The following is a 72089-nucleotide window of genomic DNA, read 5'->3' as shown; positions in this document are numbered from 1 at the left end:
ACAGCTCCCCTTGGCACCCCGACTGCTGGTGCTGGGCTGGATGTTCAAAGGGAGGATCCCCTGTACACATCGTGCAACGGATGCTACGTGGAGTAAATGGGTTGCACTGATCACACAACGGGCTCGAATAGGAAACCCCAGTCGCCCAGGAATCCTGGAAGTGATCATGGACTGGCCAGAGGGCCGAAACTTTGGAGTGTCGCCGGAGGAGATAACTCGTGTAGAAGAGGCTCCACTGTTCAATAGATTACCAGAAAATGAAAAGCAATATGTCCTGTTTACAGATGGATCCTGTAGTCTTGTGGGAAGACGTCAAAGGTGGAAAGCTGCTGTGTGGAGTCCTACACATGTGGCAGAAACTGCTGAAGGAGGAGGTGAGTCGAGCCAGCTTGCAGAGGTGCCATCCAGCTGGCTTTAGATATTGCTGAATGAGAAAAATGACTAGTGCTCTGTCTCTATACTGACTCATGGGTGGTGGCAAATGCCTGAGGGGGTGGTTGCAGCAAGAGAAGCAGAGTAACTGGCAGCACAGAGGCAAACCCATCTGGGCTGCTGCATTGTGGCAAGATATTGCTGCCCGGGTAGAAAATCTCGTAGTAAAAGTCCGTCACGTAGATGCTCACGTACCCAAGAGTCGGGCTACTGAAGAACATCAAAACAACCAGCAGGTGGATCAGGCTGCTAAGATTGAAGTGGCTCAGGTGGATCTGGACTGGCAACATAAGGGTGAGCTATTTATAGCTCGGTGGGCCCATGACACCTCAGGTCACCAAGGAAGAGATGCAACACATAGATGGGCTCATGATTGAGGGGTGGACTTGACCGTGGACACTATTGCACAGGTTATCCATGAATGTGAAACATGCGCTGCAATCAAGCAAGCCAAGCAGTTAAAGCCTCTCTGGTATGGAGGATGATGACTGAAATATAAATATGGGGAGGCCTGGCAGATTGATTATATCACACTCCCACAAACCCACCAAGGCAAGCGCCACGTGCTTACAATGGTGGAGGCAACCACCGGATGGCTGGAAACAGATCCCGTGCCCCATGCCACTGCCCAGAACACTATCCTGGGCCTTGAAAAGCAAGTCCTATGGCGACATGGCACCCCAGAAAGAATTGAGTCAGACAACGGGACTCATTTCCGAAACAACCTCATAGACACCTGGGCCAAAGAGCACGGCATTGAGTGGGTGTATCACATCCCCTATCAGGCACCAGCCTCTGGGAAAATTGAACAATACAATGGACTGTTAAAGACTACACTGAGAGCAATGGGTGCTGGGACGTTCAAACATTGGGACACACATTTAGCAAAGGCCACCTGGTCAGTCAACACTCGGGGATCTGCCAATTGAGCTGGCCCCGCCCAGTCAAAACTTTTACGTACCATAGATGGGAATAAAGTCCCTGTAGTGCACATAAAAAGTAAGTTGGGGAAGACAGTTTGGGTTATTCCTGCCTCGGGCAGAGGCAGACCCATCCGTGGGATTGCTTTTGCACAAGGACCTGGGTGCACTTGGTGGATAATGCGGAAGGAGGGGGAAGTCCGATGTGTACCGCAAGGGGATTTGATTTTGGGTGAGAATAGCCAATGATCTGAATTATATGATGTTAATTGCTACATAATATTATATGCCATACTAATGATATTACAATAAGAATCACACAGATAAATGAAGAATGAACTTCGATGAAATCGAGCAAAGCACAGTGATGATGGTACCAGAACTGACTTCAACATGAAACAATCCAACACCGCATACCATCTCCATCTTTCCTGTCCTGAAAGATTATGATGACAGATGGAGCCCAAAGTCATGGACTAAATGAACTCAATGGACATTTTATAGGGATGGCCCATAGACTAAGGGAATGATATCTGTGTGTATGTATATATATATAAAAAATATATAAAAAACAGAAAAAGGGGTGGTGATTAATGGGAATGTATTGGAAAGTGTGGGGACCTGGGCATGACGTAGATGGTATAGAATAAGGGGTGGATACTGTCCTGGTTTCAGCTGGGATAGAGTTAATTTCCTTCCTAGTAGCTGGTCTAGCGCTGCGTTTTGGATTTAGGATGAGAACAATGTTGATAACACATCCATGTTTTAGTTGTTGCTGAGCAGTGCTTACGCTGGTCAAGGACTTTTCAGCTTCCCATGCTCTACCAACTGAGAAGGCTGGAGGTGCACCAGAAGCTGGGAGGGGGCACAGCCAGGACAGCTGACCCCAACTGGCCAAAGGGACATTCCATACCATGTGACGTCATGCTCAGTACATAAACTGAGGAGAGCTGGCCGGGTGGGGCCGCTGCTCAGGGACTGGCTGGGCATCGGTCAGCAGGTGGTGAGCAATTGCTTTGTGCATCACTTGTTTTGCATACTATTATTATTATTATTTTTATTATTTTATTTTGTTTTATTTATTAAACTGTTTTTATCTCAACCCACGAGTTTTTCTCACTTTTACTCTTCCAATTCTCTCCCCCATTCCACCAGGGAGGGGGGAAGTGAGCGAGTGGCTGTGTGGTGCTCAGTTGCCGACTGAGGTTAAACCATGACACAAGCAAACACTAAAGACCTTAAACAACTAAGGCCCTAAATCTAATAATCTCTCTGAAAACAGCAAGATGCAGCCATACCTTTGGCTACTTTATAATTAACACTGCTTTCCTTCATGTGTAAGCTTTTGTCGGCAGGTAATGTAGAGCTAATGCAAAGCTAAAAAGTAGATGTTGTTTGTCCCCGGACACCCTCATTAATGCCCAAATCCAGAATGTACTCCTATCCAGGACAACATTTAATTACAATCTTTAATGGAAACACGTAATTCAGATCCCTTGGTTCAAATGACATTTCTAAAGTGTATGTTTAACATTAGGAGTGTCTTTTCCTGAATCATAGCCTAGAAGATTAACTGAATGTTTTTTCAAAAGGTTTAAAAAGTAAAAATTCCCTGTGTCAGATGACTTGTGTGAGCAAAGATCTGAGGGAACTGTCTGTAACTTCAACAATGCTCGACCAGAGTAATAGCAATAAAGACCAACATATTGTCTTCTCTGCAGCAGAACAGACCTCAGCAGAAGTAAGAGTTTTGGCTGCTAAACAAAATTAGGACTGGATTCAGGACTGGACCTGCAAATAAGCTCAACACAGACAAAAGAAAGTTTTAATGCTATGTTGCATTGAAGCAAGGTAGAGCTCATAAGAACAGCTGTGTATCCTACAGAATCGCAGAAAGCTCTTCCCTGGATTAGGTTGTGTTTTAAGCTTGTGTTTTGACTTGTGCATTGTACATCACATCAGTTTATACCTGCTGGTGCTCACGAAATGTTGGTTACAAAATGTGGGAAGTCGCCTTCAGCACAGGTCTAGCTTAACTGGCACAGACCGCAGTGATTTCTTCCTCCCATGGACAAGAGGCCCAAGAGGCAGCTCAGCCAGCTCTACCCAACCTATGAATACGCTGCACTTACAGTGCTTCTTTTCCAACATTTGCTTGCCCCAGGCGCATGAGGAAGAGCCCTACACATGGAGAGCTAAGTGCTTCAGCTGTGCCAAAGCCTGCCCTGCTGGCAAGCCAGGGATCACAGCGCTGCCATGAGACTGAGCAAAGCCATCAAACAGTCATGTGCAATTCTGCGTGCAAGCGGTTTTCTCACTTAGGGCTGGGTGGCCAAAGCAGCAAGTTTAACTGCAAACGCAGCAGTGCACAGCTGCATGGTCCCCAGAGGATCGTCTGAGCCAGGCTTTCCACTCAGCTGTTTGGGTATCCTCAGTGGGGTACATTATTCCTGTCCATCTCTGATGATTTTGTCCCAGAGACACACCAACAAATTATAGGAAAAAGAGGATCCTAGATTTCCATCTTCCCTAACTTTCTCTTGCTTCTGCTTATTCTGCTAACTCCAACAGGGGACAATGAAGAATGTAGTCACTGATCACCTTGCTTTCCCTGACACATCCAGCATCACAGTCTAAGCCCCAACAACCTGGGTGAGCAGAGGGTGTTTACTAAGAACTGCAGCAGTTTCCTAGTGTAGAAATGAAGTTAGGAGCATGGAGCCAAAGCCACAAGGCAAACTTCCCCTGAGTGAAGTCAGCAGGATTTGGCCTCTTTGAAGATGTGTGCACATCTGTCTGCAAGTGTCATACGCCTACCCTAGATACAGGAGTTCATCAGGAAACTGAACTGACAAATGCTGTCAGGCTAAAGCATACCCAGGAGAGCCACTCTTATATGACCTCACAGAAGAATTAGCATGTACTTGACATTTATATGTATAGCTTTACTGTAAGGGAAAAGATATTTCTGACCTCAGTATCATAGGCATATTTAAAGCGTGCCTCCTCTGTCCTGGAAAGTACAAACTTTTTGAGGTTGTGCTGCCAGCTGCGTTGTTTTTTTACTTCTGCACATGCAAAGGTGCACCTAAAAGTTGTACACTGAGTAGGTAGAAGGTTGCAAAGGCAGCTACAAAAATCAGTGTGACACTTCAGTTGCTTACGGTGAATACTAAGCAGAGGTGAGTAATTAGAAAGACATAGTACCTAATCACATCCGTTTTGTTTTTGTAAAAGGTCGATCCTTATCTGGGTTCAAATGAAAACATGCATGTGAAAGGTTTGCATCCAATCACAGACTATACAATCTGACATATTTCTAGTCAATATGAAGCAACCCAGCTGGAACTTTGAGGCCCCGAATGTTTCCAAATAAGCAGGGGCCCAGAATTATTAATAAATGCATTAGCAAGAGGCTTGGCTCAATTCTAGGGATTATATTTCAAAATGGACTTAGATATTTTTTCTGGTTTAAAACTGACTGAAGTGAGATGGTTGTGATTTATGAATGTTAACCCTAACATATGACTTTTTTCATAGATTACAATCCTGCATTTATATATAGTTAGAAGCAAAGTTGTCCCACTATTTTCAAGTAGGAAATCCTTCAATGTCAGAGTTATATTCTTGGAATTTCATATTGGCCTTCCAACATGTTTAGCTGGTATTTTATTTACCTGTGTTCGTGACCTCTGGTATCTCCAGTTTATTACCCTCCATGTCTGCTGTCTCTGTCAGCTTTTTGGTGCAGTTACAGACTCCTAATAATCTATAATAAAGACCTTCAAGACTATTTAATTCTCTCGGAAAGAGAACATTTGAACCCATATGGTCAGTCAACATTTTTTCTTCTCTAGTTCTTTCTCTCTGGACTCCAGAAAGAAAAATGAGTGTATATAGTTCTTTGTATGAAATCACTGGTAAACAGTATTGAATCAGGATTTTTTTGTCCTCTAGCAACATATCAAACTAGGAAGATAAAAAATTTCAAAACCTAGTGCATGCTGAGGAGTTTGCTTGAAAGAGCAATCAGTGTTTAACACATGGTCCAGTGAAAGCAATGCTATGCTATTTTTGTGTTGATATTTACGAATGCATTAGGAGAAAAATCCTGACTTTTAAAATTTCAGGATGAGTCAAAACTTTCCCAGCCAAATGACTAGGTTTGAGCAAAGAAAGAGAAAGCGTAGCAGGCTGTATGTCCCATTGTAAGACCTCAAAGTGCCCTAAACAACAGAGCATAGCACTGTGAAAGGAGCCAGGTGACAGATGCCTCGCTGCTTCCTCCCACCCCGGCGAGGCTCTGACTCCTGAGGTTACCCATGAGGGCAGTCACCTTTTTTGGTTCTTCAGTTTTGAAGTTAGTACTTTTGTGCTTCCCTCACCTAACCCAGGAGTGCATGCTTCCTCTGTCCCCTTCTCCTATTCCCCCTTCCCGTGAGGTCTGGGGACCCACAGGGTGCCGACGCCGCTGTCCACTGCCTTGGCATCATCCTCAAGTGCTTCAACACACTCTCGGTTTCTGTCACCTGCAAAAGGGGACTGATGAGGAGAGAGTGGCAGTGCCTACCCCTCCCAGAAGGCAACAAGGTGGGACCACCCGTCTGTGTCAGATGCAGGAGGCTGCCTCGGGTCAAATGTCCCCTGTGAGCCTGGAGCCACAGCAGGAGGTAATTCAGTAGTTACAGTCTTCTTTCCTGACGCCTCTCCTGATGGACCAGTTAACTAAATTTCTTGTTTGCCTGTAAGAGTCTTCCTGTTCGACAGTGTGACAGAGATGTAAGTTATTAGGCACCGACAACAGATTATTTCAATGGCCTTTTCCAGGGAGGTCACTGTCAAGTAAAAAAAAAAAGTGATTTGGGATTCTCTGGCATGAGAAACATTAACATTAGATATGGTATAAGATATCTTACAATAAGAAGCTTCCAAAGAATCAATTTTCTTTTCTGAAAGCTATGAAACAGTGAAACAGTAAGAAATGAATTTTCTGTGGATAAATCACCTGCAGAACTGAAGAGTCACCAGATCGGTTTTGATGCAGCATTTCTTTATTGGACCAGTTGGTGAAACTCTTGTGCCTTGTCACCTGCTAATGGTGAGAGGTCTATCAGCTATCTGAGATATTTGGGAAACAGGTGGGATTCAGAATGAAGTCGTTCACACTTGCAGATTTCTGAAGAGACTGCATTGATGTTCATCAGTCAAAATGTAAAAGGGAGAAGGGGATTCCTTGCTATATGGGTTTTTTTAAAGATTTTTGCTTGACCTAAGCAAAACAAAAAATCAGTTCAGTAGAATATGAAATAAAATGGGCTTGATATAAATTCTTTACATGAAATGAAACAAAGCATTTTCTTATATGTTTTATTACTTTTTAGAAATTGAAAGAAAAAACACTGCAATGAAAATATTAAAATACCATGTATGGATCATAGCTGTCATTTAAAGAACACCAAGTGAAATATTTGATACACAATCTCTCTTTTCAGGTGAATTTAATGCAGCTGAAATAGTTTTGATAAACATGAAACTATTTTTTTTACAGCAAAAGGACCGTTAGATCCAGTATACCCCCCTTTTCTGATTACATTATGCACTGAGGGTCCGGTCAGTAGCACCAACTCAAGGTGAGTACTTGTTAGAGCCAGTGGGATACTCGCCAGAGCAAGGAGTGGAAGGCTGATCCCTTAGGGGAGAGGAGGATTGTAGCAACGTACAGTGCTGAAAGACCTTCCAGAAGGAAGGAAGGAAGGAAGGAAGGAAGGAAGGAAGGAAGGAAGGAAGGAAGGAAGGAAGGAAGGAAGGAAGGAAGGAAGGAAGGAAGGAAGGAAGGAAGGAAGGAAGGAAGGAAGGAAGGAAGGAAGGAAGGAAGGAAAAAAAAAAAAAAATGTGGGAAAGCCCCCAGGTAGTTCTTGTCATTAGAGACAAATTCAGTATCATTTTCCAAATCAAAGAAATAATTACCTTCATTGTTTCATTTGGAATGCTGAAAAAAACCCAAAACAGCCTGTTTTTTGCTGAGCTCCCTGGGTGTGCTGGGGAACGTGCAATACCTATCTAGCTAGCCTGGCTGGAACTACACCTAAACCACAGCTGAGTCACCTGCTGGTCACAGAGGAGGAAAAGGGAGCTTCCACAGAAACAGCAGTCCACAGGTCAGGTGCATGCAGACTAGCCATAGGTACCTGGCCATGCTGTTTATCCTGCCTGTGTCTCCACCTCACCCTTTCCTGCAGTGTTATAACACACAGTACAGTTTTCGGTCTTTGGAAGAGGTTCAAGTCTAGCACAGGTAGTGGTAGCTCTGCTGAAATCACAGTGTTACTCCCTACCCCAGGGAGTAATGCTGCCCTTAACACCTATTCCACAAATAGCAAGTGTGCCTGGTTTCCCTCCTTGAATCACCTGATACCATCTGACCTGAACTTTCATACAGGTATATAGTTGTTCTGAGGAAGAGTTTACATCAGAGTACATGAAATTCATGTTATATAGCTTTTATTTTTATTTAACATATGCATTATATACTAAGCATATACTGAGGAAGGATTTCTGTTTTTGTCAGTATCTGTCAATAGAGTTACACTATCATGGAACCAGGAGAGTGAGGAGACCATCAGTCTCATGAAATGATGTGCAACTGTGCTGATCAGCTCTCGTTATTCCTACGAGTTCTCAGTTGCAGCAGCATGGACGGCTGAAGCGGCAGGAACTGCTGGCCCACAGAAGGAGCTGCTGCTGTAGTTCCACTAGGTAATATTAGAGTTTTGGTTTAGATAAGAGAGCACTTTCAAGGGAGTCTCCCAATCACTCCTGCTTAGCACATGGAGTTTCAGATCACTGGCTGGTCTCAGGGCACACAAACTGCATTCCTTTATGGTTAAACTAAACCAGAAGACACAGCCTGGCAGCACATTGGCTGTATTTCTACTGATAATGGACATTTAGTGCAAAACCAGGTCAGAGCTAATCCAAAATAAAACTCCTGAAACACATCTGGTATAAACGTCGGCTCTCCAGTACTGCTCCTATTGTGCTCCAGAAGTTGTTTATGTGAAAGTGGCCTTTACCATCTGCCCAAACAACACTAGATGACAGATTGTCTAGAGACTGCATTAACACAATCGCTCCAATCTTAGCTTTTACCTGTGGAGCTGCATCCACCCAGTACATGTGTTGGATGTGAAGTAAAATGGACTGGAGTAGGTGCAACACAGTAAGCAAAGGCTGCTGGCACTCCTGCCCTTGGGTGAGCAGACACCGCACGCGGTAGATGAGAGCAGATGCAAGCATTACGGCTGAAACATGGGTCAAAACAAAGCAGTGGCATATTCTAATCCACTTATTAGGTACACAGAGGTCAGATTCACTGATGTACTTTAGATTGTTACCTGCTGAATGTGTGATTTTCCGCACTTCTCTCCATCACAGCGTCAGAGTTCACACTGTATCCACATGGGATGATTGCAGATCATACTAGATATGACTATCTTTAAATACCCCATATTTTTTTCTAGGAAGATTCTCAAATAGTTTCTCTTGTCTAAATGACCTTGTGATGTGACAAGGTGTGCTCAGCTCCTACCATCTCAGACTTTTGCTCTGTGTGGCTTTATTTGCTCTTTTGGCTCTGAATTCACTTACAGACTGCATTCAATAACAGCTTAAAGTTAGCAGTCAGACAATAAAAGCAAGGATAAACAGTTGAACCTGCCGTTGGATTGATAAGAAATAGGAAAACACTATACAGCAAATTCCACCACCTCTTTTCTTCAGGCAATCACTTCCCACATATCCCAGGGCTGCCGACAGACTTCTGCTATGTTTGCTTAGGCAAAATGTGCCCAGCAGCCTATTAGCTCCTTTTCCCTCCTGGGAACCAAAATGATGTTCTTTTAGCAAAGGTTTTGTTAGGATACAGCCCTACCTTCCCTAGTAGCAGAAGGGAGCTGGCTGGATAGGTATCCCCTTCCCAAAAGCACAGCAAAGAGAATGTCCTCATCCACCAGCAATGACTTGAAAGCATCAAATGTTTTCCTAAGCTAGCATTTACTTTTTGTTAAGACATGCCAGTTGTGTTAGAAAGTGCTCTGTGTAATCTGTGACTTAAAAATGTGGAGCCTCGACTTTTAAGTGAAGAGCTTGTTATTACAGTCCTATTGTTAGCCACACGTGGCAGTATTAGAGAGATACTGTTGTGTATTTTGGCTTTGTTAATAAATCTAAACCCTGCCTTTGATGCTACTTTTACTCAGTAGTTTATTTTAAAGGTTAAATTTCAGCAGCTTAGTCTCAATGGAGATTGATATTTTCATCAAAGTATTTTACAAACATTTTAGTACAAAACCACACTTTCACAACAAACAAAATAAACAGCTACTGAACCTTCCTTTCATCACTAAAACAAACAAACAAACAAGCAAACAAACAAAACTTTTCAAAAAGCTAAATTTTAGGACTGTGAAGTGACCTGAAATGAAATGGCAAATGCAGAGTGGTTAAGCCTGTAAGTTCATTTATTTTCTTACTTTATACTTAATGTTGTTTGAAATATAATACCATGTAGGCATGATTTACACCTACAGTTAGGAATGTGCTCACATGCTACTGTTCTTTATGTCTGGCTTTTGGACTTGACAAAAGCATCTGTTTCACATGGCGGAAAATTGGAATCAAATTGACTTGGTTTAAATTAGTTCATTATGTGCTAAGTAGTGGTTTGGAGCTGTGGGTGTCATTATTAAAATGTTTTTCTTGTCTATAGAAAACTAGGAAATTACTAAACTAAAGGTGGTAAATATTAACTAATGCCAACAGCACTTGAAAAGAATGGCTGGAGGTGTTGGGTCCTCACACATGAATAATGTCAGATTATTAGCTCTCTTTCCTGAGGTGCACCTGTAATGGAGGGGTTTTGATGAGAAATAGATTTAAAAAATATGTTAACGATAAATTAGAATATGAGTTGTGCTTCATATAACCACAAAATTTAGCAAACACACTGTTAGCTCCACAGCAAATTGTAAGTGAAGCCTGCTGATTTCTTGGGACTCATGAAGAAACTCAGGTAAAAGGGATGTTCCTGAAGGAAATACTTATTGTAACCAGCATTTTGGTAGTTCTGCTAAAAGTGGTTTGCTGTTCTATGGGATATATGACTTTTAATGAAAATCTACTCTTACAAAAAGTGCACTGCAGTGGTTTGAATGGGAGTTCGGGGGGGGGGGGGTGGGTTTGATACTCTGCTTTCCTAATGCACTGGCTAGGAGGCAGCAGAGAAGTGGTGACTGTAGCTCCTCATGGGAGGCTGAGACCTCTGGTTGTGAGTGATCCCACAGCATGAACACCAAGTCTCCGATCTCTGACCACTAATAGGTCATCCATCAGGACATTGCCAGACATTGACAACTCACCCTGAGCATGTGAGCCAGCTGGCTAGCTATCTGAGAGCTGTGCTGAAAAACATGTGTTGTCTCAACACTGAAGGAAAAAAAAAACCCAACAAATGTAAAGATTGAGGCATCTATTTTTCTTTTTTAATTTTCACCTTAGAACATTTCAATCTGAGCCAATAAATGCTATCCACAGAAAACGTGGTCCTGAGCCGTGACCCTTTGTCCAGGCCACCGTTCTTCTTCAGAAGAGACAGCAAAACAAACACTTGTTTGCTTTTGGGCTACCAAGATGCAGAACAAAAGCTGGTACCAGTTTCTTCTCCCTCTCAAAGCTGTTACCTCATCTTACATAAGCACTCAACATAAGCTACTATTTATGCCCTTGGACACACCAGCTAGGGCTTTCAGCAGATCTGTGAACACCCTCTCTGCTGACCAGTTCTCTGCAGTCAAAGCCCTGTCTCTCCTCTACTTTAGTTCAGTAAGCTCTCCTGCCTGCCCAAAAAAGCCAACAAGATGTTGGGCAACAACAGGAAGGGTCCTGATGGTAGAGGACATTGTTTTGCCACCTCATAAAACCTTGTAGTGCTGTGTGCAGAGCTGGTCTCTGAAGCCCGAGAGGGTTGTAGTGTAGTTGGAAAGCACACAGCAGAGGGAAAGCAAAATGTTTAGGTTGGCAGAGCAGCAGGCTTAGCAGGAGGGGCTAGAAGGACTGGGACTCTTTGGTGCAGAGAGGAGAAGGAATTATATAACAAGTTTACAAAATCATAAAAGTGGTGGATAACTTGGGTGTGGGCATGCTGTTCAGTAAATCTCACAATACTAGAGCTAGGGGACACTCAGTGAAACTCATAGATCACCTTAAGTCAGATAAAATGTATTCATTTACAGTGCACACAGTGAACTTCTGGAACTTGCTGACAGGGGAGGGTGAGAAGGCAGGCAGTGCCAGCAGGCCCCTGTAAAGGATTAGGCAAATTCCTGTGCAGTACCTATAATCTATAAATGGGCACTAAGAGGATGAGGCAGGGATGTAGCCTGTCTCACCCCTCATTGATGCTGTGGAAGAAGAAGAGGAATGACTCACCTGCTCCCCCCCTAAATAGCACCTCCCCTTCTGGGTAGACAGCCCAAACTCTTGAAGAGTGTCCTGAAGCTAGAGACAGGCTGCCAACATTTAACAGGGTCCTTGAAACGTTTCATCTGTAACCCAGGCTGCAACATGGAAACCAGTATCAGAGGCTAGAGCTTTCTAGGGCATAGGTGGAAATAATTCCTTTTCCTGGTCGAAACTTTGACAAATATTCTTGTGAAGCAGTGTTTGTTTCTGGAGGAGGACTGTTGTTCTGCTCCTCTGGAAACATGGCTTTGGTCATACCATAGAGGGGCCATTGATGCTAATACACTGTCATCATTATCATTGTATCTCTACGTATCTCTTGATAGTGAAAAACACTGAACTCAGTTACTTTATTTTTTAATTTTGGTTTATTTAAACTTTAACATATTTTTTCTGTTTTTAGAAAAGAGCCATGTAACCTTTCGGTTTCTCACTGCAAAAAAGAAATGCTTGCTAATGGTTCCCATGCCCTATGTGGGCAATCTTCAACCCTTACTTACCATGCACTGAGGATTCAGAAGAGAATACACAAGTAAGATATGAATGCTGCTTTTCCTAAGATGTGTGCATCTTTTGACATAGGTTGACTTGAAATTTGAGTAGTACCATCAGTGGGACCATGATATGGAAAGAAAAAAAGGTGGAGAGGAGTTCAAAATTTGCTGTTCCCTCAGCTTTGAATATGCACAGTTGTGATTGACATCCTCATGTTGGCAAGGAGGTGCCTATAAGTGGAGAATAGTCTTTGTAGAGAATTGATTTGTAATTGCCTTCTTTCACTGGATCCCTGACTCTTGGACTGACAGACATACACCTAATACCAGATCCAAGATCACTTGTCTCCATATGCATTTGAAGAGAAGTTCTCCTGTATTCCCTCCCTGGTATGTAAACTTTGTCAGCTCCCTTCATCCCGTCTTTTTTTTCTGTGGATCAAATTACTGCAGCATAGTCTGCAACAACTGGTGTGGTTTATGTTTAGCACAATGCCTTCCTCCCTTCTTCATGTTTATGGCATTTACTCTGCTCTTAAACAGCAAAGCACAGCACTATCCTTTAAGTTGAGACCAAGCCCCTGTTCCTATCTCATCTTAAAGTGCAGTTTCTGGAGACACTTCTGTCTGCAGCCACAGGCCTTCTTGTCTGCCTTAGGATATCCCTTAAAGTGCAGTCAGTAGGGCCGTGGGCTTACTGAAGGCATGCATATGTCAGTGTACTCACATGGGCTTATACTTTAATAAGCAATATCAAGCCTATTAGTAATAATGAAAGTGTTCAAGCAAGGAAACTTGAATTAAGAAAACTCTACATACCTAGTACACAGCTTGCATTACAGGAGACTATTGTATCAAATGCTCGTCTACAACACACACCAGCTGTATGCCAGTGACAGAGGAGACCCTTAAGTTCGTAAATCTGCTGTGGGCACCTGTGAGGTCATCTACGCCTCCACCCTGGCTCCCCAGCCACAGACCGCCCATGCAGCTCGCCTACTCTCTCAGTGGAAGTCAGGGATCCACAGTTACTCCAGAGAGAGACAGAGGATGCTGAACTGTTATACAGCTGTCACTGTTACACACAGGGCTAAAGGTTTGGAGAGCTGAAGATCTGTGAGATGGGCATGTGTGCACAGGAGGGGGGGACACATGCATGTGCAGCCCCTTTCCCTCATAAAAGTCTACTTGTCGTAGAGTTTATCGTTTGAGAAAAAAGAAGGCGAAGTCTTGGTGCTACTCTGTTTCTAGTAGGGATGCTTGGTGAAATCCACATTTCAAGATCACAGACAACGTCTGAGCTTTTCTGAGGGAGGAGCTAATCTGTTTGAAAACAGCACAGAGGAGCAGACATTCAGATATTTTCAATGCAGCTGAACAAGGGTTATCCATCATTAACTGTGTGTGATGGGCATCTGCCATCTGTCCTACTTTTATTTACTTTTCGGGATCCTGGGAACTTTGTCAAGAGCAAATCAAAGACCTTGTAACAGTTTTAAAATGGATGCATCAACTCTCAGTTTTACTGAGGTGGTTTCTTATTGATGCCTTTATGCATAAACAGTAAATCAAATCCTGACTATGTAAAGGTCGCATTTATTGCCAGTTAATGTATTCTGCTGTCACTGAAATACATGGAAAGTTTGCAGGATATTTAACTAGGATTAGAATCAGACCCTAATAACTGGAGAATTACCCTTAGTACCATGCCAGTCTTGATTTCCCAGCATCAGGTGTCTGGACAAGTGCAGGTAACGTGTAGCTGAATGATACGTGTTTTAAGATACAATAAAGTCAACATGATTTAAACAGAGTAGCTTTTCCCAACACAGTTTACACTTTCTTGGAATAATTGGAATGACACAGATGTGGCGTCCACAATGAAGGAAAATTCAATCTTATAAAAGCTTTCTCCAGCAGCAGCTGATGTCTCAGCACTGGAGGCAGATCCAGCTACTGAAGAAATGCATTATTTAAAGGGACAGAGGGACAAGACGGAAGTGGCAGATTTACATTGGTTTTGCTTGCAACAAAAAAGTCTTACATGACCTAGAGAAATTTTTCGTTTGCATTGTGTTTCAGCGTAACAGAGGAAACCCACTTCTTTGCCTCCCCAGGGACATTGCAAAGCTGAACATCTGAGTCCCTAGCAGGAATGGCATTGCATGGGATAGGTTGTGCACTTGCTGTCCTCTGCTCCCTGCAGCAGTGGCCATGCATTGACCACCACATAGCTGTGGATGGGCTGCTGGATTGCCAGGATTGAAGACAGCACTCACAGGCCAAATGAGCTCCCAGTTTTGCTCAGCTAACCCATTTTGGCTCAGTCAGCTGTACAATGGGAGAGATGTAACCCTGTCAATCATTGCTCTTCATTACTCAGAGCTTTGAATATATCCTCAGCTTAGCTATTCTGATGGCAATAATGCAAAAATGTGTATAAGCAAATCAAACAACAGTAATTTGATGTTTGTTACAAAACAGTACTGTTTTGTTTCCTTTTGCTCACATACAGGCTCTGGTGCCATACTGAAGAAGAAGGCATTCAGTCCTTTAAACCTGATCATTCCCAGCACTTAATTTAGTGGCTCAATTTGTTTCATGAATTAGGAGTGAAAGTGAAGGTGATTCATTCAGCCCTTAAGGCAAGAGGCCAAAAAGAGGTGTCACAGAAACACTGCCTGACATCCATCCCACCCATGACTGGCAGTATCCCAGACTCAGAGACAGCAGCCCCTGGCTCTGGCATCAGGAAAATTAATCTGCTGTGTCCATGTGAATCACTGGCTCCTGCCTCCTTCCCTGCATCAGTTGGGAGCTGTGGCTTGGAGAGTGGCAGCTGCATTAGGCCGAAAAAACAAACTTGGGGCAAATGTAAGGATCTCCACACAGATTGCAACTGTGTGCCTAAAAACCTTGCTGGCATAGTGATATTAAAAATAAGAGCATGAGCAGCATATGAACTGCAAGAGCTAAGCTAAGTAGCTATCTCCAAAGACTTTTTTGCACAACGGTAAGGATAAGAGACATCTTGTAAGAATACAAAAGTTTACCAAAGAATTTTTTTCATCCCTAAAACACTAAATCAAGCAATGGCATCATAGTACAGAGCAATGCTGAAGAGCCACAGCTCTTGAGAATTAAAATAAATAGTAAACATTAAACCAAATGAGGGAGCAAGAAGATTTTTTTGGGACCCATGCAAATATTATTGTGGCAAAGAGTGCAGTTTCCTCTTTTAAAGCAGGAGGCTGTATTTTCCTTTGATATTATACCCTGCAGCAAATATGAAGATAGCTTCATTTCCTGTTCGGTGAGCAAAGGCAGAAAACAAGAGCTGGTCTCTGGAGGCTAAACTCTGTTATTCTGTATGGGAAGATTTGTCAAAGAAAGAGAAATAAGCACCATTCAGCTTCATGACTTTCTTCCCTGCTAACAGCTGGTCAGTCACAGGTGCTGGCAAAACCCCCACCAACCTACTGAAATTTACTGGGGAGGGCTTTGTTATTTTAACACCACATTCAGAGAGTTCCTAATTTGCTCTGGTTTGAAGTGCTCCTTATAAATACAGTGAAAATAAAAAGAGCTCCAGAAGGAACCTGAATAAACACAGAAGAACTTATTTGCAAATACAACAGCTAAGGAAACAACCATGCAATATCTGTGCAGAAAATACACTGTCTGGAGTGAAGTTTGATTGTAGTTTCACTTTGTAGCCATGCTATTCCTCTACAAATACAGTTGTAACATCTCTGTCCTCTGGTATGTTTCTGAGGGGCAGGCAGAGTGCTGAAGAAAATGCCTTTTTAGAGGGTATGGGAGAGTTTCTGGGAACTCAAGGAAACCACAGGACAAATAGTCAAGCAGTCGTAACTCCCTGGGGGACATCCAGTAACCTTTCTGATGCCAGTACCTTTCCCCAGAATTTCCCTGAAAATAGGAGCCCTAGTGGGCACTTCGCTCTCACAGCAGCACCGCAGGAGGCCAGGAAAGCAGCCACAAGGTGTCTGAGATAGTGCTGGGAAATGTCTCCAGTAGGAGACAGAAAATCACATTTGGAGGTGATGTACCCTCAGCTGGGCTACTCCCATCTCAGTAAAGAGCATCAGGCTATACTTACGAATGACCTACAGTAGACAGTGCCATTTTGGGGGCTAGACCAAAATCACAGGCAGGAGGGAAAGCAGGGATTTCCATTATTTCTTTGTGGTATCAGACAATATACCGGGGAGTTAGTTAGTTTTCCATGACTTTTGTCTTTGCAACCTAAGCAACATTTGCTGTGCCAGGAAGCTAGTCATTTGGAAGCTCAGTCTTCATCAGTTTGAAGTTTGAAAGATCATAGCTGTTTGCAGGGAAAAGGACAGTAATGGAGGTTTTCAGGGAAAAAATATATTGCAAAGTAAACAGTCAAAATGACCAAAGACTGAAAACAGCACTGCTTCTGGTATTACTGACAAATCTCTCACGCCACACCCCGCTACAAGCTCACAGGCTGTACTTCTTCAGTGCTGATACAAGCTTTGGTGGACACAGTAGGTCACTGCAGCAAAGAATATCCATTTGAAGAAAAACCTATTTTTCCAGACACACCTGTGTTTCCAGATGGCATTAACTGAGTACCAATATAAACCAAGCTACTTCAATTAGCTAGCTCTTCAAGCAAAAATATCTTTTCTTCAAGACAGATGCTGTTTGAGGCACTGCGCTGGAAAAGACAAGTTGTTTGTCCACAGTGATGAAATTTTAATCTGTTTACTGAATAAAACTTGTGGCAATATATTTTAGATGGTATTCCACAATGTTTTTTGCTAATAGCAGTAATAACCCCCAATATTGCCAACATTTGGCCTTTTTCCCTGGGCTCTTGCCTAAGTGTTTACAGGATTCAGATCTATGTTCCTCTAAGGCTTTTGGCAGTTGTCTGTGCCTTTTTTTCATTTACTGTAGTAAAACATGCAAGAAGTAGTGGTTTCTGGAGTTACATTTTTCCAAATGGGTTCCAACTTCTCCTGACTTGTCAGGTTCAAGGAAGGAATGAGAGATTAGTGCAAAGTGAGGGCAGGGAGATGAGAATAATGTAGCCTTAGGAAACCCAAGGCTTTGTTCCGGGTCTATGGAGGAGGACAGACAGTGTGAAGTGGGAGAGGAAGATCCATCTTGAGGTATGAGTGACAAACAACACAGACGTATCTCCCAAGGTGTAGTATGCCCCTAGAGCCTTTCAGGAGAACAAGAGCCTTATACCACTTGGCTGCCTACCTGCTATTTTCTGGGTGGCGATGGATAAGATCTTGCTGAAGCCTGTGAGAATGATTGAATTCAACCTCAGGCAGAAGATCGCAGTGATATAGATGATCTGGTCCTTAAAGTAAGCTTGGTGGCCTCAGCTAATTCAATTTATGGGCTGCTTTCCTTATTGCGGAAATCCTAGGAGAAACTTGCATTCACCAGAGGCTTGATCTACAAAAGGTGCTAAGTTTTGCCAGCTCCAATTAATTTCATGTAAGGTTGTGGGTGCTTGCACCTCTGAAACTCAAGCCTTACATATGATGCATGAAGAATCTGACCCATTCAGTGTCTTATTATCCAGGAGCATAAAAATTATTGAAAGAGGGGGAAAAAACAACAAACTCAAACTTTATAAACATTCATTAAAGTCCATCAATGGTATCTAAGCAGCATGATAGCATAACAATATGTCAGTTGTCACTTTGTAGCATGCAAGTTTTATTCCCAGATTACCCCAGTAACCTAAATAAGAAAGGCAAAATGCACAAAGAATATGGCCATCTGGAATACATAATGTGGAAAGATCTGCAATGCATTACATGGTCTGGAAAGTGGCTGGTCGAATTCCAGAGAGCTAAGATAGACTTCAAAGTCTGGCCGCACATCAGTGAAACTGCTGATCAGCTCAGATATTTAAAGTGGGTGTAGATGAATGAATTTATTACATTTTTTATCTGTTGCATTCATATGGGAAAACATGACTATAGACAGGTTCTCCATTGATTTCATGCTTGGTTCTTTTGTTTTTAACTGTATAGTATATTTTCAAAATTTTACATCATATTGCAGTTTTACAAAAAGAGTATTTTCCCATCTTTTATAATGCTATTGTACAAGAGGAAAAAAAAAAACAACAAACAAACAACTGTAAAGAATAAGACATGACTCAAATACCTTAAAAAAAAATAGTTGGGAAATTTTAATTTTTATGCAACGAAAGACAAATCAAGCTGTGTTTCCAACTTTGCTTTGTTTTTAACTAAACACAAAACCATCCACCATTTGGGATTTTTCATATTTTTAATTCAAACAGCTTCTTCCTGAATTAATTGCTATGTCTGACTCTTATTTACCCAAACTTCCAGCTTTTCTACTTATTGTTGGAGGAAGGGAAAGAAAGATGAAGCCATACACTTCATTATTTTCCATGTGCTGATCCCAGAATCACATGCATCAGAACTGGGATTTGATGTGTTCAAGGCATATTTTACTCAGCCTATGAATGAAACCATGAATCTCCAAACTTTGATCATCTCTAATGGGACAACTGGATTATTCTACTCTTCTTTTTCCTCTCTTGAATGTTGGTATTGTTACAATAGCTTATATAGAGTCCTTTACTACGCTCTCCAAAGGTAGAACTACCCTAACTGAGCATGATTTTACTATTCTACCTATTATTTAGACACTGAAATTAACTATGAGTAACAAACAGAAGATTTTTACTATAAAATACAAAAATGCTGCTCATGACAGTTTTTTCCTAAATTAGTTAGAGTGTGTTAGCTTTTGTACTGAGAGTTCTTCACTACGTGATTCAAAGTTTCCTGTTTATACAGCACAATTATCAAGTAAACTGCTGGGAGAGCTGGTTTTGACTGACTTTTAATTACTATGCAATACGTGACAGAAATTGTAGTGTAATACATGCATAGTGCTGGCTGCAATGGAGTAAGAGAACTGTCCATGGGAAATGCGTTTGTGACTGGGTTTTTCAGGTTTTACTTCCCCAGGGCACATAACAAAATCCCAGTATGGTTCATGCAGTTTCCCGTTCTCCAGCTAGGCTAGCACACACTCAGGAAGATGCAGCAAAATGCCTTCAAATACTGTCAACAGATAGATCAGCACATACAGCGCAGCAGAAATCACACTACCCTCTTAAAACTGTCTTTTCCCTTTCAGGAAAATAAGAATGATTATCTCAAAATAGTGGTGGCCTTGAAAGATAAACTATTTTCCCCAGGATCTTTTTCCATGCCATTAATGAAGTCACTGAGGAAGATGGATATATTCTGTTTGGCTACCTCTGTGTATGGGTTTGACCTAAATCAGTTAGTGGAGATTTCATGCTGTGATGTGGACGTGGGAAAAAGAATGGACAGGAACAGCAGCAAGAAAACATGTCCATTATTGAAAGGGGGGTTTGGTTAAGGACAGGTAGTTGTTGCAGCTAGGGTGGACTTCAGGCGGCTGTGACTATAGATCACACATTGATGGCAATGATGTCTCCCTGCCGAGGGTGTTCTTCCAAAGTTCTCTGAAGACTTTTCAGCGATGCATTCTTCACCAAAGTCTCAAGAGCTGAGGTCTGAGGCAATTTACCTCATTCTTGCCAGCACCTTTGAAACATCCATAAAGGCAGTCCTTATGGTCATTTGGCTCATCAGCTTCCTGTGTCTCCTGAAACCCAGATGTAAGCAATAATCTAATATGGCTGAAGAAAAAAAAGAAAAAAGTAAAAAAAAGAAAAAAGTTGGCTGAGTATTTGAAAACCTTCACACGCCGCAGAAGTTTGGGTGTCATTTTCCTCATGTTTCATTCATACCTTTAAAAGAAGAGGAAAGGAAGACATGTACTTAATCAAAATCCCAGCCGCACTTCCTGAGCCTATGTGTTTTGCAGATGGGAAGACTCAGGAGACAGACTGATTTTTAATCAACATTAAATAAAGAAGAGCATCTGCTTCGTGTAGTAAAAATGTACTCTATAGTCTGACACGGCCACTGATGGCATCACTGACTCCATGGTAGGGAAAGTATGGTGGTAGCACAATGCCTACTAGAAGCACACCACCTGGGCAAAGGGTGACCTGTGGTAGAAAAACTGTCTAAAAATCAGTGTTCAAGCCTTCATTTACCACACCTTAGCACTAGAGACCAGATGAAAAGAGCAACTCGTCATAAAATCCATAAAAAATTTCTTCTTCATTATAGAAACAGATCCAAACCAAACAACTGTTCAAATAGCTAACGTTTCCAAAATGACTGCAGACAGGGTCTAAACTTTGTTGTCTGGTTGCAGTCTCATTGTCTTTTAAGCAAAGGAGTGTGAAAACAAAAAGTGGCTTGCATAATTGGCTGGAACATTTTATTCCCCCATACAACTTGCTATTTGCAAGTGAAGGGATTCCTATCTGAGGAGAAGGAGTGGAGCTTTATTTGCATTCAAGCAAGGCTAGTAGCTATTGGTCTTGTTTAATATCTTTATTGATGATCTGGATGAGGGGATTGAGTGCACCCTCAGTAAGTTTGCAGACGACACCAAGTTGGGTGGGAGTGTTGATCTGCTCGAGGGTAGGAAGGCTCTGCAGAGGGACCTGGACAGGCTGGATGGATGGGCCCAGGCCAATTGTATGAGGTTCAACAAGGCCAAGTGCCGGGTCCTGCACTTCGGCCACAACAACCCCATGCAGCGCTACAGGCTTGGGGAAGAGTGGCTGGAAAGCTGCCTGGCGGAAAAGGACCTGGGGGTGTTGGTCGACAGCCGGCTGAACATGAGCCGGCAGTGTGCCCAGGCGGCCAAGAAGGCCAATGGCATCCTGGCCTGTATCAGAAATAGTGTGGCCAGTAGGAGTAGGGAAGTGATCGTGCCCCTGTACTCGGCCCTGGTGAGGCCGCACCTCGAATACTGTGTTCAGTTTTGGGCCCCTCACTACAAGAAGGACGTTGAGGTGCTGGAGCGTGTCCAGAGAAGGGCAACGAGGCTGGTGAGGGGTCTGGAGCACAAGTCTTATGAGGAGCGGCTGAGGGAACTGGGGTTGTTCAGCCTGGAGAAAAGGAGGCTGAGGGGAGACCTCATCGCTCTCTACAACTACCTGAAAGGAGGTTGTAGCGAGGTGGGTGTTGGTCTTTTCTCCGAAGTAACAAGCGATAGGACGAGAGGAAATGGCCTCAAGTTGCGGCAGGGGAGGTTTAGATTGGATGTAAGGAAAAATTTCTTTACTGAAAGAGTGGTGAAACATTGGAACAGGCTGCCCAGGGAAGTGGTGGAGTCCCCATCCCTGGAGGTATTTAAAAGACGTGTAGATGAGGTGCTTAGGGACATGGTTTAGTGGGCCTGGTGGTGTTGGGTTGACGGTTGGACTCGATGATCTTAGAGGTCTTTTCCAACCTCAATGATTCTATGATTCTATGATTCTATGATTCTATGAGTACACTGCCATGATTTGTTACAGTTGTTTTCATGCTTTAGAAAACAAAATTGCAAAAAACATAAAACCAAGGTGTTTTAGGAACTATGAATAGAAAACAAACATAATAGTTGATATGAACAATGTATCAGTAACTTGGAAGCTAACTTTTTATTAAGTCATCCAGAAAATATTTGCTAATTATTATGATGTTTACAAAAATAGGTTCACTTTGAGAATGATCCATCCACAGAAAATAAAGGTTTCCTAGATAATCAGTTTCCAAGAAAAATAGTTCAGCTGGCTGTAGAAAGGTGTGATAAACATGCTAAACTAAGAACAATAACAGAAACCTAAGTGCAATAATCTGCTAAAGAGTCTGAAGCACACTGGATGTAGCTACTTTGGGAAGCAGTTTGGAACTCAGGCCAAAAGATACGGGCGTTTAGAAAGTCAAGAATTGCTCCAATTAATTATAATGGGATTTGACTTTAAATCCTCTCCAGGCCTACTTTGTAAATTGGGTTGTTTATACTGAGGGTTGTTTAGTGGAAGCATAAGTTAATATCATACCCCATCCTCAAAGAAAGTGCTAGCAGGTAAGAGGAAAAGGTGCTGCAGGGCTGAAGAAGCCCCCAAAACTCAGGGCTCTGTTGCAGAGGAGTCTCTAGGACACAGTAGTCTTTGTTTTTTGAGCATTTTCTGGCAGGCCAAGGTTTTATTTTGCAGATGTTAACCCAGTAAGTTTAAGGGCAAAATAAAGCCTTGACTTTCTTATCAACTAGCTACTGCATATTAAGAGTTTACTCAGCCTTGCCTATGCTTGTTAATACATGTTACTCCAAAGGTTCTAGATTAACTTCTAGAGCCACTTTTAAGGATAATAATGACAGATCTTTTAAAGATCTTAAAGACAATCTGGATTACCTTTACCACCATTTAAAAGAAAGGAGGGAGAAAAGAGATGTATCCTCTCCTTGTTACCAAAAGGAAAATCGCTGTGTAGCAGCCAGAAAAAACAAACTGATCCTCCTTCTTCCTGGAGGGGCTGAGTACTCCTACTCCGCTTTCCCAGGAGCTGCAGCTTCTAGCTCTCGCCTAACATAGCTATGGGTTTTGAAGCAAAACTCTGTATTATGAAAATTAGGAAGGGAGGGGTGTGTAATGGAAAAGGTGCCCATATATAAGAAATATATTATGGATAGCACTGGAAGGAGAAAGGGAAAACTTGAGCAAAGTAGGAAGTAACTCATCTGATGTGTTCCTTGGGTTATAAGGCCTTGCATATCTCTTAAAATCATCATATCCGGCAGTCAGTCAAGACCAAGCTTGCCAGTCAGTGTTTACTGAAAGCCTGAAAACAGGACACTTATCTGTTGGGTTTAGTTTTACATGCATGCCTTTCTCTTTTGTCTTCCTGTCCTGCTTCATGTTTTTCCTGTTCTCGTTCAAATGTTCCATTTTTTAGAATGGCTTAATAATCCTTCGAAACATTTAATTTCCTCTTTGCCAATCTAAGCCAAAACACGGGCTATATTCTGTTTGACTGATGTTTGACCATGAGGATTTTTTATATCTATACACACACACAGATGCACACACACATGCACACGCGCGCGCATGCGGGCGTGTGCACACACACTTTAAAAGAACACCAATCTGTTACAAATCTGAAAGCAATCTTCAGCCCAAATTCCTCAGGAGCTCATTCAGGGACTTTTTCAATGGCAATAGGAGGAATATTCTTCGTGTTCACAATTATTTAATGGAGAAATATCTAGATTGCTTTCAGAGCACCATCCAGCAGAGGAGTGTGTGTCCCATTAGAAAACTAAGCTTTCTTTGAGAATCACTGATGATGAAAAGCTGTACTTATTTTGCCATGCAAACTATGCAATTTAATGTGTATTCCCCTTAGGGGGTGACATGGAAAAAAGACCTAACTAAAGTCTTCTGATCTAATGCCCAAAATATATTGCATTTCTTTGCTTTATATATTTTAATGAAAAAAATCTTTTAAAAAGGTGCATATTTAAACATAAAAGAACCCAAATAATTTAAAATAATTACATTGTAAATGTCAGTTCTTCATAAATGAAGCAATAAAGCATATAGAGTAGGAGCAGGGATACATTGTCAAGCAGGTACCCCCTTTTTAAAGCTGCATTCCAGCAGCAAATGTTTTAAAAAGCAAGTCATAACATCTTTGAAGGGATATTATCTTTCTATAGCTGAAGTCCATTTCTTATCTCCTTTGGTTGGTTTCAAGGAAAATCTTAGTGCTGTTAGCGTGGTCTCATGGCAGTCTTGCAACGACTGACCTCCATGTGCTTCTCCAGTCCCCCATCCTAGGGTAGAGCTAGGCAGTTTCCCCACATGCCTGCAGCCACGCAGCAGGGTGAACGGCCACAAGGGAAGAAAGGGCAGAGCCTGGAAAACCCTGTGAGAGTTTAAATCTTCTACAGCCCTTCTCCATGGTGTTTTTCTCTGTTGGAGAAACTAGAAAAAAATTGCAGAGCAATAGGGAGCTCATTTGTCCAGAACAAAACTGTCAGATTCCACCTGTATATGGGTGGTTTTATGCAGAAGAACCCTTTTTTTTTCTGAAAGTCTGACAGAAACCTGCATCTTCTCCAGCAACTCACTTCTTTCCATCCTGAGTAAAGCAGTCACAAACATTGCTATTTGTTTCTGATTTTCAAAAGGCTCTCCCGCTACACAGTCAGTACACAACATGAGGCATTTAACCCAAGGAGCACACTGCTCTTTTCCCAAAAAACAGACAGTAAGGTACGTACGATGCCTTTTCTTCATAGAGAAGGAAGGTCACTACAATATAAAAAGGAAACCCCAAAGGACTACTTCTTCCAGATAACCCAGCTCAGTCCCTGATGAGCTTTCCCTACATCGCTTCTCAGGGAGCCCCAGCTTGGCTACCCACAAGCAGAAATACACAGGAAAACTATGTGTTCAGCTGAGTATAACACACATGCACTATCTCAGGAGCACATTGTAAGTGTGCTGCCTTCTACTTCAAAAATTATTTGGCAGAAGACTTACTAACCATTTTTTGTTTTGTGTTTTTGTATCTAGCTTTATAAAGGATGCAGGGAATAGTGAAGCTCAGACTCCAGCCTAGATGAAGAGGATCAGTGTAGGTAAACACATATACATCTTCTCCTTCATATCTGGTTGAAGAATGGTTACTTTTGTCCCCAGCAGCTTCACAAAGATGCTACAGGATCCCAGGAGTGGACTCTGCCTGCCCAGGCACAACATCAGGTCCTTTCTGATCACCATGTCTAATCCTAAAAGTTACATATAGCTTTATAGGAATTGCATGCAGCTAAGAATATTTCCAAGATGTATAATTTTTGTTTACAGGAATTGCATGTAATTAATATTTTCAAGATACACAATTTTTTGTTGTCCTTATACTTTTCTGAAAATGTCAATATAGTGGAAAAGAGAAAAATTAGTCCCATTTTAGCTGTAGTGTTACATTCTACAAGAATGCACAGAAGAAAGCTCAGCTCCCCTTCTTTCCTAAGTGTACTTTATATAGATAGAAACAGAACAGGCAGGGCTTTAGAGACATACAAGCCTACATAAAATAGCAGAAATCACTTTTTGGCTCTGAACTTCTGATCACTTTGTGCACCCAAGTAAATTTATCAGCAAGATTCAGAGTATAGGAAGAAAAAGACCAGTGCAAATCAGAAAAAAACTCTGTAGCAGAAGACTTCTCTCATACAGATAATACCCCACAAATAAACTGAACTTTTGAAAAGATATTACTAGCCCCATGCTATTCATCAGAGAGAGGAGAGCTTGTTTAAACAGTGACTTGCAAAGAATAATGCTACTAACAAACATTTTCTTAATAAAATCACAATTAAGCAAAGACTTCTCAAAACCTATATTCCTTAACAAATCCTACCAAACAGTTCCACAGGTGAAAGAAATTTTTAATTTATCCATTTACTCCACCCCATTTGGGCTCTACATGATACTTTATATATAAATGGACACAGGTGCTGCATGAAGATTTGCTCTTCTCATAGCAGTTACTTTATACATAGTAGTTACCATATAAAACATTTATCTTCTGAAATGAGAGGTTTTCTTTTTTCTTTGTGAAATTAAAGTCTTGCTGGAGCTTTTTCTTGCATAATGTTGGCTCCTTTGGTGCTGGTTAATGGGACAGTATGTTTGCATAAGGTATTGATGAACGTACAAGGGTGAGACCAAACCTGAGCTGTTGCTTGGGTTGTGCTGGACGAAACAGATTCAAACCATGCTTCAGTTATAATCTTTCTTCTTTCAAAGGGCTACACAACAGCTGAGATTAACATAAGCTTGGAGTAAAACCTAGATTTTATTGGAGTATGAAACCTAGGAAACAACAGGTCCTTGATTCAATTCCCTTCCCTATACGTGTGCAGCCTCGCTTTCTAGGGACAATAGGCTGTAAGGTTTTAAATAATTTAAGTAATCCAAGGCCTGTTTCTTACCGTAGTTATTGGGCTGTGTCTTAACTGAGAAGAGCAGTTCTTCAGACAAAACCCTGAAGAGCAAAAGAATGAAGCAGAAAGGCCATTCAGAAGCTTCTAACATAACTGATAAATGTTTTTTATATTCCTGTATCTCTGTCAGGTATGATATTAAACATTCTCTGGTTGACACTGGCTACAGGAATTTCAGAAATGTAATAAAGCCATAGTTTTGCAGTGAAATAATCCATGGTGTGAGCTAATTGAGTTTTGAAAAATGATGGATTTACCTACTGTATGGAAAAGCCAAAAAAGTTCTGTTTTGTGGATTTTCAAATGCATAAAATATTTTATTGTTACTACAGTTTCTGCTCCGAGGTGCTTTTCTAACAAAAAATCCATTAAAAAGTTATTCAGGATGATACAATATACATGCATGCTTCTAACTGAGCTTCAGAAAACATTGTTGTCTTTTAGTTAGTATGCATTTAGCTTATCAAATTACAAAAATCAATTTCTTTACTGTCTTTTTTTGCAGATGAATATCTCCATAAGAAATAGGTATAGGCAAACAATATATTAGAGACTTCTCTCATTGCTTTCCCTATTGTGGGCATCTAGTTATCACTAGATTTCTTACGTGTGACTGCATGGAGTATCCTAAGTGTAGATACCTAAATGTATCTTAGGAAAAGCAGTGTCACACGGTCTTGATAAGCTCATATTTATAACTTACAAGTGTTCAGTTATAAAGAGAAATAAGATTTTAAAGACGGGTTGTGGGTTGCTTCAGGAATTTTTGTGTGCAAACATTGTCCAATGAAGAGAGTAAAAAAATTTTGCTCTCAAACTAGAGCAGCTAAGTGTACACAATAAACCCTAAATGACGCAAAACACATCTGGCTTCAGGTTTTGCAATGCCCTCCATAAATTAATTTTGATTAGTCGCAGGTTTGCAAATCTACAAAGCAAGCTTGTGTCCAGTGTCTCCTAACGTGGAACCCACTTACGGTATTCTGCTGAAAACCTTGCAAAATTTGTATTTCACCAGCTTTGTGAACTGTTTTGTGGTTGTATCTGAACTGCACTTTGATTTTTGGCTTGCTCAACACAAAGCACAAAGCAAAATTCAAAGCTAAAGATTCTGTATGAGTAGAAGCAGGAGAAAATGATTACATGAACAGACTATGGCTCCACAGCTAAATTTGCATAGGACTATTTTTTTTTCCCTTCACTATACGAGAAATTCATTTTTTGAAACTCAAGTCCAAACACTGGAATTAGGATTTAAAGTATGAAGTCCATTCACTTTTCTTATTTGACTGACATAATTTTAGAAACAGAAGGTGTTCTGCAAAGTTTTATCTTCTGGAGTAAAGCCACAGTTTTAGGCTTTACTCAAGCTTGTGTTGTTCCAGATAGGCGTTGGACTCCTTTTTGGGGAGAATAGCTTTTGGGGATGGAAAAGGAAAAACAGTTCAATCTGGGCAGTAGTGGAGGGAGACAATAGATTATCTTTGTAATTTATAATCTTTATATAAAATGGCATAATAAAAGCCCAGCTTTTCTTTTACACAATGCACACTTAAGATTTTGGAGTCAAGCAAGAAAAGTAGTTGTGCCTGTGTTTTTAAAAACTTTAAGCCAAACATCCAAAAGCTGCTCAGATCTGTATCACTGATAGAGATTTGTATCCTTCATTTGTCATCAAGAAAACCATCTCAATCTAGTACTTTGCTATTGCTCCAAGATTGTCAGAAGCAATTTGGGTCCGTATCTGTCAGTAAGGAGGTGATTTCAGTAGAGAGGGGTAGAAAATCTTGTGTGGCCAAAGGACAGCCTTGAGAAAAGGGAAAGCAAGAAGAGGAGGATTCTTGGAAGAGGGTCTCACCTGCAGAAAGTGAATATCCAGTCATTCCCTTCCTGATGTTCAGTAACCAGAGTAAACATTGTGCCCATCACAGCCAGAACTTCAGCATGGCTTTCCTTTTGCTAGAAGAAAGAGAAGAAAATTTGCCCATAATGAATTGTGCACTTGAATGCAACGGGAATAAATAAACAGAGAAACTTGCTGGCGTACGGAGTCTCCCAAAAGAGACAGAAAGCTGTAGGAAGCATGGGGAACAGAGGTCCAAAAGCACCCTTGGTTTCATCCTTTACCTCATCTAATCTGGTTTATCTCTCTGAATGGTCTGGAAGAAATGATATGTGCAACCCATTTTGTGACGTTTCAAACATATCCCAGATGTCAGCCCTCAGTGTCAGAGTAGGGAAGTCTATTTGTTTGTAGAGAAATGCGATAGCTGCAATTTATGGTCTGACAAAGTCACTTTAATAACTGATTAGTCAGTTAGTGGGTTTCTGGTACTCTGCTTCTACTAACCACTTTTCTGCCATTAATTGAGATGTCTCATTTTATGACTTCAGAGATGCTCAGAACAATGCTAGAAGGCAAATGGACTAAGAACAGCCAATAGAGCTGGATTTTAATTTAAACAAAACAAGAACAAATACAAGTACTATTTATCCCAGCTAGAAATTTACCTTTTAAAATATGAAAATCACCACTAAACTATGCTGTTGTTTCCAGTGTTTGGGCATAACATTAAAAAGTTCTTGATTTTAATAAAGGTCAGATTCTTTCACAATTGGAAAACATCTGTCAGAGAATTTTGGTCAAACCAAACAGGCACTTCCCAGTCTCTCACTGCACTGGCCAATAAAATAAAATAAAATAAAAAATAGCAAGGAGCAGCAAATGTTGAGTTCATATCTTTGGCTTTTGCAAAGCTGCAGAAACAATCAGATGAGAAGAGCCAGTCATAACATGTTCAATGGATTGAGGGGGCTGCAGTTATTTTGCATAGCCTTGTTGCATACCCAAGGTCATAAACTCCTCTCCACCTGAAATACACTGTGCCACAGGTTTTAAGTGGCAAAGAAGGGAGTTTGGGTGGAAGCCAGAGACAGGGCTCAGGGCTGAAACAGTGGAAGAGACAGGGCAAAAGACACAACTGAGGAGCAAAAAGGAGGGGCAGGTCTTTTCACGTGGGATGGCCCTGTGTTGCATAGATATGCAAAGAAGTGTAAGCATGGCAGCTACATGATGACTGGTTTGGCAAGGCCAATGTAAGAGAAGGGAGCTACACCTACGGCTCTGCAGAGCATGCACAGTGAAGAGCCAGCTGAGAGCTCAGCCTCGTGACCAAGCCACATCACCTTGGGCACCTCTAGTGTCATTTTGGGTTCAGAGCCCCAGGTGTGACAAGGGTGTTGATGATGTGCTGCACCTGCAAGGGTGGACCAGAAAGCCTGGATTACCCCTGCCACAGGTAGACTGTGTCAAGGCAAGGGACTTAAAGCCAGTGAGGCTGAGCAGATCTGTTCACTCCAGCAATGGATCGACCCTTCTGGAGAAGTCTTCTAGACAGCCTGGCTTTCTGGCTGGGGAAACTGCATAGGCCTCATCACAAAGACCCCGTTGAGCCATGCGGAAATTGGGTCCAGGGTCATGTAAGGCGGGTGGGTGCTCTGGAAAAAAATCCAAACTGGGGTCCCTGAGAGAGGGAGGGGAGAGAGAGAGAGACTTCAGGAGTTAAACTGAAACCAGACTGCGTCCCAGGGTTGCTAACGAATACGCGTAGATGCTGATCTATTTTTGTACACAAAGCCTGTCTAACATAGCTTGTAGTGAAGCATAAGATTAGTTGAGATGATACGTGCATGTGTGGTTTCAGGACCCTTTGTTCTCTGCTGCCCCGCAGTAACTGCTAAGCAGGAAACAAGTCCTAGAAGGTACCTACCTGCCTGCTGGTATTCATCACACGTTCCTGGATGCAGAATACATGTGTCTGTAGCACAACTTGACCTGCACGGTGATGAGTGACTAGGACGTGCAGGGACAAAGTAGACAACTTCCCGGCTAAGAAAAGTCCTCCCATGAAAGCAAAAAGCTTAGAAGGTCTGTACAGGGCATGTATTCAGAGACCAGAAAACCTCAGTGTGTCCTAGTGCCATGCTATGGTCTGCCAACCAAAAGAAGAGGATGTGACTCAAAAAATTGCAGAGGACATGGCTCTACCCTGATCAAAGTGGAGAAAAGAGTTGAAGACCATGGTTATATAGAGACATAGTCAACTCTGTTATAATGTAGTCCTCAGAATGGAAGCATACATGAGGTTCCAGTCATTCGTTTTTGACAATGAGAAATTAAATTTCCCATCCCTGCTTTCTTCCTCTGGCTCGCACACATGTAGGTTGCTTGCAGCCGCTTTGGATTCATGGGAAGGTTTGACTGGATCTCCTGAGAAGTGCCTAGAGGCTGTCTGAACTCTGGTCCTGGCAGATGATTTTGTGATGAAAGCCCAGAACTGGAAATGAAGAGACCTCCTGCTGCCGGCAGTGTGCTGTCCTATGAGCTCAGGCAGTCTGCTTAAGGTTTCAAATAAATTCTTCAAAACTGAAATAGCCTCACTCCCCTGTCTCTTAGGAGTGGCATGAGGGGAAATCGGATTGCACAGGTACAGAAGAGGTTGAAAGAGCGTGCAGACCCCTTCTACTCCACAACCACGAGCTCAAAGACAGGCCTACTTTTGTTTTGGTAGCATGGAAGGAAGAAGCAATTAGCATTACCGTAGTTCACAGGCTGATCTCTGTCTCATGGCTCCAGACACTTCCATTTTCCTGGGAGGAAAACTTTTCTGGGGCTGGGTTATTTGTTCTGTCTAGACAGGCTGAGGGGTGTACAACCATCTTATCCCATGAGATAACTGGGGGGAAATTTGAGATTTTGGCTTTGTGTGCAGTATTTGTCACCTATCAAGAGGAGATGACATATCTTCCCTGGGAAAACTGCCTATAGCTATTGGCTTTTCTATCTTAACTCCTCAAAGCAGTCCAGTTTCTGGAGAGTAGTAACTGTGCCTTCAAAGTTGTGGGATCTAACATCAGTACATTTCTCAGGAATTCTCCACATTTCCCTGCTTCACAGTCATTTTTCATCATTTTGGATCCTTTGCATAATCATCTCTTCAAAGCCTTAAAACTGATATTGAAAAGAAGATGATGAAATATATCCCGAGGCAAAGAAATAATAGAACAGTCCAGAAATGTGATCATGTCTCTTTGCAAGCCTGTGTTATTTCATTCACCCAGACTACTAAGACTTGCCATTATCTTTTCCCCAGTTTTACTGTGGATAAAGATTTTTCCTGTAAGGAAATATTTCCTCTAATTCAGCAACCAATATCTTGCTAGATAAGAGCTACCCAGCTGCATAAATTGAGCCATATTCTTGGCCTGCACCTGTCTGTCTGCAAAAAATAAAAATTAAAAAATATATATGATGTTGTTTATTAAGAAGCCTGTCAGCACTTGCCAATCAGAAGCAAAAAACTCAGTCTCAAACATGGGACAGAGAAAGGATAAATTAAAATTATTGGGAAAGAGTTATTAGCTTCCATATGTATTTCTGATTGCTTGGTGGTATGATTTCTTGCAGATGAAAGACGTAAATGTGATGGGCTGCATTCAGCAAAGTATTGAAATATTAGCTGAATTTTTTCCTTTTTCAGCAAAATTCTTACGCAGATATTTATTTTTAAACCAAGTCCTACAGAAGTCAATGACTGGTATACCCAAAGTTAATCACACACTGCCTTGGTTTGGGGAATGGACTGCCCTACTGAGGATAAGAGCAGATTTCATATGCCAGCAGCTATCTGGATCATTGTGGCAGCAGTGAGAGTGTAAAAGCATTTGCAGATTGTGTCATAGCAGTGCCAGAGGGACAGATTGTGGTATGTTGCAAACAGAAAGGTGACCAAAAGCTTAGAAAAACCATCAGAACCAAAGGCTGACCTAGCCTAACATCCTGTCTCCAGCAGTGTCCAATGCTAGATGTTGAGGAAAGAGGCATATTTCTCTTGAATACTTTCCTAATATCCAACGATAAGCAGTTCAGTAATTTTCTGGGCCTTCATAAGCAGTAGCCCCCGGTAAATTTTTCTTCTCTGAATTTGTGCAATTCTTTCTTGAAACCCTGCATACTTAGCATGCACACTGTCATGATGCCCCACACTGTGGAGCGCCCCAGCTTAACTGCACACTCAGTGCAGAGGTATTTTTCGGTGTTTTTTCTGCACTCATCTCATCTGATGTCCCCTGGTTCCTGCTACAGAGGAAATGGTGAATACTCTTTCCCTATTATTTTTTCCCATTGCACTGACTGCCTTATTAGCAACTACCAACACCAACTTCAATTGTCTTTCCCATAGAGGTCTAGTCTATTCAATTGTTCCTTGAACAAAAGCCTTTGATCATTCTTGTTGTTTTTCTCTTTGCCTTTTCCATTTCTTCTATGACCTTGAGGGACCACACTGTACTCAAGGTGTGAGAGAATAAAGGTTATACGGTGACATAAGGACATTTTCTGCTGTGCTATTTATTCTTTCCCAAATAACTCCTAGCACTTGATTTGCTATTTTGACCCATACAGAACAGTGGCTGATTTTATTTATTTGTTTGTTTGTTTTTCTGTTAAAACCAAGATCCTATTTCCATATAGAAACAGCCACACCAGAGCTGCTCATATTATAAGTAAGGCTGGAACTTTTTTTCTCCAACATGCACCAGTTTATAGTTATCTACACTGAATTTCATCTGCCGTTTTCTTGCTTTATGACTTAGTGCTGTGAGGCCTTCCTGTAGTCTTTTTTAGTCAGGCTTTACCTTTACCTCCTAAACAGCGTAGATATAACCAGCAGATTCTAATATCTTTCATTCCCTTTTCCGGATCAGAAATCCTGGCTCATATCCTTGTGGGATCCCTTGATGACCTTCTTCCACTGTGAAAAATGACTATTAGTTCCTGCCATCTAATTTTATCCCTTTTTTCAGTCTATGCAAGGCTTATCCATCTTATCCTAAGGCCGCTTAGCTTCATGAACAACCTCTGTTGAGGGACAATGCTGCTGTCTGATACCAAGTCAGGAGCTGTGCATCCTTCTTGACTCGTTGCCCAGTGAAATAAGCAATAACGGTGCCTGAAAATCCCCTTGGTTCTAGCTCAGGTTCGGCCCCAATTATCAGGACCCCATTAACATCCTCATGAGCACAGCAGTTTGGTAGCTCTTGGTTCATTGCAATGACGGGGCCTCTGTGCCCTCTGTCCCTGATGAAAAATATTTGCTTTGGTCCCAGATGCAGTGGGACAAGCAGCAACTCCAGCAGGTGTAGCCAGGCACATTTCTCACCCCGCAAGGTTTCTCGCAGGGAGCTTTTCTCAGCTTATTACAGACCTCTCAGCCCTCCCTGTTATCTGTCAGCCAAACTCCTGAGGTATCTCTATCATCCACACTCCCCTTCCACCTTTAACCTCTTGTAATTGTAAATGTTCATTAACTTGACACACAGTGTAGCTCCTGTTCCAAGTGCTCGGCGTAGTGACAGGGCAGTTGCTCTCTCTCTCCAGGCTGTGTGAGCACTTGAAAAATTTTTCACCCACAGGGCAATTGCTTGTGGTGAATTTAGCGTATTTGGACAAGTGTTAACTGGAATAACTGTGTCATCCCTCTGTCAGTTCGTTGGAGCGTGGTTAGGGCAGAAAAAGTAAGGGCACACTTCATTGTAGAGAACCCAGGTGCTTTGTTTTAAACCAAAAATGGTTTAAAATCAGGGTTAGAAAGATGTATCACCAGTTCTTGGGAATATTTATGTGTCATAGAATTATTTGAACTATTTGACTGAAAAGCTTTTAGCCATAGCAGCGAACACAAAAGTTGGCCTTAAAGTCATGTCCTCAGGTAGCTCTTTTGCTTTCTTTCTTCTCTGTGTAACATCAGAAACTGCCATTGCTAACTTACTTATACCATCTGAAAACCAGAAGTAACTCTTTTAGACATTTTTAACCTGGCTGTTCTGGGGATAATGTCAGCTAAAGTCAAGTTTGAATTAAAATGAGGGCAAAGGCACATGGGAGCTGGGAGTTAGGCTAGTCACTTCTCTGACGCCCAGTTCCAGTTCTGAAATAAAATTACCACGATCCAGTTAAGACACCGGCCAGAAAGTGAAGTTGAGGGAACCTAAGCTGAAATGAATTAGACTTATATTTGGCCATCATGGCCAGACTAACACTATCTGGACCATTACAGTACCTGACCAAAAAATAAAAACTTCTGAAAACTCTTTGATACCGGCAGGCATGTCCCCACTGTTATATTTCCACTCCTTTTTTGTCTACATATTTATTAACTTGTTGCAAAGTATTTGAAGTCTTTACCACTTTCAGGGACAAGCACAGTGCCGGTAAAGTGGTCCCCTATGATTCTAGCTGCTCCCACAGCACAAAATTGGAGTAGAAAATAGTTTCTTTGTGGGGAAGCATCATTCACTTGCAAAAGTAAGACAAAATCTCATTCTGCTTTCTTCCAGAAGATCTTCCCCTTGTGGGACTGATAGGGAGACCGTCCACTTGTTAGATCATGGTCCTCTTTTAGTGTTTCAATTTGCTACAACCTGTCTGTCAGTAGAGTGAGACAGAGAAGAGGAAATAGCTCTGTGCTAGCTCTTTGGGTTACAATTAAAAAGGTCTCCCCTTTGCATTTTGGCTGGTTGTTTAGGAAATCTTCTCCCTCTGAAAGAAAAGAATATCTTGGGACCAGCATATCCTTAAAAAGAGATTCTGCTGTTATTTTCCTTGGACACGTGGCTGCAAAAAGGTCTGCATTTTGGTTTTTTTTTTAATACAGTATGACAGGTCCCAGTAGGTCCAAGCTCAAAACCAGCATTTCCCCTCCACCCTATCCCATTTAGCTGTAATGAAGCAATCGTTCAGACTAAGAGATGACGACATGACAGCTGTGAAAATACAAGATCATAAATACCATGATGTCATTGTAAATCTGCAGGAGTTCAATAAAATTAAGAAAATTACAGTGTCTTTATTTCACACCACATATTGCCCATAAGGTAATCCTGAGAGCACGGGTGTTGAGACAGTAAGAAGCTCAGCACATGCACTGGGGAAAGCTGCAAACCTGCCAGCAGGGCTGGGTTGTATGTCGTTGCTATACCACCACGCAGTCTCTGAAGTCCAGGTTCCCATTAAGTTCAGTAGACCTTGGATGTGGTCCCAAATGCACAATCTAGAACAACATTTTGTCTATGTAACATTGTCTATGTCTAATAACAATATTATGTCTACATTTTCACTCTGATTCAGAGATTTCGTCAACCTGCAAATGGCTGCAGGCAGCTCTCAGGCCAAGACAGTAATGACTCCAGAGCCATGCCTGTTTTCTTTGGCTTTTGAACAAGGGGTTCCAAACCCCAAATCTGAGCTTTGCTTAGTCTACGAGCTTTTTCCTGCCCTGTGGAAATCACCTGGAGACATGGGAGCCACACTTAAGCTTTCTCCTCCTGCACTGCCTCTCAAACCCAGGCTCCAGGCATTGCAGCAGAAACCAGAGGCATTCAGGGCCAGGATTTCAAAGGGTGCAGGCTGTGTTTGTGCACACAATATTTGAATGCACACTCATTGCATGCTTAATCCCCCTCACGTGCAGGAGAAAAGGGGTGGATTTGCATTTGTAAGACAGCTGTGGCGTGCCCCAAAGCTCGTTTGGCTGAGGCTGCCATCTCCCACTTTGTGTGTGCCTGTGGTTTGCATTTGTCCATTTTGCTGACAGCGTGGAGGAGTGTGCGGCCCCAGGAGGGATAAATTAGACTTTAATCTTTGACAGCCTGCCCTCGTGCCTTTTCTAGCCATCTGGGCACTTCCTACTCTGGCATTGCCCCTGCGCCATGGCTTCTGCCAAGGCTTGGGTGCTTTCAGCCCTGCTTGACGCTCCAGTGAGGCTTCACTTCTCTGTGCCCACGTGTAGCCTGGAAGGTGGCTCAATCTTTCCTCCCTTCCACTTCAAGGACCTGAGGCCAAAGGAGCATGTCAGGAGAAAATCCACCTTGATCACAAGCACAGAGGGCTCGATTTTCTGCAGGTATGGTTTGAATAAATGATGTCATACCTCAGGGCATTTTTCAGCATGAGATTCATGCAGGTGCTTTCACTGCAGAAGTGAACTGCTCTCTGCTGAATAAATGAGCTCACAAAAGAAATAATTAATGTAAGAGGAGGGAAGGAGAAAACTATGCTCCAACCATTGGCATTGTCTTTGCTTGGGACAATTCAACTGACTTTGTGCCCTTTGTGGCTTCATACTGTATGGCTTTTATGTAAATCTTTCTGCTTCATTCCCCACAGAGACATTCACATACTGGTTCATAGGTCCCCTGCTCTTTTCTCAGCAAAGACAGGGTGTGCATCAGCCCCAGAGTTTCTCTTTCATTCTGCTGCCAGGGAGCTCTGAAAAGAAGATTAGCAAACCATACGAACCCATCATCAGTTGCATTAGTCCACAGGGAGGGATGTTGCAATGAGTGATATCTGAGGGTGGAAGATACTTATCTCCACGGCAGCATGAAGTTTACAAATATACCAACTGTAGCACAATCACCCTTATTCTTTTTCTGGCTGAAGCAAGTGTACTGTACTTTAAGGATAACTTATAGACTGTCAGACTTGTGGTCTTTAAAGGGTTAAAAAGGCCAGAGGCAGTGTGAGAAAGCTTTTTTTTCACAACATTTCTAACAAGCTGAACAAAATCCAGGCCTTGTTTAATGAGCACATATTTTATACAAATAAGCTCAAACGAGCTTACCCATCTCTAATTAAACTAGAAAGGAAGCATTTGTCCTAATTGGACTGCATAACTGAAGAATTAATTGTGTGGCTGCTTAGAATTGCAATCTTACGGCCCAATTCACAGAAAATACCTTCATGGTAGGACATACTATATGCAAGTTTGCTCATGTCTTTTTACCAACACATAAGCCCATGTGTGATTTTGATGCTTTGGTTTTGTTTTTTAAAGAAAGACTGTTCATGCACACATACATGAGCCTTAGTGGAGGTTAAGTACAGTATTTCAATATTCTAATTAGGCCACGAGAGAATAGTTCTCCATCACTGTAATTAGGTACTCAGTTAATTCCTACAGTGAAAATGCCATGCTAACTTATTTACAAATATAAAAAAGGTGACTATTCCATTGACTTGGCTAGATCTGCAGAAACAAAAAGCATGGCATGGGAATTCATATTGCCTTCCAGTAAGGTCTGGCACTGTGCATGGCATTGCAAGAAGCTAGGGAGCTGTTGGAGTAACATCTGCTGTGTTCAGAGGGTGCTTATTAAAACAGAGGAGGAACATTGCTAAATGCCCTCTCCCTGTGAATATTGCAAGTCTCTCCTGCTCCATTTACCAACCGGAGCAAGTTTCGACGACTGACCATGCTGTAAGGCCAACTCTGCTGTGAGAGAGGAATGACATGCACCCCGCCCCAAGCATTGCTGGTGGGACTGTCAGCGCAGCTCCCGCTCCAAGATCTCTGCCGATGATACACAAGACAGAGTGCTGCACGGCTGTCAGGCACAAGCTGGGGCATGCAGCAGGTTGGCAGTCATAGGAATCTCACTTTGGCTTGTGAACTAAATACCTTCTATAGGACCCCCACCTGAAGCCTTGCTTCTCTCTGGCCAAGCTCCGGTGACTTCAGTTTAGTCCTTCTGAAGTAGTGTTTTCAAAGTAGCGTAAGTGATTTAGGTGCATGGCTGGCTTTTGAACTTTGCTGTGAATAAGATGTTGAATTCCTTCAAAAGGCCATGAAATTCCTGGACACGCTATTGAGAAACAGTAGTTGTGAAAACATCACCCTTAATGTTTTGTATGCTCTAGCATTAGCAACAATATAGGGCTAATGTCAATTTGTCTTGGCAGGGACTGAGTATAATGTAGGTCAAGACTTGAAGATTTGGCTACATATAAATGTGAACAATGGAGAATAAACTATGAAGCATTGAGTGATAAGTTTTGCAGGCTCCTTCTGATTGTTCTGCTTGCAAGGAGAGTATTGTTCTGCAGCATAGGCAGTAAATATGTGTTATATTAACTGCTCAACTTTTGATTCCATTTGATCTTTCAACACATAGGAAGTTTATTTGTTAGACTCATTTCTTCTTCCTCTATCAGGTTTTCATTTAAAAGTTCCAAAAGTGCCTATCTGTCTTTTCCTTACTTAGAACTTTTTATTGCTTGAGTCACGCCTGTTTTCATTTATTTTCCAAGATGTACATGAAGTGGACAGAAAACCAGAGGATCTTCCTAAATTAGACCCAGTAAATAGAAATGCAGACCTGAATATGATACAAGTCAAAATTAAAGGCATTCCAAAAAACCAGTCTGTATCATACAGTCATTGCTGCAAATCTTGGCAGACCAAATTTAGCCTGGAAATGCACAGAACCTGGTAGAATTTTTCTTCTGGCTCCAGAGCAAAACCTCACCCTCAACCAAAAGTTGTACCAGATATGTCAAAGGTATGTGTGCACTTTTCCACACATCCTAAATTAAAGCAAAGGAACGTGAACTACAGGCACTAGAACAAAAGCTATAAGCGTACTTCTCATGGGTGAAGTTCTGCTCTTAGCACTGCAGGGTGCCACTTCTAAACCACCGGCACCGAGACTTTCTACACTTCTGGGTCCATGCTGAGAAGACGGCTGGGTCCACAGCAGCCATCCGTCTTGTGGCCGGGTTTCCCTAGCTGGGACCTGACTTCTAAAACATGCCACCAAGAGCATCTGCCATGATACTGGGATATAGCCAAAGGTAGCAGCCTGTCCACTCCTTATTTAAAGGGAATCTTTATAATGAATCTCCAATGAGAGTATGAATCAACAGTCATTCTTCGGGTTTAGTACTAAATCTTGAAGTTCAACCACCTCAGCTAAGGTTCTGTGCTCTTTAATGAGTCACTGTTAACCTAACACTTCTGTTGGCATTTTAGAGGGAAAGAAAACAGGCTTGGACCCTCCTTGCTTCTATATGGTTCAGTCGTAATGATTCGTGCCCAGGATGTTTAATAGGTGCACAGAGAGAATGAATGCACCTCCTTGTTGCAGGTAAAGCGGTACAAAACATCAGATCTACTTTCTAGGGTTTTTTTTTAAATGAAATTCTGAAGCAGTTGAGTAAAAAACATTTACTCATAGGGTATGTGGACAGTGCTGCCAAGGGCCTGTGGAGGATTATAGCATTGTTTTTAATGTGTACAACTGCCAGTGGTATGTGGCCACAATAATGGAAAGAGAAGTCCTCATGTAAAGTATCAGCTGAAACATGAGCTTTTGTATCCTGTACAAAAGAGCTCAATGGTTGCAGTCCAGTCAGTGACTTAAATGAAGAGTGTACTTCTCTGTTTGGTCTTCTGTGGGAAATAGGTTGCACTGCCAAAACCTTGACACATAATTTGGCACAGTTGGCCAGTCTGCTGCAGGGAAGGAAGATTGGAGCAGCCGGAGACCAGATTGACTCACAGTGATAGGGAAGACAATTACTCTCTTGAGAAAAGTCTGGTCTTTGCCTGGCAGTATGGTCATACTATCTGTACTATTCCTCTACTATCAGTAGAGGAAATAATACTTTACCGAGTTTAGGGCAATATATGTTAAGAACTTCTGGTTTTATCCATGGGAGAGATTGATTGCAATACGAGGTACTAGGCAAAGGGTACTTCTTATCCACCGCTCTTCATGAATACAGCATCCTAAGGCAACCATCAGTGTTTTTAATTTAGTCTCTTCAAATTATTGTGTAGCATTACTCATTGCTTTCCCAATGCAGTCTGTATATCTTGGCCTGTAGTCCATTTATCTCACCACAGGAATGAAGAGTTACAATCTGCCATCACTCACAGTGGTGTAAATGCTGAGAAAGTACTTGAGGCCAGTGGAGTCATATTGAATTTATGCAGATATAAGTGACAGCAGAATTATTAAGTGTCTGTTTAATACCAGCAAAATCCTATGTCGTTTTATGATTCAGGCTCCGGTTCTCAATTCTTTGCATTGGACAAGTTAAAACAATATTTGACACATTCTTAAACAGCAGGGTATAATTTATTACAATCCAATTACAAAAGCATCACAAGAGAAAGGAATCAATTAGTTGACAGGGAGGGCATGAAGAGCCACTGATAAGATATACAGAGCCAAAAAGGAAAAGGAAAAAAACCTCCCAAGGTCAAATACAGGAAGGTCTTGCCTTTTCATGAAAGTCATCTTTCTTTTTCAGTTGACAAATGATCATAAATTCGGCAGTGCTGAAGAAGCACCTGCCTCTCTCCAGGTCTTGGGACAGAGACAGTGTGTGCCAACTCTCTAAGGCTGCCTGAAGGTAGAGCAGGCCCAGACTATTTTTGGAGTGGTATATTGACACTGATTTATGTCTGGTATGACAGATACGGCAGAGAAGACAGATTTCTTGTTAAAAGGAGGCTCCCATGGAACAGCATGTTCTGTGTAACCCTCTCCTGCAAGAGAGCTTGGGGATACAGTGTGTGCAATCAAAATGCAGCTGCAGGCAACATATGTAATCAGTGAAGACATGTTGAGCATGGGCCAATCTCGGGAAAGCTGTAGGTGATATTTTCTCTGCATATAGATGAGGTCTGCCAGTGATAACTTGTGTCTTGAACCAATTTCCTGTTCAGAAATTGTGTGCTCAGAAAATGTTCAGAAATCATAGATTGTTCCTGGAACAGCACCTTCCTTCTTGTGAAGGGCCACTAAAAATTATGGTTGTGGGGACAAAAGAACCCAAAAAATTTCTTCACATGGTTTGTGCTTTTCTGCCACAATGAGAACGTGAGTTCACCATGCAAGACTTTCTGGAGCCAATGTAAATCATCCAAGCTGTGCTGAAAGCATTACGACTGTGCCTTTCTCACACCAATGGAGCATTGCCTCTGTCTCTCTAGAAAATCAGATCTTCTCAGTTTGGTGCTGCAGCTAGCACATAAACCTGGAAATAAGGAATCACATCATTGTGTGCATCACCTCGTCCAGGCACACCTTGAAAAGGTGACTGAAGAAAGGAGTCTGAGGTGGCTCAGAAAGCCTTCAGCCTCTCCTCTAACACACACTGTAAATCCTGTTTCTTGTCCTTTGCATCTCCCTGTTTTTATCTTACTCGTGTGTATCTGTACAGTATTTTCAAACATCAAAACATTGTGCAGCTCTAAGTAATATAGACAAAGTCTGTGATTGTTCAGCTTAATGGCATGAGCCCATTGTTCACTTGGCTGTTGCCAACTTTCCTCCTCTGCTGTGATGAAGTTTTCAGGAAAGATCTTGCAACAACATGTCAACAGGGCAGCCTCTTTCCTGTGGAGTTTAATTTGAAAGTTTTTGTTTGGTTTGCTGATGTCTCAGTCACAGAAAACCTTCATAACATAGCTTGTGTTTGGTTTGTATTTCAGATTGCACTATTGGAAAAAGGCGGAATAAAAACTGGAAAAGACCAAAATCCAAGGGAAATGGGGTACAGTCAGATGTCTCAAGAAAAGAAAGAAAACAGCAGCAGAACTTAAGTTCAACCTCTTGTTGAGACAAAGTTTAAAATAACTTTCAACTTCTAAGTAATATCTTTCATTAGCCTAACTGTGAAACACTCAAAAACACCTATAGGTGCTTTAAAATACCTTTTTGGGAGTAGTAGAAAAATTAAAGGTGTTCTTTTAGCCTGGTTTCCTATGAGTGTGATGTTCAGACAATTGCATTCTGTGAGTGAGTGTGCATAAATACACGTTAAGAAAATATGTAAAGGGGCAGAGGAGGTAGACTTTATTAATGCCTCAAGGTGACGAACCTTTCAAAGCTGCTTCTTGGAAGCTCACCTTCAGGGCACGAAGTCAGAAGAAAGCCTGCCATGGCTATTATTTTCTTCTTTTGCTAAAATCAAAATTAGAAGAAAGGGCTAATTTTATTGTGATTAAGCTGCATGATGTAACTACTTGAACCAAAAGCACACAAAGACGAAATACATCCTTCATTCTGTCAGGGTTACCTTCTAATTTGTATTTCTATCATGTGGTACACAAAACCAGAAAAAATCAACACCCGAGTCTTCTCCTTAGCAGCCTACTTGTCATCTCCCATACTCCAGCTATGTCAGTTGAAATGGCTAGGTCGGGTAACAGTAAAAGAGGCTGCAGCACACTCTTTATGAGACAAAACGAATACTATGTTCATGGCCAAATTCTGAATTCCTTGGCATCTCTACCCTTAAGATCATTTATTTGTTCCTGGTTGACATAGGATAATGTGAACTACTTTGGATACTCCGGCAGCAAACACACCAACTTCTGTTCTGTTGCTCTAGAAAAACTATAAAAATGATGCAACAACATGATCACTGGGTCAAGAGAGAAGACAAAAAGTAATATGTGGATATGAGAAGCCAAAAGATGGTAAGGCAAAGTTTAGGAGCTGTCACACTGCCTACCACTTCCACAGTTGCTACAGAGATTATAAGGTTTGGGTTTCCATTTTTAAGTTGCCTTTGGCAGTAGAAACTTAGACTTCTTGAACTCTCATCCTAGAAAGAGAGAAGATCATCAAATTAAATGGAGTTTCAGGTTGGTTCTTTGTCCCACAAGCTTGCCAAAGGGAAAAGACTTCTTCAGTATGCCCCATAATTTGTCAAACTGGTATTGGCCCAAGATCCTTTGCAGAAAGAGCTACAAATCATAGAATCTCTTGCAGTGAATAAAAATGTATAAAAGGCAAATGTCTCCAACACAGACATTGGCACTTCTCCTTTGTAGTAATGACATCATTAGAAATAATTACAGATCGATGAAGCTTTGCTTGATTAGCAGAGTAAGAATCTCTGTTAAGAGATCTGTTAGATAGCAGTATTGCCTGGTATCATTAAAAGAACCATTTTTCCAAATATATCTACACTTATGCTCTGAAACTTAGCGCTGTGCATGTAGGACTGCTTAAATAAAAGTTCTTCAACTTATATTCAAATTAACAAGAAAATTCTGTAATTAGTTGCAATAGGAAAAAAGTGCTTTCAGATTGTGATGTTGGATTTTTAAGACCTTAACTAAGAGAGGTGAATGTGACACTTTCCTACCTGCAGTTTAGAAGACAATTTTTGTGTATCCATTGTTACATCCAGAATCGAGCATGATAATAAAAGCAGAACTTAGATAATGATTTTACTTCATCTCATTTTCAGCAAGATGTTGCAATGGTGTTTTTTCTTTCCTCCTCTGTCTTCTTTGCTCCCCACCACATCACCCTGAAGTGATCTCTCCCTTCTCCTGTTCCTCCTTATGCTCCTCTTCATGTTCTTTTCATCATCAAAGTCCCCTCCTACTTCTTTTCTTTAAAAAAAAAAAAACAAACCCCACACTTTATCTTCCATGGCATGCTTCTGGCCTTTCTCTTTTGGTCTTTATTTGTTCTGTTATCTACCAAAATTTACTAACTTATCATTTGTAAAAGACTGCCAGCTGAGTAGGCAGATGAGTATGCCTTTGGTTCCTGCCTCTTTCTGCTTGGCATGGGAGGAAAGCTGGAGTGAATGAAACACAGTGATGCCATATGGGTGGTGTAGCTTCCTTTGCCATCTTGAGAAACAAATGCCAGGCAGTGAAGGACCTCGAGCAGGTAGAGCAACATTGCACTCTGCCACTATGATCTTTGGAAAAGAGTCCTACACTGACAGTTTCTGAGGAAATTACTCAGGCAGGACTCCTACCTTTGGTTGGCTGTTTGCCCTTTTACACTTTGTGAAGCTCATGGCAAGAAGTAGGGACACCAACACCAGGAATGCCAGCTCATCTCCCCACCTTTCTCCTGAGGCCTTCCTGTGCTTTTGCCAGAACCTGACTCATTAATGATCCATTTGATAGGTAGCCCTAAAGCCAGAATCCCATGGAAATGCCACATATCTGATGGGCTGTCCTGCTCGCTTGTATAAGCAGATTTTTAACAGTAATGATTTCTGTTCCAAGGCAGTCACTGCTTACCCTGAAAAACGTGGCCATACAAGCCAGATCTGGATCACCTTATTTTACTGAATATATGCACTAAAATAAATGGAGCTATTGGTCTGCTGAAGGCTTCTTGATGAGAATGAGGGTTGTATCTCTCTCAGCCTAACTCCCCATGAGGGTGCTTGTTATGGCACGGTACTCACAGGAATGCCACAACGGTCCACCAAGCCCTCTCCTCCATCTCTGACAGTAGCCAATTACCATTGCTCAAGAAAAACAGTAAGGACAAGGCAAACACCTGCAGTTCAGGGTGCTGCAGTTCAGTTCCTAATGTGGTGTCTTTGTGCTTAAACAAGGATATAAAATTAGGATCCAGTGAGGACAATGTACTCTTTAACTACCATGCAACAATTTATAGTGTGGTGCCTGAGGGCCATGTCCTAGTAGTTCCACACAATGGAGCTGTTTCACTGGGACTTCAGCTGCAAGAGTTAAGATTATTTTGTTCCACTGCCACATCAGGTTAGCTGAGTGGCTCTGTGGAGACACAAACCCTCAGTGAAAATGGAACAGTAGTGTCCGTATTTCAACAACTTCCAATTTAGATTTTGACACTGTAATTGTTCTTTGAAAGGTTGAAAGTATATCCTTAAATTCAGCAATGTCAAACAAAACAAAGCAGAAATCCTTTGAAGCTTAGTGAATATGGGGCCAAATGTAGTTTTCAGCCAGACTTTTTTTAACTTTACTGTCCTCAGTAGTTTTACACAGGTATGACTGAAAACAAAACTGTCTCTCAAATGCTGATCTATAATAAAACTCCAGTCGATGTGCACCTATGTTCATAATGCATATGCTGGTTGAAATCTTTCCTCCAGTGTATCTGCTTGTAGAAATATTTTACCTATTGATTCCTTTACAAGTCAAACATCCATGTGATTATTTTTGAAAGCCCTGCGTAGGTAAATCAAAAGTCCAAGCTGAAGCTTTACAGCAAAATACCAATGTTAGCATCCTTCATCTTTGCTCCGAAGTCCTGCTAACATCAATAATATCTCCATCTACAAAGTGTTTCAAGATGACGGCTCAAGAAATATCCCAGGTGATGACAGATAATAGAAAGTTGGAAGGAGCACACTGCAGCCCATTTTTTCTTCTCTCTGCTCTCTGAAATGCTTTGGAGCACATCTGAAATAATTAAGATGGATAGAGCACATCTTGTTTCCTAAAAAGGTTTTAACATTTGTGGGGATTGTTGTTTCTTCTTGAGAGACTGCTACCTGTGTCACAGGTCTGATGGAGTCCTGTCAGTGTAAGGTTACTTATACAGGCTGAATCAGTATTTATGTTGCTGGCAGTCATCTGCTTCAGTACTTTTTCCACAACCAAAGGAGCTTAAAAAGACAATGGAATGGAATGAACCTCTGGTAGTTCATCCAGTGACGTTTCATTGTATATTCTGTCAGAGACAAAAAGGGATGAATGGGAGGAATTGCTAATGCAGCATACTTTCAGGCAACCAATAAATTAGTCAATTGACTAGTTGTGCCTGGGGTAATTTCTCTAGAAGGTTTAGCTGCCAAAGTTTATAGCAAACATAGAACGAAAGGAGCAAAACCCTCAGAATGATTATGTCGTAACTTACAGAAAGCACAGAGCTGAGTTGTCACATACATATATTTGCAAATGTATTTGGAGCCGTTTTCCATTTTGAAACATGTTTGTGATATAAAATATGCATTTTGAGCAATGGCAATGCTAATTTCTCATTGAATTTTGTTTCTGACATTGAGGTTTTCTGGGCTGACTATTAGCAGCCAGGATGAGCAGTCATACTGAGTTCTCTTATCCTGAATTGCAACAGGGCTGGATGGTTGCAATGGGTTTTCTCCACTGGGGATATGTCTGTTCCATTAGCTGATGTATGTGCCATTAGCTGTGATGTATGCAGAATGTTGAGGCAGATATAGACATCCTTAGAGGGCTGTTAGAATTTAGGTGCATCTTAGCAACATCAAGGACAGCAGGAGATGGTGCTGCTTGGCTGGATTTGCCCTCAGTCTGTCTGACACCCAGAGCAAAACTGAGGACCAACACCTTTTCAATCCCAGGCAGAAACGTTTGCCTCCTGGAAGAAAGGAGGAAAAGACTTCCCCTGAAGCCTGTGGTGCCCTTACAGAACCATTTCACTGCTCTGCAGACTGAAGAGGAAAGATCCATCACATCAGGAGAGACGCTGGAGCTGAGTAAAACAGCCCAATCTGCAACACCCCACCCCCCCACCCCCCCGCCCCTGTATAACAGCCAGCGCAACTAAGAAAAGGCGACAGGTGATAGCAGTAGGCAACTCTCTTCAGAGAGGCACGGAGGCACCCATTTGCCGACTGGACGCACTCTCCAGAGAGGTGTGCTGCTTACCGGGGGCTCGCATCAGGGATGTCACCGAGAGGCTACCAAGCCTCGTACAGTCCACTGACTATTATCCACTGCTGCTGTTTCACATGGGCACCAGTGACACAGCCAGGAGCAGTGTGAGGACTATCAAGAAGGACTACAGAGCCCTGGGAGCGGCGGTAAGGGACTCGGGAGTGCAGGTAGTCTTTTCATCAATCCTGCCGGTCAAAGGGAAGGGGTTTGAAAGGGCCAGTCGAATCTGGCGAGTCAACAAATGGTTATGGGACTGGTGCCACAGCCAGGGGTTCGGCTACTTAGACCACGGGACTCACTTTGAGAAACGTGGTCTACTGGGGGCTGACGGGGTCCATCTGTCAGAGAAGGGAAGAGCATCTTTGGTCATAGGCTTGCCAAGCTAGTGAAGAGGGCTTTAAACTAGAGATGCCGGGGGAGGGGAACCTCAGTCCATCCCACTCCTACCAGTTTGATGCCAGGGCCAGCAAGAGATGCCCAGAGCCTGGAGAAGGATCACAGGTCAGCAGGAGAGCGCCTGAAGAGCAGCACAAAAGAACTCCAGCCGGTAAGACACCTTCATCGGGGGCCCAACTTAAATGCCTCTATGCAAACGCACGTAGCATGGGGAATAAACAAGAGGAGTTAGACACGTGCACACGCCTGCAGGGCTACGACCTTCTTGATATCACGGAGACGTGGTGGGATGGCTCCTATGACTGGAGTGTTGGGATGGAGGGATACAGACTCTTTGGGAAGGACAGGCAGGGGAGACGAGGAGGGGGTGTTGCCCTCTATGTCAATGACCAGCTGGAGTGCCTGGAGCTCTGCCTGGGGATGGATGAGGAGCCAACCAAGAGCTTATGGGTCAGAATTAAAGGGAAGACAGGGACAGGTGACATTACGGTGGGGGTCTGCTACAGGCCACCTGACCAGGAAGACTGAGCGGATGAGGCCCTCTGTAGACAGATAGGAGCAACCCCACGCTCACAAGTCCTGGTCCTCATGGGGGACTTCAACCACCCCGACATCTGTTGGAGGGACAATGCGGCAGGGCATAAGCAATCCGGGAGGTTCCTGGAATGCATCGATGATAATTTCCTTCTCCAAGTGGTACAGGAGCCAATGAGGAGAGGTGCTATGCTGGACCTTGTTCTCACCAACAAGGAGGGGCTGGTGGGGAATGTGAAGCTCAAGGGCAGCCTGGACTGCAGTGACCACGAAATGGTGGAGTTCAGGATCCTTAGGGCACCAAGGAGGGCGCACAGCAAGCTCACTACCCTGGCCTTCAGGAGAGCAGACTTTGGCCTCTTCAGGGATCTGCTTGGTAGAGTGCCATGGGACAAAGCCCTGGAGGGAAGAGGGGCTCAAGAAAGCTGGGTAATGTTCAAGGATCACCTCCTTCAAGCTCGGGAGCGATGCATCCCAACAAAGAGGAAGTCGGGCAAAAACACCAGGAGGTCTGCGTGGATGAACAAGGAGCTCCTGGACAAACTCCAACACAAAAAGGAAGCCTACAGAGGGTGGAAGCAAGGACAGGTAGCCTGGCAGGAATACAGAGAAATTGTCCGAGCAGCCAGGGATCAGGTTAGGAAAGCTAAAGCCCTGATAGAATTACATCTGGCCAGGGACATCAAGGGCAACAAGAAAAGATTCTAGAGGTACGTCAGGGATAAAAGGAAGACAAGGGAAAATGTGGGCCCTCTCCGGAACGAAATGGGAGACCTGGTTACCCAGGACACGGAGAAGGTGGAGGTACTCAATGACTTTTTTGCCTTGGTCTTCACTGGCAAGTGCTTGAGCCTCACCGCCCAAGTTGCAGAAGGCAAAGGCTGGGACTGGGAGAATGAAGAGCTGACCACTGTGGGAGAATATCAGGTTTGAGACCATCTAAGGCACCTGAAGGTGCACAAGTCCATGGGACCTGAAGAAATGCATCCATGGGTCCTGAAGGAACTGGCGGATGAAGTTGCTAAGCCACTATCCATCGTATTTGAGAAGTCATGGCAGTCCGGTGAAGTTCCCACTGCCTGGAAAAGGGGAAACATAATCCCCATTTTTAAAGAGTGAAAAAAGGAAGACCCGGGGGAACTACAGGCCAGTCAGTCTTACCTCTGTGCCCAGCAAGATCATGGAAAAGATCCTCCTGGAAGCTATGCTAAGGCACATGGAAAACAAGGAGGTGACTGGTGACAACCAACATGGATTCACTAAGGACAAATCGTGCCTGACAAATTTGGTGGCCTTTTACGATAGGGTTACAGCATTGTTGGATAAGGGAAGAGCAACTGACATCATCTACCTGGACTTGTGCAAAGCATTTGATACTGTCCCTCATGACATCCTTGTCTCTAAAATGGAGAGACATGGATTTGATGGATGGACCATTCAGTGGATAAGGAATTGGCTGGATGGTTGCACTCAAAGAGTTGTGGTCAACAGTTAAATGTCCAAGTGGAGACCAGTGACAAGTGGCATTCCTCAGTAGTCAGTATTGGGACCGATGCTGTTTAACATCTTCGTCAGCGACATGGACAGTGGGATTGAGTGCACCCTCAGCAAGTTTGCCGATGACAAAAAGCTGTGTGGTGTGGTCAACACGCTGGAGGCAAGGGATGCCATCCAGAGGGACCTTGACAGGCTTGACAAGTGGGCCCGTGTGAACCTCATGAAGTTCAACAAGGCCAAGTGCAAGGTCCTGCACATGGGTCAGGGCAATCCCAAGCACAAATACAGGCTGGGCAGAGAATGGATTGATAGCAGCACTGAGGAGAAGGACTTGGGGGTGTTGGTTGATGAGAAGTTCAATGTGACCCAGCAATGTGCGCTTGCAGCCCAGAAAGCCAGTCCTGGGCTGCATCAAAAAAAACGTGGCCAGCACGTCGAGGGAGGTGATTCTCCCCCTCTGTTCTGCTCTTGTGAGACACCACCTGGAGTACTGCGTTCAGCTGTGGGGTCCCCAACATAAGAAGGACATAGACCTGTTGGAGCAAGTCCAGAGGAGAGCCACGAAGATGGTCAGAAGGCTGGAGCACCTCTTCTATGAAGACAGGCTGAGAGAGTTGGGGTTGTTCAGCTTGGAGAAGAGAAGGCTCTGGGGACACCTTATAGCAGCCTTCCAGTACCTGAAGGGGGCCTGCAAGAAAGCTAGAGAGGGACATTTTACAAGGGCATGTAGTGATAGGACAAGGGATAATGGCTTTAAACTGAAAGACAGTAGATGTAGATTAGATATAAAGAAGAAATCCTTCACTATGAGGGTGGCGAGCCACTGGAACAGGTTGCCCAGAGAAGTTGTGGATGCCTCATCCTTGGAAGTGTTCAAGGCCAGGTTGGATGGGGCTTTGAGCAACCTGGTCTAGTGGAAGGTGTCCCTGACCATGACAGTGGGGTTGGAACTAGATGATCTTTAAGGTCCCTTCCAACCCAAACCATTCTATGATCCTATAAGAAAAGCATATTGGAACACCCATGACAATACCATAAAGAATAAAGAAATGTCACTATGCTCATACATCATAATGAAAGTGTTTTAACCATGAGGTGCAATAAAAATGTATCCCCTTAGCCCATGACAAACCCTGCATCGAGATGTGTGTGCCTTCAAGGAACAAAGTTAAGGGATTTTCTTCTTTATGCATAGTTTTCCTCATCTAGGCACGACATCTCTTCATAGCTGTAGCAAAGAAAGAAGATAATGGAATTTTGTCAACAGCTTAAACTCACAAACTTGTAGGTCAAAGCCGGAAGGGCCAAATATGGGCTAGCCTAGTCTGACCTCCTACGAAACACATGCCAGAGGAAGGCAGCCAGGACATATGAGCTACAGTTCCCTTTCCTACCCCTCTCTGCTCCCCCCCCAGAACAGCCAATACAGTGACTTTACACTGCTGTAAGCACATCACTGTGAAAATGATGCATTACTCTGTGCATGGCAAATCATACCTGCCTCCAATGGCCTAGGTCTGTACCCCAAAAAACTATTCTGGAAGAGCTGCTACAGATCAAATTGTACTGAAGTTCATATATATATATATTTTTATTTAATAAGGAAAGAATCCCCTCCCACATCACAAGGGAATGGGACTGCAGTGATTGCCCTGTGGACAATGGGGTTAATAAAAACCACCCCGTTGCACAGTTGTTTAAATCCCAGTGACATTGTCAGAGAAGGAGCTCTGCCTTCCAGGCTCCACTGGAAGGAGTATGGCACCTCTCTACCTTGCGGGCCAAGGTACAGATGTGCCATCCCAATTTCTGATTCCCCAGACTAACAAGAGTTAAATCAGAAGAGTAAATTCGATCTTAAATCAGAACAGTAAATTCAGTCAGTACCTCACAGGAGAAAACAGGACTTCAACAAACATTCACTGGCTGAAGATCCTGACTTTGCAATAAAGGCTAACACTGATACATTAGTCAATTAACCGATGTTTTTACAGCTCAGCTTCTCTAACTAACTACAGATCTTCTACCCATGTCCCTCATCTGCTTAACATTGGCCATCCTTTCCTGCAGTTGTGTACTCCTGCGAATACATAACCTCTTGTCTTTCCCTCATAGTTTGTTTCCCAGCAAGCAAGAAAGCCTCCTTCTTAATTTTTGACCATGGCTGTTTCTACTTGAGTTGCTGCTGCCCCCAATGTTTCTGCTGTTCACAACTACAACTTTGATTTAGCAATAGCGATAAGCCACAGGTTTTATGCTTTGATAGATCTTTACTGGTTAGGTTGTAATGTTTAGGATCTAAGTAGATATCCAGCCAACCCCTAAGATTGCAATTAATTTGAGTGCTGGGAAGGATTGGGAAAGACTGTGGCTGTTTCAGGCTCACCAGCCTCTGTAGCAAGGAAGACCTCAGGGATTTATCAATGAATCTAGAGTACTTCAAGTTTCCTTGGTTAATAAAATCTAAAATAAAATATCAGTTATCATCATTGTAATTAAACAGTTATGCAAGTTAATTCAATCTGATTAGAAACAGCCCTGTGAAGAAACCACATGTTTTACCTCTCTTTAAATGGTTACAGTGGAACCACTTCTCAAAGCTCCTATCTGGGGAGAAAAAGAAAACCCTAAACCCAAAGAAAAACACTGATTCAGACTTTCAACTTGCTCCCCTGGGTGATGTGGGGAAGCAGTGAAGAGAGAGAAAAGGGTCTTGCTTCTCACCTTTTCCCCATTTATTAAACTCTAATATTTCTAGCTACAAGGGGGACTAAATAAAAACCAGGCACATATTATCTGTGGTTTTTTACATTAGATCAGCTGAAAACCGTCCTCCTTTACTAGGAAGTGTCTGTATTTGCCAACAATTCTTTGTGTCTGACTCATTTCCTTATTACCTCTCTCCCCTCCTCTGTTTTCCCTTAAGGGATTGACTTTCCCCCACCTCAAACAAAAAGAATTTCTTCGGCATATGAAGGTCAAGGACAGATTTTCTAATGTCTGTCTGCCTGCGTGCCTATCTCTCTCTCCCTCTCTCTCCTTCTATCTGTCTACTTTTCTAAGGCATCTATTCTTGTAGGCTTCTGGAGCGCATATAACAGGCTTTGCTCCATGTTAGTGCACTTCTTTTTTTTTAAAGAAGATGAACCCAGATGTGCCGCTTAAGATTTCCACAGTTAGTGATGTGACCAAGAAGCCTACCTGCACTCTGCAAACCTGACTCAGTAACCATACAGTCACACAAAGCAATGCATGTAACAGCAGGCAGGATTTATTTTAAGACCTCTCTCAGCTCTCAAGCTGAATATCAAAGCAGTCTTCCTCCTTGGTGAATAGTTTGAAGGGGAAAAAGCAGCTTCAGTGGGCTATTCTCTCTCAGCTCCAACAATACATCATGACCAATGGAAAGGTAGCATGCCCGTTGCTCTCTATTTTGATGGTGCCCAGTTGGAATCTTGGAGGATGCTCTTTGTGCATTAAGTAGGTACTGAAAGAGTTTAACACTGTCCTTTTACTAGCCTTTTTTTTTTGCACAGGAGACAAATATACAACATATGAAATACAGAAGGTAGAGCACAGCAGAAAACCAGCTGCAACATATGTAGGGTAGACAAGAATGCTTTCTGCCTTGCATTTTTATGATTTAACCAGCAAGGGAGCAATGGGTGGAACACAAAAACTGCACCGTTACTGCTAGCTAAAGAAACAGATGCCAAGGCAATTAGTCAATCCAGAACAAGGAAAAGCCAAGAGCAGTGCTTTTTCAGCAAGCAAGAAACCTTCCACTTCTTCAAATCCCATTACTCAGTAATGGCTTTTTGTATCCACTCTGAGAGAACATTCTTTCCATGTTTTTTCTCGTTTACATTTTCATTTACTAAATAACCTAAGTTATTCTTTCTGAAACTTTCAGATTGTTTTATCTGGCACTGTGCGTCATCTCAGAGATATGTTTGGTAGATAAATCAGTTGATCAGGATAGGATTGAAAGCAACACAGTTGTGGAGCAGAAGAGCAACCAGGGAAGACCTCTGGAATTGCTATGTCCTATAGCAGACCACTAGGCTAAAAGCACATTTCATCTTTTATAACCAGAGCTCAAAAAGAAGGAAAAGCTCAAAAGTGAGTAGTGATTTGGGATATTCATCCTCAGATATTGTAATGGAGCCTGGCCTTCAGGGAACACTAAACCTTCTTCCTGAATGTCAGATGGCCTTTTAGCATCTCAAACTGGGAATCAAAAATGGAGACATTAGCCATGATTAATCGCTTTTTAAAATTGAACTCTTGGTGTACAGGGTAACAGCCTAAAAAGATACCTTGTTCCAAACTCTGGCCATGCTAATGTTACTGGCCAGGACAGTGAGTGAACCAGTTGAAATGCTAAGTAAACTTTACAGCATTTGTAGAAAGAGATACTGAAATTATAGACTATAAGTCTTCTCACAACAAAGTCGAATGTAAGAGTAATGCTTATTCAGTTGGGAACAGTAAACATGACTACTACCAAAACACACCTCCTGCCAGTACTAAGCTATGCAGGGTTTTATTTATTACTCCTAGAGGGTTATACACACCATCAAATTTGGACATCTCACTTAGGTATGATTCAGAGGATCAACATTGCGTTCCTTACAGAGTCAACAGAGAGAGATGCAGGCACTTCCCAGGCACAGGGTAATTCTGTGTAATTAGGTCAGATGGCTAATGCAACATAAAGTATACTGTTCGCATGCTTCCTTCAAGGGCCTTGCTGGCCTTGCTAATTCTATGATGGAGACATTAAACTCCCTAGCTACCCTGGGTGGGATTTACTTTGGGTGACAGAGGTCCAGTGGTTTCCATTTCTCCTTTCCCTACCACCACAGCCTCATCAGCCCATCAAATCCCATCGTTTCATTTTTGCCTCTCACTGCTGTGGCCACTCTGCACTTTGTTCCCTTCCCATGACAATCATGAGCCTCTAGGTGAGAGCTGGGGTTGTGGAGAGGGTGGCAGTACGGGGGATGGCACAGGGAGGGACAGACACACGCATAAAGGATGCAGACAGCCATGCATAGGTGTGATGAATGTTGTAGATGCAAACTGCAGCTGCTCCCAATACATCTTTCAACGTCCCTGACCAGCAGCCTTGGCTTTCCCTGTTCCCTGCTTTGCTGTAGCTGTCAGCTCCCGAGATGCTTTTTAAGGGTTGATAAATTCTTCAGGAAAAGATAGAGGAGTAACCTATACAGTTATGGTCTGCTGTGTCCAGTGTGCGAGCTGAATCAAATGTCTCTGTATGGCATTAAAGCACACTGCAGGCACAACCCCTCCATGCATTGTGAACATTTTGATAAGCCTGGTAGCAGGAACTACTCAGGAAATGTTTGCTCTTCCATGGAAAATTTAGACAAAAGTGGCAAAGAGGAGTTTCAATGTCAAAAAAAGTAACATCTCCACAGACCAACTGTGACTATTATTCTTTATACAGACTGAAGAAATAAGATGAAGAAACAGACCATGAAATACCATAACTAAATTTACAGATGTTTTGGCCATCCCAGAATGCTACAGACCTCATGCTCAGAGCTGAAGTTGAGAGTACCTGAAAGTGCACAAATGCTGTAGTTGTAAAAACAGTAATTACAAAAGCAAAAACTGCCTGGCTAAAGGAGGAACTCCAGCTCTCAGAGGGCCTGGGAAAGTTAACCCTACATTTTGTAGATGGCTATACCTTGGAAATGGTTAATGTTAGTTCAGCAAAAGATATTGCCCTAGGCATGACCAATTTTAAATGCTGTATTTGCATTCGCTATGTTTTAAAATAACAGTCGGGGTAAATTAGTCCCATTTGGACAATATCTGTTCTTTCACAGTTCGCTGGACTCTGCTGTATCAGAAATGAATGCGAATGGAAGATTTTGAAGTTGCCTTAGTCTCCAGAAAAATCATTTTACCCCACTTTAAATAAGATATATGATAATAATGTTTTGCAAGTGTAATTTTAGGTTGTAAAGGTTTAGAGGGTTTTCTTTTCTTATGACTATTGCACCATGTGGTCTGGATATAAAACTGGCTTTGGTTACCAATAGCATTAAACTGGAAAACAAAGCTCCTCGTGACTCAACGATGCTTGAAAATTATTCAATCATGGCCCACAATAAAATTTTACAATTAAAGAAATATAGTATATTTTCTTAAGTTGAGCTCCCTTTCGTTAAAGCAGCAGTAAAGGAAAAGCACTGGAAGGCGTTTATGAGCACGGTGGGCCAAATGGCCCCACTCAGGGCAGGGCAGAGGCTGCTGTGAGTGGCAGCACTGCTCTGGGAGTGCTGGGAGGTGATGGGGTCTCACGGCTGTTGAGGAGCACTGGCACCCTGCCAGCCGATCATACTGGGACAACTGGAGTGTGGTGGTGGGAGCTGTGTAATCATGGCAAGACAAAGCAGTCGCAAGGAGATGGTTTGTGGAGGCCCACCAGGCAGGTGAAGCACCTGCTCCTCTTGTGTCGTTGCCTCAACTTCAGTTTCTTGGGTTTTAAATACTATTAAGCCTCTCTATTGCCTGCACGGCTCAGTTATACTGCGCTCATCTCCATGCTGTCTTACAGAGCAGAGCAGCACCTCTGCCTCTCCAGCATGTCAGGGACAGCCACACTTTGGCTTTTTCTCTGGAAACCAGTATTTTAGAAAGGGTTAGGTACAGCATAGTCAAAGGCCTGGTAAGTTCAACTCATAAACATCTCTGTAGACATGGATGCTTGAGTTCCTTGCTTCTTGGTTTTCTCCTTCATGACCCAGCAAATCCAGCACCAATTATTGGCAATTGTGGTAACAGCTCTGAGACCTATCTTCTTGGCTTGAACTGAAGAAAATTCAGCAGAAGTTCAGACAAGCACAGACCAGATGCCATACTTTGAACGTTAAGAAATCTTGCAACCTCATTTAAAACAAGGAATTGAGAGTAAATTAAATATAAGAAGAAAGGATCTTTCCTCATCGTCAAGATCAGTCTTGAACTCTTTTGCACTCTCTCCCTGTGCACAGTTGCTTGTTGTATCATCATCTTGGCAAAAGTTACACATGAAACCACGATCATTTGGAGCAGAAGAAAGCTGTGCTTGTACATCCACAGACACAGAGTTCATCCTTGCAGAGGACTTGGACACATAATACATTGTGCATGTTTGCGTGGAGAACAGAGTGCCAGAAAAGGAAATAAAAGTCACCAAGAAGTGCTGGGAGAGTACTTTCGCTCATACAGCTGATAATTCTAGATGATAGTCATTTTGGCTCTCCCTTCAAAGTCTCCAGCAATAGCAAATTGAAATCAAAACAGGAAAGAGAAAGGAAGATGAAAGAAAGAAATAGTAATGATAGATTGAAAAATGATTCACGCAAAACAATTTAATCCATGACTGAAAACAAAATGATTGCCAAGTAATATTTTAGTCAATCAGTATGTCTCCCTGCCTTTTACACAAAGGCCAGTGATTAAAGTAAGTCCTACTTAGATGTAGTAAATTTTCTTTTTCAGAGTAGAAAGACACAACGAATAACTCCAAGACACGTATTTCCTGAAGATTCAAATGCCTTGCAACAATCTTAATTTCCACTAAGAAAACAAAGATGCAAAAAAGAATCTGAACATCATTTACCGAGAGGAACTTTGGAGCACGTACATGAAGGTTTCAAAGCCCTGAATATGTAGACTGGGGTCTTTTAGAAATGAAATCAGACTTGCTAGCTGTAGAAAACCAACAGAAAGAACCTGAAAGAGCAAAACGGCAAACAGCTGTGGGGAGGGAGCAGCAGGCAGAGAGCAAGTGCGTATTCTTTTTCTTCTGTTCATTCTGTGATCATCCATCATAGTCCATAATAGTTTGTGCAATTAAATAATTATTGATGCTTTGACTGAAACAATAATGCCTGGAGCAAGGGAACAATCAGGAGCTCCAAATTACAAGCCCGTTTTTGCATAGTTTTTCCTATGTTTCATTTCTTCACGACTAGAGTTCTACCAGCAAGCTGGTGACCTGAAAAAAGTTGGAAACCTTTGCTCCTCAGCAAGTGCAATGGCAGCTGTGGTAAATACACTGGATTCCCTGTTGTTTCAATTCCTCCACTGCAGAGGGGAAGAAGCTGCAGGCTTTGAGGTCGTTTTGCCTGAGCTCTGGGATATCTCTTCTACAGCCTGTCTCACAGGATGAGGCTCTTGACATCTACCCTGACGTGGGAGCCTACTGCCACCTCAGACACCCTGCATTACCCTCCAGGGTACCAAATCAGGACCTCCTGATTTGGCCCTGTGCCCCTTTTGTGAGCCCTGTAAAGATGTCTTAGAGGCTGAATGGTGTCTCAGGTGGAACCAGGTGCCTATGTCTCACCTGTGGTGTCTTTACTATCATGGTGGTAGATATCACACTCGGACCCAGGTGGAGAAGGCACATAGGTGGGCCTCACCTTTGGAGACTAGATCTGTTTCAGGCATGCTTTTTCTGAGAAATACTGGAAATATTTTTGACAGCATATACAGCAAACATTTTGAAAAAGGGTGGTAAAGTAGTGAGGGACAGAGGCTGTTGTTAACCCATAGCAACACAGATGATTAAACATTAAAAATTCGGTGTGTGAGATGATTTTTGAAGTGTTTTCATGATTCCATTCAGATCATTTCAGACCTGATCCAGGTCTGAACCCCATGCCAACTTTCTTCAAAGATAGTTCTAAAATAGTTCAAAACCAATTTTAACTCATAAAGAAATTAGTAATTTATTAGTAAATTCTAAGAAAATTCATTTGTACCTAAAAAGCATGTCTGGTATTTCTGAGCCTGATCCACTGAATTTTTCATGGAGAATAAGAGTGATTGTTTTCCTTCCTTTCACTACAAAGTTTGGCACATCCATAGGTATGGTAGATCCATAATTTATTCCCTTTAGACCAGTGATTGTAGACTGCAGTTGGACTCTTAGACAAACTATGAGGCCAAAAGAGTATTTTTTAATTCTTGATAATGTAGAAATGAAGCTAACACAGCTCTGCCAGTAGCAAACACTTAAGCTTCTGTGTACAAATTTTGGGCAGGTAGGTAAAAACATATTTCTGACTGGTCAGGTTGTTTCACTTTCTATAGCAGTAATTTGGGAAATGGAAAAATATATCAATAGAAGTCAACTCTCCCATATTATGTGCCAAAAGCCTCTTTAAACATGGAGCTGAATCTTTTTTTTCTTTACTCTCGTTGGTTTTTCCCTCTTCTTTTCTCTTTTCTTTCCTGTCCTTCCTTTTCTTTCTTCTGAAAATTGCAGAATTATCACCTATTGTCATCTGCATGTATGTTCATGCTTGTCTGAATGTGAGTCAAACATTAGTCTGTAATTTAATTGAAGGCTATAAGTTTTATGTTGGGCTGGGTGTTGAGCAGCTGCGTGTTATGCCTGTGGCCCTGAATCAGAAAAAAGGGGGCAACATTTCAAGTGAATGTGAAGCTTTTTTTGTGAAATAAAGTCGATGATGAAGGGGAAAGTCAGTTCTCTTCACCTTCACAAAGCCCTGTGTTATACGTGGGAAGAGTTTGCCCACCTTGGTTTCTCTCTATGAATTGGTTAGGAAAAGTTCTAAGTTTTCAGCTACTGAGGAGCTAATGTACACTGCAAGAATTACAGAAAGTTAGGAAGCCAATGTGTTAAAGGAACCTCCACAATTATAGTTATTCATAGACTCAAAAACATGCATCTGAAGAACTAGAAATATAACATTGATCACCATGCAAGTATATTATCTTTCTTATCCATCCTTATCCTTATCCTTATCCATCAAAGAAAAGGGCCATAATGATGATTTAATTCTTATCATAATCCCAATTGTCTGCTTGGATTCTATATTACTACACTTGATAAAATGTAAATACATCATCCTGTGTTTTACCATAAACACTGAAATGGTTTACTGGATCAGCAACTGAATGTACCTGCTCATGTCTCTGTGGCCAGCCAATACAGAGACAGTCAGCTATAAAAGCTTATTACACCTTAAGAGCTCAGTTCCCCGTTAATTCAGGCAGCATGATGCAAAGTCCCACTGGGATCCCACTTAGGGTCTTAGCTGTAAAGAGCAATAAGGTTCTTCTTGCAGAAGGGGGTGGGAGGGTTGTCCCTCTGTGAAGGAATGGAATGACTCTGACCCAAAATTCAGTGTCTTTCAATGATCTACCATAAGGGTAGAGCTACCTAAAAGGAGACCCTGCTCCCACGTGGGTGCTGAGTGCTTCCACCCAAGAATTCAGAAAGCTTTCCAGAACGGTGCTGATTGATTAGCTTCCCAACATTTGGAAAGACGTATTACACACTATTCTAGTCCACCTTCCCTGGCTATTCCGAGACCACCATCAGCAGAGGGCATTGCCTGGATACCTGCCCAGACAGACGCAGCAGCCTGGAAATGAATAGGAGCAGTTGGAAATGAACTGCCAAGAACCTTGAACAACAGCTACCAATGCAAGCTGGGATTTCAATGTCAGTAATGATCAACCCTGCATGTAAAGGATCAGTTGTGTTCCGAAGATCGGTGGTATGATGAAACACGAATAAGTTATGGAAGTGCGCGCTTACCCAAAATGTCCTGGTTTTCAGGGGACAGTCACCCAACAGTAGATTTAAATAAATAAGTTTATACCTTCCATGTATTAGCACAGCTATTTTATTACTTGGCAAAATACTGAAACAATTGTGTTTGCTTATTTGCTTTTACAATTATTTCCTAATTGCAAGCCATTACTGATGTATTTTAAGAACAATTTGCTTTGTCGCTGGATGCTAAAGGCAAGTAAAATACTTTGCTAGAGAAAGTTAGAAATTGCTTTATTTCTCCTGCCTTGGGAATTACAGATGTTTCAGTGTTCTTCGTGCTTCCTTTGCAGACACTGGCCTTTAGCATTTGGATTATTTCAGCCCAAGGATTAAAAAAAAAAAAAAAAAAAGAGCTTGCTTGGTTGCCAAATGTCAGTGCATCTTTGGTTTTGGGCAACAGCCTTGTTTTAGAGGAGAAAAAAAAATATTTAAAAATACCCTGGTACAAGTTAGGAACATATTAGTACAACACTAATTATAAACTGGAATGTGTCAGAATTAAATGAGTTATGATCTGGCAAGGACCTGCAAACTATAGTCAGATACTTAATAAAGTTTAGACATGCAGCTGTGAAGACTCCTGGATCCTTGCCACCTTTTATTAGAGTGGCGCCCAGCAACGCTGCTGTAGTTAAGGGTCTGTCAGCATTTCCATTATAAAAACCCATTTTTTTAGGGCTTTGTAACTTGCCCGTTTTAAATCACATCAAGCTGAAACTTGACATTAAAATTGTCAGGAATAATTTCTTTTAATACAAAAATGTTACTTACATTTTCGCTCTGTCTTTGCTTTAGATTCAGAGAGGTAAAGAAAATAAAGTAAGTGCATGTCATATTTTATTAGAAACTTATTTTTGTCATACTTCAAAAAAACAAACAAAGCAGGGCTTGAGTTTGAAAAATAAATATTTTTAGTGCCTCAGGGCTGAATTCTGATCTTGGATTCCCACTGAGGCATAAGCAGAGAGTACAAAAGATGGCATTACATCCTAGTCTCTGAATCTACTGTCTTGAATCTGACCTGCGTTTTTATATGAACTAACAAGATGCTTTGAATAAAACACCAGCTGATTATCAACATTTTGCATTGTGGTTTTTTGTGTTTCTTTTTTGTTTTGTTTACATTTCAGATTTTACAATAGACTTCTCATTTCATTTCCTACTTGTTTTCTATCAAGGCCTCAGGTATTTCAGTCTGATGTTTATACATCCCCAGAGCAATGCAGATTTACACCACCTGAGGACCTGCTGCTCAGCTGGTTACACATTTTAAAAGGATTATCTCTCTGACCTCCTTATTTCTACCTTCCTTCCTGAAATGAAGGCAAGGAAAATTATTTGGAAGGGTTAGTTTTTTACATCCTTATCCCTTGGTGCAATGTAGTGCATATCACTATGAAAGACCTGCAGTTCTAGCCAGGCTTCCTGCCAGCTGAGGTCACATCTCATTTTTGCTCTGTATGTGCTGCGCAGGTGGTCAGAATGGGAATCAGCTGATGAGCTTTCTTCAGGATCCTTCACTTTTGTTCTCTCCTCTTCTGCTTTTCTCCTAACGTATATGAAAAAAAAAAAGGTATTCAGACTGAAATTTAGCACTTTTTTGTGGTGATCACATAACAGGAAAAAAATATGAGTTTTTCAGTCTAGATGAGCCTGACAATCTAGAGGGGAAATTGAGAGAGTAAGGTCTTGTAGGGATTGAGACTTTTTTTTGCACTGCTTTATTTGATCAGAGGGACAAAGAGCAGCTTTGTTACCCATTAGAAACATCACAGTAATTGGGGAAATTACTCTTTCCAGGATACCATAAGTGACAGACACCTGCATATGTTGTCAAGCCATCACCTGGCCTCCCGTTTCCAAGTCATGCAAGCAACTGAAACAAATGAAACATAATGAAAGATACAATAAGCAGTGATGCCTAAAGCTTTAGGTATTGGAAGTATTATATGTGTCAGCCCACAGCCAGTTCAATGGTTGCAGCCCCAGCCCAGCCAGGGTCCCTGTGCACCAAATCTGGCTCTTCTGGGCAACCTAGGATCAGAGCATGAAGCAAACCCAGCTACTTGACCTGACAATCCCTACAGATTTACCCTTATATCTTGCTCCTGTCTCTTTAGAGATGGTCTCTCATCTCTTTAGCGATGGTCTCTCGTCTCTTTAGTTGCAGCTCTGGTTTATAATCCTAAATATGGCACATCCTTTAGCTCCTCTTGTTCCCACTCCCTCTGTAACCCTGTTCCATGACCTCAACCTTAGTCTAAGCCTGAGCATGACTGCCCATATCCTATCTGACAATCAGATATACTGATCGTAAGGGACTGAGTTTGAGTGGTTTTAGCATGGCAAATTCAAGGTCACATCAGTGGCCTTAGTGAAAGAGTAAGCTAATGTGTTTAGCTTGAGTTTGTGCTGGGCTAAAATGCATGCAGGATTGGTTACCACCGCTCAGTTGATGCACAATAACTGGTTAATCCACTTGTTACCTGATAGTGCTTCTGAGACCTACCTTTCAAAATCCAGCCTTAAGTAACCCCTCCCTCTCCTCCTGACCCCGCAAAAATTCTCAGAGGGGTGAGCATGGTCTTCAGTTCCTCCAGTGATCCATCAGGAATCATTCAATTGGCTGTAAAACTCCATGGCTTTCTAACAAGCAAAAAAAATGACTTGGACAGAATCAAACCTGAAGTACTGCAGCACATGTTGCATGAGATGTCACAAGCAGCAGCAGCAGCAGGGGTCTAATGCTGAAGCCATGGTTTTGGTGAACCATCGTTCCCAGTAATGCCAATCAAGCCAAGGTCTCACCATCAGGATTCATAGTCAGAGAACTCGGTACACCTGGGTGTCTCACAGAATGGTAAGTTAGCACCCTTTAAGCAGAGTGTAACTTCTGCACTTTGCCGTGTTGAGTTTCATCAGCCAGTGTCTCTTGTTCATTTATTTCAAGTGTTACATTCTCACACTTTAATTTACCCCTTTTATTAAGGTGTTCATTCCCACCTTCCCCAGTCCAAACGGAGCAGCTTGTTGGCATTTTTGCTCAAGGTGTGAGATCAAAGGTGTGCATTGTCAAAGTGCTGAGCACTGGGTTGTTTTCCAAGCAGTCCAGGAGTACTCATCAGGCAGCACTTGAAAATCAGGCAAGTTGTGTAGAATGGCCTAAAATATGAAACTTTGAAGGTGACAGCTTAAGCCTCCGGATCCTGGCCATGCCTCAGGGAGTGCTCTGACAGCAGAGGCATACCAACACAAACAGCCTTACCATGGTTGCCCCGGCTCGCTTGCTCCCCCAGGAGGGAGGGGACTCTGACACTGCCAAAATCATAGCAACAGGCACCCCAATTTTCAGGCCTTTAAAGCTTTGGGAAAGCCTATCTTTGGCATATATACTAATGTGTTCACTCTTTCTCCTCCAGCCAGAAGGGCATTTTCTTGCCAAGTTCAGAAGGACCTGATGAAAATTTTTTTTTACCTGGAAGAAAATAAGAACTTAGGCTGGCTTAAGCTGTAACAAAAGTGTCTGTACTTTTTCTGTATTCATAATTCAAAAAGTAGCTTAAAGTCTTAATATCTAAACATTTCTGGCCCCTGAAAAGCTGCTAATAGGAGAATGCTAGAGCAAATTATTGGAGCGAGAGTGTTCTTAAAACTGTGATGCTGATTGACCAGGTCAGTGGGAGCAGTTGTGGTAGAAAAGTATTTTGTTGTTGCCTTGGCAGTTGACCTCTGGGATCCTTCTCTCGGAGCCCATCTCCTTCGCTCTTTGTTCGGCACTTGCGCGAAGGAAAGGCACAGGACTGGCGCAGCCTCAGGTGGGAGCCAGGCGTACCCTACGACCCACAAAGGCAGGCAACTCCCTGAGGGGGCTCCAGCAGGCTCTGAAAGGCAAAAACACGGGCGAGGTGGATGCCAATAGAAGGCTCATAGATGCTTGCCGAGGAGCACTTGCTGGGCTCACACAACCCACGGGCAGGCTGGGGAGCAGGGCAGCAGTGGCAGGCCTCGGCGGGGGGTGGCTGTGCCCAGAGCAGCTCCTGGTACGCCCGGGGGTGATGGGCTTTGGCACCCGCCCGCTCATGTCCGAGCGTCAGAGGACAGAGTTACTGTGTCACACAGGGGCACACTGAAGCTGGAGGTACTTCATGTTTTGGGGTGGTGGAAAACACAAGCAAAAGACTGATGGAAGCAAGAATGTGCTGTTGAGAGCCTGGGAAATGGGGTTTGAAGGGAGTACCCCTTGCTTCTTACTTACCTTCTTAGTGATGTTCCTCCAGACTTCGGAAGAAATGGTTCCTAAAACTACCGTAACTGACACTACACAAAGATTTCATTTAATAACTGCATTATCCTGTGATGATGGCTTTAAGATACTAAGAAACTGTATCTATTATTTAACTGTGCAAAGCGCTGTATAGCACAATTTTAATCATTTAGCTTTTTTCATATCAATTAATGGTCTTGTTAAATTTTAAGGAGGCTGTTTGCAACAGTAACATTCATCTTGAGTCACTCATTTTCAAATGACTGTGTGAGACCTTTTGCTGTTCCCTTGTCCAGAGCTGCTGCACAAACTGACCTCTCGCTAATGCAGTGCCAATTCTACGGTTCCCAAAAGGGGATTCCTTTGTGTGAGATGTGGTGAAATTAAATGCAGAGAATACCTGCTATGGAGGAAACCAGAACCTCAGTCAGACAGCATCAGGGGACTTGATGACAGCTACGTTCCAGATCACTGCATGCAGCAGCAAGCTGCAAAGACAAGCCAAGCGCCCTCATAATAATTTCCACTAATTTCACAAGGAGCAGCCTGTGTGTACGCAGCCAGTCAGTAGACGGAGCATAAAAGTCAGCCTCGGTGGAAAGAAATTAGCACAGGAAGGGCCATATTGAAGCGGCCTAAAATCCACCCACCTCCCTATAGATGACGGAAGAGAAACAAATTGTGATGTCTTGAGGAAGGTCCAAAGCACAGAGTGACAAAGAGATAGTTATTAGGAAATATTAGGTGCAAGGGGCCATTCAGAGAGGCTCATTATTCAACATGGAAAACCCAGTAAACTGCAGAAAATTAGCCATCTCCATGAACAGCAACTGTTGCCATCAGTATCATGGGGAACATTTAACTACCACAAATAGCTAATATTTGTTTTAAATTAACATGTCCAGCTTCATCTGCTATGCAAAGGCATTGGCTTAGCTTTATAGAACCATAAGGAAGGGTACAAATTACAAGGCCTAGCACTGCTTAACTCTCATACAATGAACAGATGAAAAAAGAAATTCCCCATGTCACATCAGTATATATGTCAAAGTCTGGGAAATTAATGGAATAGGGATGCTGAATGAAAAAAAGTTGGCAAAGCTGTAAAATCCTGACACCTTGAACTACCGTGTGTAAACAGCATGAGCCTATAGAAAGCCAACATGTCGCTGAGATACATTCTGGTAACATTTTCTAGCAATCTGCCCTATATTTATGCTTCCTGGGGAAAGGTTAGATGCAGCAATAGGAGAATCGATCTATTACAGACCATCAGTTATTCCAGCATTTTGGTCTTTCATGGTCTGACAAATCTTTAATAAGAGACAGCTCTGTCTCTGCTGTGTAAAAACTTCCCAGGGAAGAAAACAAACAACTCCACAGAGGCTCAATTCATATTTACATCAGAGCCCATTTAAACAGCCCGATTAATGCAAAGAGAGTTAAATAGAAACGAGTGTCACTAGAGCCCTGTAACTAGTCACCCATTCTCTTTTGCTGCATCATGCTGAGTGTCCGTAATAGCAGAACAACTAGGTGGGAGATGCCAGGGAGTCAGCCTGGCTTCTCCCATTTAAGGACACTGCACTCAGTGCCCTGGGCTCAGTTGTGATTCCCACTTGCAGCTCTCTACACCACTCTGGTGGTTTAGAGGGACTTTGCCCTTCAAAGCCGCCTTCAGTGCTGCCGGCACGTCTAAATGCCTCACTGCATCATTATCCCTTGGCCGCCAGAGCAGTCCTGAGCAACCCAGTGTTGCTGGCTTCTCCAAGTGTCTGAACATCTTCATCTGGAGCTGGAAGGGCTCAGCCTCACTGAAGAGGACCTCAGTGTTGCAAGACTGAGCTCATTTGTGTGCTGTTTCTAACTGCCACGTAGGTCTGCAGAAAGAGAAACAACAGTGTCCCGTTCTCGGATGGATCCCATTTAAGGGAAGAATTCAGACTTGTGAGAACAACCACAGCTCGGACATGTGGCTGATTGAAATACAGCCATTTTCCATTAGGGGAGGCTGGAACTACAAAAGATTAACATGTTTGTTTTTCATTTAATAGATACTTTATTAGGGATTTAATTTGACTACAGTACATGCTTAGGGCAGGCTATAGATTTGAAGAATTTTTGTTGTTGATTTCTTTAATGTTCACAAATTAAGAGTGGCTCATTTCTTCCCCAGTTCATTAGAAGCAGAGCAATAGATCCATCAGTGCGCTGACCCGCCGCTTCCACCTTGTCTGCCCAATCCTGGGGATGGGGATCTGGCTACAACAAGAGAACAGCTACAAGGAAAAGCCTCCATATCCTGGAGTTTAGAGAAAATTCACATCCTGAGCTGATGCTCAGGATACCGTGCACATCACTAACGTCTCCCTTTTCCAGTAGTTGCTACCATGCTTTCCAGGAAGCACAAGAGAGTCTGACTGGAGCCATAGACTCTGGCAGAGGCATTTGAAAGGTGCAATGGGAACCACTCCGTAACACAACCAGCTCTGCCTGCCTGCCTTGGCCAAATCTTCTTGAAAGTGCAGCTGGAAAATTTGGAGGCTTAGTAAGCATTTCATCAGCTTCTCAAACCATTTGGGGTTTTTGGCTTTCTTTTTACAGCTCGTAAGTTTAAGTGATGCATCTAGCAAAAGTACATTGTTACCTGTCCAAAACATAAAGAAACAGAAGGTGGCTACGTGCTCTTCTTGTTGCCCAGTAGTCTTTGTAGGCCTGAGCCACTTCACTGCCTCACCTTCTAAATTGTGAATGACTGTACCACATTGCTGTGATGGCTGTGGTAATCCTACTGAAACAAACCTCATTCAACAAGAAATAAGAAGGTGGTAATGAAAAGTGAAAATGCCCCTAGATGTATCAGCTGCAACATATGCCCCTGGCAGGCTGCCTGTTTTAGGATGTTCGTGGAGGGAGGCATTGTTCTATAAAACTTGAGAATGCGAACATCATTGCTATCCTCAGCTGCAGGGACAACGAAATTGATGCTTCTTTCCCTTGTCTGAACATGAGAACAGTTTTGCCTGCTTTTGCTGAATGGATGTGGGCTGTTCCCTCCACAGAACTTGCATGAAAAAGGTGCTGGAAATATAATCTGGTTCTGGACAATAACAAGCAAAAAGTTGGAAAGAAAGTGGGGATGCCTGCTTGTCTACTGTACTGCTGTTTCTGAAAACAGAGCCAAATATTGTTGGGAAATTTGTGCCTTTGCATTTGCAGGACAGAGTTCTGGGCAAAGTCCCTGTGAGCAGAATCTGTTGATCCATTTTAGCTGTCAAGTAACAGATTGTGTTTTAAGGACATTTTTCTCCATATTGACCTCTGCTGTGATGATATATTATGCCCATCAAAATGTCATGCCAATAAATTGTATGATCTGGTAAAGATCTGATAATTTTTTTATCCTGAGCAGGCTAAAAGCATGTTGTGGGTAAAATCTGAATGACTAGGCACAAAACTACCTCTTTACGGAGCATGTCTGAGGAAGTGTGAACAGGCCTTGTTTTCAGCACGTTTTCAAGAAGTGACGAAACTACATATTTGCTGTCCATCTTGAGAGGCCCTAGGCCACAGAATAGCCAGCAGCTGGGAAGTCATAATATAAGGCCTAACACAGCTATCCACAAGATAAAATTCAGCTCCAAAATGCAGATGAACTTCAGAATGGTATACAGGAGACCTGTAAAGTATAGACTGCCTTCAGTCATCTAAAATAGGGGCACAGAGGCTGACTCAGCAAGGACTGGGTAAAATCTAAAATGAGAAATTAGGAAAAACTCTGTAAGAGTTTCTCTTTTAACCAGGTCTAGAAATCTCCTCCAACTGTGTCAAGTAGAGCTTGATCCAGAAGGCAAGGTATGTCCTTAGACACGGAGAATAATAAAGAACATTTTCTGTATGTGTAAGTATCTCAACTCCTATATCTGTAATACTGATAGGCTTCAGTGGGAGTTTGTGGGTGCTCAGCAGGTGCTCAGCTTTCAGGCTTTTGCCTTGTGTGTTTAATTATAAAAGCAGTGGAAGAGTTTTGTATATAGAAGCAGCAGGTCACTCATATTAGAATAACTTAGACCTAAAGATGTCTTAGTATAACTGACAGCTGGGACACAATAGCTCTACCTCAGGCAGCTGACGTGAAAGGGCTTTGTTATTGAACAGCATCCTGACACCAGTTGGGGGAAAAGAAGAGAATTAGCTTGCCACAAAATGGTGTAAACATCGAAATAAATGCAGTGCAAATAATAAGGGAATCTGGGAAGTCTGCCAATATAATGCTGGTCGAATTGGCTAGTAAGAACAGAGTTAATCCTTGGGACACTCTTCAGTGCCCAGAATTAGTTTGAATCTATGAAGCCCTGAAATATTCTTTGTTTCTGCTAAAGCTGTATTATGGAATGATTACCTAGAGTCCCTGTAATCCACTAACACATTTACTTGTTATATGTTTTTATTACACTCCCCTGCAGATGTTGCTGTTTCCAATTAGAGATGTAACTCCTACCACTGGCTGTTAATAACTATTTTGCCTTGAGACATATCTTATTTGCTAACTGAAAAAGGCAGGTTAATGGTGTCTGCACTATAGTGTATTATTAGAAGTGAGTTTGTGAAGTAAACTCCCAGTGACTCTAATCTCAGGAATGCTGACTCCTCCTGAGGTCAGTAATTGGGTATTTTGGAATTTGCCATAACAGCAGGCCTAAGCCTGTCTTCAGCCCCCTTTGAAATTCGGACCCTGAGGTCAGCAAAATAATTGGTTCATTTGAACAGAAAATCAGAAAGTGAAGGGTCCACTTTTCCCCTAGTGTCTAACTTCCAATTCAACAGATTTTGAGATGTTCCTCTCTCCTTTAGATAACACAACAAAGTCAGTCACTCTCCAGTTTCATTTCCACAGAGCTCCTTGCCACTTTGTGCTCCCTGCCTGAAGCTCATAAGTCTTTGGTTTGTCATGAATCCCAGACAGCTAGTGGAGCAAGGCATGGTTACTCTCTATATGTATGCTGGAAACACTTTTTGCTTTCACTGTTTGACCATTACAACAACAAAAGGTTTATTTCCATCTTTTTTTTTTCCCAGGTTTCATCCAGTTTGTATAGTCAAAAGTTCTTCCTATTGCTCTCAAAGTGTAGCTTTGACTGCCTCAAGGGCTTGCTTTTGAACCACCCTATGGCTTTGGTCTCAAGATCTTTCTTATGAAGGAATTCTGCTACAATTATTGATCGGTAGTCATCCTGTTTCTCCAAACAGTGTTTGAAATGAGAGTTCCTTACCCATATTCACTGCCCTATGCTCTTTGACATCTGTTACCAAGTAAATCTTCAGTAGTTTAGGGTTGATGATGTCAACAAAATAGTAGAACAAGGCCAGGATAAGTGAAGACTTCAGTGTATCCTTCACTAATGAAAACACTCAATATAGTTGAGTTTGCTTTGAACCACACAACCTAAGTGAACCATAATCATCCTCTATCTTGAATGGGAAAAAAAGGCAACGTTCAGGTTAAACACTGCAGAGTGAGAAACACAGCAGTTTGGCTACTATTTCTGCAAAACTAAAAATATATGGTCTTCCCATCAGTAATTAAATGCACATGGTTGCTTTACAGTTTCAAACGTAACAATTGAATAAAAAGCACTGAATATGTGTGGTCCCTTCCAAAGGTCTTCCAAGAAAGAAAAGTGCTTCATTGGATCTAGGTAGTGTTATGACTACCAGCACTCTAGAGCAGAGATACTCCCAATATAGCTCATGTTAAAAGTATATGCCAGATCAAGTTCCCACCGACAGCCAGGCTGTGCTTGAAAAGGGTTGGAAAGTGTCAGGAATGAGTTTTGGGTCCTTGATCCTGAAGGTCAGCCTAATGCTTCCTTGATGTGAGTTAAACCAGAACATTAGTTTATGCAATTTGTTTGGACTAATGTTAATAAAGCAATAATAATAATTTATGTTTGTAGGGACAAATTTTGAAATTCTGGCTTCAGTTTTGCTCAGATCTCTTTGAGGAAAAATCTCCATTTGTGTTTTCTGTACCTTAGTTATTTTCACATTTTTTCCCGTCTTTTTTTTTTTTCCCCTTAAGGTGGTTTTCATTACTAATGTCATCTTTGTAAACTATAAATGCTTCCCTGCTGAAAGGAATGAAGAATGGTTTTGCAAGTGGGAATGCCATGAGCAGGGACAGACACTGGAATTTTTCCCATATTTTTCTCATTTGCCATTGTTTTTTGTTTGTTTTTTCCTGTGTTACTTATGACTTAAACTTTCATTTTCCAAGAAGTTCTGAAAGTTTTTATTTCTGCCAGAATCTGTTCTGGTCAACAACGGAGTCTGAACCAGGATTGCGGATTCTCTGCAGTCTTCACCACCCACATTTTATATTCTTTGTGATGATGACAATGCCTATTTTGAATTGTTAGGCACCTCAAATTATACAGAATATAAAGCTAAAGTTATGGAGCCCTTGTATACTTCTTAGGCCATTTTAGGAAGGATATTAGAAACCAGCCTGTTCCTAAAAACAATTATGTTCTTCCAAGCATTACTACTAATAAAGAAAGGTATTACAATGCATCCATAATACCAATTGTTTTCTTTGTCGCTAAGATTCCTGGCTCTCTATACTCTACTATGCATTTCTTCTTTGAAGCCTAGTAATTCAATCAAAAAAAAGGAGCCAGATTGTGGATCTATGAAGAAGAAAGCAACCCCACAGCAGGTGGGGTTTTCACAGGAATGCCTATAAAATCCTCACTACTGAAAGCAACAACAGGATACCCAAATTGCCCAGTGCTGGAGATTTGTTATGGCAGTCAGCTTTCTGTCAATACAACAGGGAATCGGCTACATAACAGAAACAAAAATCCACAGGATGTTTGCTAGGCACCAAACTTCCATTTTACTGTTTCTACCATGGTAGTACCTGTGGGTTCTGACTCTGAAACTGAATTGCTTCTGGCACAATTTGGGGGGCCGGGGACAAGGGTGTCTTAACAACATACTGCTCCCACGCCAGTACAGCGACCAGGCTGGCTCACACCACACAGATTAACTGGAGGCTGATCGATTTTATGCTGGCTGACAGCTTTCCCAAGGGATTGCTTTGACAGCCTGGGATTGCTAAGGAAGAATAGAGCCTGAAAATGCCCACTTCTCTCAGACAAGTTCCCACTGTGGGTGACTGGGTAGGGGCTGGTATGGTGACAGTACCATGGAGGGATCAAATTCTGGGGTCAGAGCTAGTGGTTTTCTGCTGCTTTTTGTGCCTTGGAAGCTGCATAAATCAGCCAAAGGGGAGGCAGGACCTGCCTCACGGGAGGAGCGACCACCGAAGATGGTCTGGGGAAAAGATGACTTCCACACTTGGGGTCTGCCAAAGCTTTCCACATAAAAAGTGAAAAGCAAACAGAAATGTATTCAGACCTGCTGGATGATATTGGTTATCATCATTCCTGACTCCTGCAGTGTTAATGATTCCATAGACACTTTTTTCTGTCTGGCAATCTTTGCCTTGGCTTCTTTTTGGAAATAAATCCTTTGTTCTTAACTCCTCTGTTTCTGTGTTCGTTTGACTAAGATTTCTGTGGGAAAGTTTGAGATTTTCTTTTATTTCACTGGCAATGTTTTCCCTGCCCCCTCCTCATTTTTTTGGACAGATTTCATTTCCCAAACAGATGTGTCTCATTTCTGAAAGCAACATCCACATACTCAAGATTTCTTTCTTTTTCTCTATTTTTCACTCTTTTTCTCTCTTCTTTTTTGCTTGCTTTCTTTCTAATCTAAGTTTCTGTGAATGTTTCACAGCTCTGTTCTGAAAAACTACTTTGTGAATTATGATTTATACTGTCTTTTCTACCACTCCATGCCTGCAAACATGTACACCAAAGCCCCTGAAGGCTGGATTTGCATGTAACAGTGTAATAACAGAGCTTCTACATAATCATCTGCATAGGCAATTAGGGCATGTATGCATACAGATGCCCAGCAACAGGTGCGTAGGCATATTCCTTACATCCAGAGCCTGAGACTTTGGACCGTTCCAGTAAGAGGCTAGCAAGCTGCAGGGCCCTGCTGCTACTTGGGAAGCAGATGGCACAAGCTGAACAACCATACTTATGGGAACACTGCTTCAGCATTTGGTACAACCCAGCCTTTGAGCTGCCCTATGTATGC

Source organism: Aptenodytes patagonicus, chromosome Z (genome assembly GCF_965638725.1).
Source record: "Aptenodytes patagonicus chromosome Z, bAptPat1.pri.cur, whole genome shotgun sequence".
Lineage (NCBI taxonomy): Eukaryota > Metazoa > Chordata > Aves > Sphenisciformes > Spheniscidae > Aptenodytes > Aptenodytes patagonicus.
This window is presented reverse-complemented; position numbering follows the sequence as displayed.